We start from the raw sequence: 72,089 nt of genomic DNA on the forward strand, positions 1-72,089 counted from the left end.
CAAGCACCCCTTCCAGTTACCAGCCCTGCCCTGCTCCACTGCCTCCCGAACACAAAGCACAGCACTAAATGTACTGCGGCCTGGAACAGAGCAGTGCTGGGTCCCCGAAAGGAGCCGGGGTGCAAACTGCACCAGCCGATTAAACAGCACCTTTGCCAAAACCTTTCTGTCCGTATTGAGAAGCGCTATGGGACGCCAGTTCTCAACACGAGATCGGTCCTTACCCTTTGACAAAATGATCAGGGCAGACCTCCTCATTGACTTCGGCAGAGCGCCCGAGGAAAGACACTCATTATATACCTCGGTCAAGAGGGGAACCAAGGCGTCCTTAAAGGTCTTATAGAACTCAGATGTTAAGCCATCCGGACCTGGCGATTTCTTGAGGGCTAGCCCTTCAATCGCCCGGCTGACTTCCTCTTCCCTGATCATCTCTGTCAAAACATCAAGAGAGGGGTCTACTCCTGGCTCAGGGACAGTTTCAGCCAGGAAACCTGACATCACATCCCGATCTAGATCCTTCCTGCCCAAGAGGTGCGAGTAGAAGGATCTGACGACCTCCAGAATCCCTGATCTGGACCTTTTCAGGGATCCCGTACTGTCAACCAGTCCTGTGACAACTTTACCATTCACTGACATCTTGCAGTTTCTGTAAGGGTCGGGCGAGCGGTATTTCCCGTAATCCCTCTCAAAAACCAAAGATGCGTGTCTATCGTACTGACACCTCTTCAGCAAGGATTTCACTCTGGAGATGTCCTCACGACTACCTCCAGTCGAGACGAGATGCTCGAGTTTCCTCCTCAGGCCCTGATACAGGCGGTACCTGTCCAGGCTCCTGAGGCTCGAGAGCTGGCGGAAGAATCTCGCCACCCTTTTCTTGAGCATCTCCCACCACTCTGACTTACTGCTACAAAGGCCCAGCAATGGTACCTGGCTCTGAAGAAAGTCCTCAAAGGATTGTCTGATTTCTGCTTCTTCCAGGAGAGACGAATTGAGCTTCCAGTAGCCTCTTCCCATCCGGGGGGTCTCTGTAACATTCAGAGAAAACAAAATTAGACAGTGGTCGGAGAACTCCACCTCAACAACGGACACTGCTGAAGAAATGGCTTCCTCCTTTAAATAAAACCTGTCTATTCTAGACCTGCAGCTACCCCTATAATAGGTGAACCCCGCGTGGCCTGGGGTGTGCCGGATGTGGACATCCACCAGGCGAGCCTCACTAGCTATGCTATTAAGAGCGACGCTATCATAAGTCAGCTTGTCTCTGGAACCTCCCCTATCCTGGGACCTCGTGACAGCATTGAAGTCCCCTCCAAAGACCACCTGCCGACTTGTAAAAAGGTAGGGCTTGATCCTCATAAAGAGACACTTCCTGTCCCACTTGGACTGGGGACCATAGATGTTAATTAGGCGCAGTTCTTGTCCCTTCATGAGGACATCCAGGATCAGGCACCTCCCCATTTCTAACTCAATAACTCGTCGGCATTCTACCGGCGCGGTAAAAAGGACCGCCACTCCGCTATACGGCTCGGCTGCAAGAGACCAATAGGAAGGCCCGTGTCTCCATTCCCTCTTAGCTTTAAACACGGCCGCCAAATCTGGCAGCCTGGTCTCCTGCAAAAATAAAATGTCGGCTTCAACACGGCCGAGAAAATCAAAGGCCGCAAATCTAGCCGCATCAGACTTAATGCTGGCGACATTAATGGACGCCAGCGTCAACGGAGTGGGTGCCGCCATCATGAGTGATTAAGTTAGACGGCTTTTTTCTTACTATTTCCCTTCCCCCGACTCTCCTCTGAAGATGATGCCTTTTCCCTTTTCCCTTCAGAATTGGGGCAACTTCTTTTTAACGAAATTGAGGTGTCCATGTTATTACTGGCCCCCAAGGACCCACCCGGACCACCCTCTCCTTCGTCCTTGTCTCCTGACTCTGAGTCAGTCTCCCACTCTGAGGACCCGGCTTCCCCAGAGGATAGAGACTCGGCGCCCCCTGCAGGCTGCTCCGCCGCCACCTCCAGAACCCCACCCTCAGCCTCTCCTTCCGAGGAGGCGATCTCATCGAGGGTGAGGAACCGGTTGGAAAGCTCAACCAGAGGGGAGGAAGTTTTCCCTTCCTTAGGTACCTTAGATCGGCCGCGTTTTTTCTTTTTCTGCTTGCGCTTATTTTCTAGCCAAATCCTGTTATCCTCATCCATACTCTCATAATGGGAGGACGTGGAGGACATGGCACCTTTCTCGCGCTCCATCCTCCTGACCTCCTCATCCAACTCATCATCCCTCAGGGCCTCAGTAGCATGACCAGCCTCTGAGGAAGGACCAAGGGTCACCCCAGCAACCTGAGGCTTCCCCAGTTCTCTCCCTTTTTGTCTGGCTTCAAGCCGCCTCAACTGAGAAGGTGACTTATTCTTGCTTTTCTTCACAGGCCCCTCAGCTCCTCCACCTCTGCTGGTACCTTCCCCAGCAGAAGCAACCTCATGGCTCTCCTCCACTGGGGTCACAACCGCATTGGCAAAGGAGCGAGGACAACGGCTGAAAGGGTGACCGAGCTCACCACACAGGTTACACCTAATGTCCTTACAGGATGCAGCGAGATGACCTAGCCCACCACACAAAGCGCACTTCTGCACTTGGCAGCTGGCGCTAAAGTGTGTGGGGTCACCGCACCTGTGACAGACCTTCGGCTGCCCCTGGTAGAAAATCAGGATTCTGTCCCGCCCAAGAAAGGCTGAAGAGGGAATGTGGGCGACTGTGCCGCCTGAACACTTCAACTTCATCATGAAGGTCCAGGCCCCAGACCAAATGCCAAATTCATCACGGTTTTTCTGAGGTACCTGTACAACCTCACCATAACGACTGAGCCACGTCATGATGTCCATGCAAGAAAGTGACTTGTTACGGGTCAAAACGGTCACCTTCTTGACTGTGTTTTGGCGAGACACTGCTTGCACAGCAAAGTCTCGCCAGCCAGGCTCGTTCTTTGCCAGCTCATAATTCGACCAGAAGAGCTCTAAGCCCTCCGGCCGGACAAAGCTGACATCAAACTCCGGAGTACCATAAGGATGTATCAGGGCAAAGATGTCACTAGCCCTGAAGTTCATCTTCAGGAGGAGCTCCACCACCCTTGACCTGGGTGGGCATGCGTCACTGCCCCTCCAGCGAAGACGAACCACATTCCTACGGGAAGCTCCGGGCCCGGTTGTGGGTAAAGACCATACAGTCTCTCCCCCCCTTTTCTCTTGGAAGGCTGCCAGGCCATGCCTGTCTGTCCAGAAGGACAGATCAACCTCTCTCCCCTCTACATTGATTGACTTTTCCCCTCTCCTGAGAGCCTCCAGAAGACGCCTTTGCAAAACGCTGTTCCCAGAGCCAGGAGACAAGGAGTTAAGCCCACTTGCCCCAGCGGTGACACTCGCATAGCTCCTTATGGGAGCGGCCACCACTGGGGGTGCAGATGGATCAGCACAAACCACATGATTAACCCCCTCACCACCATCCACCACTCCCACACTATGTACATTACTGTCTCGCTTCCCTCGCTTCCTTGCATCACTCACACCAGCTGGGCCAGGAGGACCTGGGGTTGCCTCAGCGTCACTGGGCACTGGGGGTAGAGCCGCCTCCATAGCTGATTCAGCCTGAGAAGAGGCAGCTCCAACCCCGATCTTACTTGTGCCCTCTGCCTCATTGGCATTAACCCCTTGTTGTCCCGCAGTTTTTCTAAGGTTGGAGCATCGCTGCTCGCTGGATGAAAGAGGCCTCCTGTCTTTATTTACTCCGGACAGTCTCTTTGTGCCATCTCCAGGGTCAGATGAGCCAATACAAAATAAAACCTTTCCTGCGCCCTTTCCCGCAGGCTGCACAGGACGCTTGGGAGGCGCCGCACCACAAGCCCCAGCAGCCCCATCACACTGCCGCCGCTCACCGGACCTAGCAGCAGCCACAGTGCTAGGGACTACAGGAGCCACCGCCACTGCCCCTGGCACTGGGCCACCCCCCCCTCCCACTGGGGGGCAGCGCACAGTACCAGGACTTGCTGGATCGCCCTCACTGTCCGGCCTTTCGGCCGATGCCTTCCCTGCACCATCCTTGCTACTACAAACAAGGCTGGTGCTCTGCGCCATGATAGAACGTGGCTTTGCAATCTCCCCGCACCCTGGCACCGAGTCCACTGCAGGATTCGTGCTGGGCTGGGTAACGGGGCCTACACGACAGGCTGGCACTGCTGCCCGCCCGGAGGGAACAGGGAGGGGACGAAACACCAGATTCACCTCCTGAGACGCCTTGGTCTTCCTGGCTCTCTTCTTTCTCTTTAGGTCGTCATCTGGGATATCATCGCCGAAGGAGAAGTTCTGGAGGTGAACTGGGGACTCAAGCTGACGGATCTGAGCCATTAGCGCCCCTCCCTGGCTGCTGTCATCACTTTCCTCCTCCAGGTTGGCAGAGCCGCAGCCTGATGGTAATGGCGCTTGCTCCGCAGGCAGCCTGTCGTGCGAGGCCTGCTGGTGTTGGTGCAGGCCACCAGACGGACACGGCAGGTCTTCCTCATCCTCCTCATCATCGCCATCATCCGCCTGGATCTCAAGCCCCTTTTGCTTTTTTAACTGCTCCTGGCGCATTTCCTCAAACCGGGCGTCGTTTTCCAACTTTTCGCGGAACGGACCGCTGTGCTCGCGGATTAGATGTCGCTTCTCCTGCAGAGCGGTGACCTCGGCTTTTAGTCTGTCTATGGTGGTAAGAAGATCAGACTTTTTCTTTCTCTGCGTAGCCACCCCCGCTAGGGCCAAGGTCTCCCTTATCTCCTCCTGGAGCCTCCTCAGCGCTTTTCCGGCTTCCTCGTACTCACGGAGGTTCTCAGCAATCCGGGAGCCATAGATGGTAGCAGACTCCCGGGCCTTAAGATCACCCCATGCCTTTTGCACACCTCCGTGAGCACCCAGCTTTTCAGCTGAACCACCCAGCTTTCCCGCACAGTCACTCAGCTTTCCAGGAGGAGCACTCAGGCTGATGTTACTTGCCTTGATCTTTTGTGATCTGGAGACCTTGCAGCTTCCCTGGGTCTTGGGGGTGGCAGCCGAGGTCACATCGCTGCGTCCTTGGCTCCGGGCAGATCTTCTCACCCCCTCCGCTTTGGCCGGCAACTGGCTTCTCCTGCCCCCCGCCGGCCTGGTCCGGGAGGCAGAAGCCTGGGATTTTCCTGGCTCACTCATCCCAGAAACCTACTCCCTCCCTGGGGAGGAGAGAGCAGGCCTGGGTGGATTGGTCTTCCACCAGGTGGTGCAGGAGCTCAGTCACAGACAACCACACCCGTCAGCAGTTCACAGGGGAATGAGCCAGCACGAACTATTCTGCTGCTGGTGCAGTGACTGTGTACATACATGACATTACTTATCCTATACTGATCCTGAGTTACATCCTGTATTATACCCCAGAGCTGCACTCACTATTCTGCTGCTGGTGCAGTCACTGTGTACATACATGACATTACTTATCCTGTACTGATCCTGAGTTACATCCTGTATTATACTCCAGAGCTGCACTCACTATTCTGCTGCTGGTGCAGTGACTGTGTACATACATGACATTACTTATCCTGTACTGATCCTGAGTTACATCCTGTATTATACTCCAGAGCTGCACTCACTATTCTGCTGCTGGTGCAGTCACTGTGTACATACATGACATTACTTATCCTGTACTGATCCTGAGTTACATCATGCATTATACTCCAGAGCTGCACTCACTATTCTGCTGCTGGTGCAGTCACTGTGTACATACATGACATTACTTATCCTGTACTGATCCTGAGTTACATCCTGTATTATACTGCAGAGCTGCACTCACTATTCTGCTGCTGGTGCAGTCACTGTGTACATACATGACATTACTTATCCTGTACTGATCCTGAGTTACATCCTGTATTATACTCCAGAGCTGCACTCACTATTCTGCTGCTCGTGTAGTGACTGTGTACATACATGACATTACTTATCCTATACTGATCCTGAGTTACATCCTGTATTATACCCCAAAGCTGCACTCACTATTCTGCTGCTGGTGCAGTCACTGTGTACATACATGACATTACTTATCCTGTACTGATCCTGAGTTACATCCTGTATTATACTCCAGAGCTGCACTCACTATTCTGCTGCTGGTGCAGTGACTGTGTACATACATGACATTACTTATCCTGTACTGATCCTGAGTTACATCCTGTATTATACTCCAGAGCTGCACTCACTATTCTGCTGCTGGTGCAGTCACTGTGTACATACATGACATTACTTATCCTGTACTGATCCTGAGTTACATCCTGTATTATACTCCAGAGCTGCACTCACTATTCTGCTGCTGCTCGTGCAGTCACTGTGTACATACATGACATTACTTATCCTGTACTGATCCTGAGTTACATCCTGTATTATACCCCAGAGCTGCACTCACTATTCTGCTGCTGGTGCAGTCACTGTGTACATACATGACATTACTTATCCTGTACTGATCCTGAGTTACATCCTGTATTATACTCCAGAGCTGCACTCACTATTCTGCTGCTGGTGCAGTGACTGTGTACATACATGACATTACTTATCCTGTACTGATCCTGAGTTACATCCTGTATTATACTCCAGAGCTGCACTCACTATTCTGCTGCTGGTGCAGTCACTGTGTACATACATGACATTACTTATCCTGTACTGATCCTGAGTTACATCCTGTATTATACTCCAGAGCTGTACTCACTATTCTGCTACTGGTGCAGTCACTGTGTACATACATGACATTACTTATCCTGTACTGATCCTGAGTTACATCCTGTATTATACTCCAGAGCTGCACTCACTATTCTGCTGCTGGTGCAGTCACTGTGTACATACATGACATTACTTATCCTGTACTGATCCTGAGTTACATCATGCATTATACTCCAGAGCTGCACTCACTATTCTGCTGCTGGTGCAGTCACTGTGTACATACATGACATTACTTATCCTGTACTGATCCTGAGTTACATCCTGTATTATACTCCAGAGCTGCAATCACTATTCTGCTGGTGCAGTCACTGTACATACATGACATTACTTATCCTGTACTGATCCTGAGTTACATCCTGTATTATACTCCAGAGCTGCACTCACTATTCTGCTGCTGGTGCAGTCACTGTGTACATACATGACATTACTTATCCTGTACTGATCCTGAGTTACATCCTGTATTATACTGCAGAGCTGCACTCACTATTCTGCTGCTGGTGCAGTCACTGTGTACATACATGACATTACTTATCCTGTACTGATCCTGAGTTACATCCTGTATTATACTCCAGAGCTGCACTCACTATTCTGCTGCTCGTGTAGTGACTGTGTACATACATGACATTACTTATCCTATACTGATCCTGAGTTACATCCTGTATTATACCCCAAAGCTGCACTCACTATTCTGCTGCTGGTGCAGTCACTGTGTACATACATGACATTACTTATCCTGTACTGATCCTGAGTTACATCCTGTATTATACTCCAGAGCTGCACTCACTATTCTGCTGCTGGTGCAGTGACTGTGTACATACATGACATTACTTATCCTGTACTGATCCTGAGTTACATCCTGTATTATACTCCAGAGCTGCACTCACTATTCTGCTGCTGGTGCAGTCACTGTGTACATACATGACATTACTTATCCTGTACTGATCCTGAGTTACATCCTGTATTATACTCCAGAGCTGCACTCACTATTCTGCTGCTGCTCGTGCAGTCACTGTGTACATACATGACATTACTTATCCTGTACTGATCCTGAGTTACATCCTGTATTATACCCCAGAGCTGCACTCACTATTCTGCTGCTGGTGCAGTCACTGTGTACATACATGACATTACTTATCCTGTACTGATCCTGAGTTACATCCTGTATTATACTCCAGAGCTGCACTCACTATTCTGCTGCTGGTGCAGTGACTGTGTACATACATGACATTACTTATCCTGTACTGATCCTGAGTTACATCCTGTATTATACTCCAGAGCTGCACTCACTATTCTGCTGCTGGTGCAGTCACTGTGTACATACATGACATTACTTATCCTGTACTGATCCTGAGTTACATCCTGTATTATACTCCAGAGCTGTACTCACTATTCTGCTACTGGTGCAGTCACTGTGTACATACATGACATTACTTATCCTGTACTGATCCTGAGTTACATCCTGTATTATACTCCAGAGCTGCACTCACTATTCTGCTGCTGGTGCAGTCACTGTGTACATACATGACATTACTTATCCTGTACTGATCCTGAGTTACATCATGCATTATACTCCAGAGCTGCACTCACTATTCTGCTGCTGGTGCAGTCACTGTGTACATACATGACATTACTTATCCTGTACTGATCCTGAGTTACATCCTGTATTATACTCCAGAGCTGCAATCACTATTCTGCTGGTGCAGTCACTGTACATACATGACATTACTTATCCTGTACTGATCCTGAGTTACATCCTGTATTATACTCCAGAGCTGCACTCACTATTCTGCTGCTGGTGCAGTCACTGTGTACATACATGACATTACTTATCCTGTACTGATCCTGAGTTACATCCTGTATTATACTCCAGAGCTGCACTCACTATTCTGCTGCTCGTGCAGTGACTGTGTACATACATGACATTACTTATCCTATACTGATCCTGAGTTACATCCTGTATTATACCCCAGAGCTGCACTCACTATTCTGCTGCTGGTGCAGTCACTGTGTACATACATGACATTACTTATCCTGTACTGATCCTGAGTTACATCCTGTATTATACTCCAGAGCTGCACTCACTATTCTGCTGCTGGTGCAGTGACTGTGTACATACATGACATTACTTATCCTGTACTGATCCTGAGTTACATCCTGTATTATACTCCAGAGCTGCACTCACTATTCTGCTGCTGGTGCAGTCACTGTGTACATACATGACATTACTTATCCTGTACTGATCCTGAGTTACATCCTGTATTATACTCCAGAGCTGCACTCACTATTCTGCTGCTGCTGGTGCAGTCACTGTGTACATACATGACATTACTTATCCTGTACTGATCCTGAGTTACATCCTGTATTATACTCCAGAGCTGCACTCACTATTCTGCTGCTGGTGCAGTCACTGTGTACATACATGACATTACTTATCCTGTACTGATCCTGAGTTACATCCTGTATTATACTCAAGAGCTGTACTCACTATTCTGCTACTGGTGCAGTCACTGTGTACATACATGACATTACTTATCCTGTACTGATCCTGAGTTACATCCTGTATTATACTCCAGAGCTGCACTCACTATGCTGCTGCTGGTGCAGTCACTGTGTACATACATGACATTACTTATCCTGTACTGATCCTGAGTTACATCATGCATTATACTCCAGAGCTGCACTCACTATTCTGCTGCTGGTGCAGTCACTGTGCACATACATGACATTACTTATCCTGTACTGATCCTGAGTTACATCCTGTATTATACTCCAGAGCTGCAATCACTATTCTGCTGGTGCAGTCACTGTACATACATGAAATTACTTATCCTGTACTGATCCTGAGTTACATCCTGTATTATACTCCAGAGCTGCACTAACTATTCTGCTGGTGCAGTCACTGTGTACATACATGACATTACTTATCCTGTACTGATCCTGAGTTACATCCTGTATTATACTCCAGAGCTGCACTCACTATGCTGCTGCTGGTGCAGTCACTATGTACATACATGACATTACTTATCCTGTACTGATCCTGAGTTACATCCTGTATTATATTCCAGAGCTGCTCTCACTATTCTGCTGCTGGTGCAGTCACTGTGTACATACATGACATTACTTATCCTGTACTGATCCTGAGTTACATCCTGTATTATACTCCAGAGCTGCACTCACTATTCTGCTGGTGCAGTCACTGTGTACATACATGACATTACTTATCCTGTACTGATCCTGAGTTACATCCTGTATTATACTCCAGAGCTGCACTCACTATTCTGCTGCTGGTGCAGTCACTATGTACATACATGACATTACTTATCCTGTACTGATCCTGAGTTACATCCTGTATTATACTCCAGAGCTGCACTCACTATTCTGCTGCTGCTGGTGCAGTCACTGTGTACATACATGACATTACTTATCCTGTACTGATCCTGAGTTACATCCTGTATTATGTTCCAGAGCTGCTCTCACTATTCTGCTGCTGGTGCAGTCACTGTGTACATACATGACATTACTTATCCTGTACTGATCCTGAGTTACATCCTGTATTATACTCCAGAGCTGCACTCACTATTCTGCTGCTGGTGCAGTCACTGTGTACATACATGACATTACTTATCCTGTACTGATCCTGAGTTACATCCTGTATTATACTCCAGAGCTGCACTCACTATTCTGCTGGTGCAGTCACTGTGTACATACATGACATTACTTATCCTGTACTGATCCTGAGTTACATCCTGTATTATACTCCAGAGCTGCACTCACTATTCTGCTGCTGGTGCAGTCACTGTGTACATACATGACATTACTTATCCTGTACTGATCCTGAGTTACATCCTGTATTATACCCCAGAGCTGCACTCACTATTCTGCTGCTGGTGCAGTCACTGTGTACATACATGACATTACTTATCCTGTACTGATCCTGAGTTACATCCTGTATTATACTCCAGAGCTGCACTCACTATTCTGCTGCTGGTGCAGTGACTGTGTACATACATGACATTACTTATCCTGTACTGATCCTGAGTTACATCCTGTATTATACTCCAGAGCTGCACTCACTATTCTGCTGCTGGTGCAGTCACTGTGTACATACATGACATTACTTATCCTGTACTGATCCTGAGTTACATCCTGTATTATACTCCAGAGCTGCACTCACTATTCTGCTGCTGCTGGTGCAGTCACTGTGTACATACATGACATTACTTATCCTGTACTGATCCTGAGTTACATCCTGTATTATACTCCAGAGCTGCACTCACTATTCTGCTGCTGGTGCAGTCACTGTGTACATACATGACATTACTTATCCTGTACTGATCCTGAGTTACATCCTGTATTATACTCAAGAGCTGTACTCACTATTCTGCTACTGGTGCAGTCACTGTGTACATACATGACATTACTTATCCTGTACTGATCCTGAGTTACATCCTGTATTATACTCCAGAGCTGCACTCACTATGCTGCTGCTGGTGCAGTCACTGTGTACATACATGACATTACTTATCCTGTACTGATCCTGAGTTACATCATGCATTATACTCCAGAGCTGCACTCACTATTCTGCTGCTGGTGCAGTCACTGTGCACATACATGACATTACTTATCCTGTACTGATCCTGAGTTACATCCTGTATTATACTCCAGAGCTGCAATCACTATTCTGCTGGTGCAGTCACTGTACATACATGAAATTACTTATCCTGTACTGATCCTGAGTTACATCCTGTATTATACTCCAGAGCTGCACTAACTATTCTGCTGGTGCAGTCACTGTGTACATACATGACATTACTTATCCTGTACTGATCCTGAGTTACATCCTGTATTATACTCCAGAGCTGCACTCACTATGCTGCTGCTGGTGCAGTCACTATGTACATACATGACATTACTTATCCTGTACTGATCCTGAGTTACATCCTGTATTATATTCCAGAGCTGCTCTCACTATTCTGCTGCTGGTGCAGTCACTGTGTACATACATGACATTACTTATCCTGTACTGATCCTGAGTTACATCCTGTATTATACTCCAGAGCTGCACTCACTATTCTGCTGGTGCAGTCACTGTGTACATACATGACATTACTTATCCTGTACTGATCCTGAGTTACATCCTGTATTATACTCCAGAGCTGCACTCACTATTCTGCTGCTGGTGCAGTCACTATGTACATACATGACATTACTTATCCTGTACTGATCCTGAGTTACATCCTGTATTATACTCCAGAGCTGCACTCACTATTCTGCTGCTGCTGGTGCAGTCACTGTGTACATACATGACATTACTTATCCTGTACTGATCCTGAGTTACATCCTGTATTATGTTCCAGAGCTGCTCTCACTATTCTGCTGCTGGTGCAGTCACTGTGTACATACATGACATTACTTATCCTGTACTGATCCTGAGTTACATCCTGTATTATACTCCAGAGCTGCACTCACTATTCTGCTGCTGGTGCAGTCACTGTGTACATACATGACATTACTTATCCTGTACTGATCCTGAGTTACATCCTGTATTATACTCCAGAGCTGCACTCACTATTCTGCTGGTGCAGTCACTGTGTACATACATGACATTACTTATCCTGTACTGATCCTGAGTTACATCCTTTATTATACACCAGAGCTGCACTCACTATTCTGCTGCTGGTGCAGTCACTGTGTACATACATGTCATTTCTTATCCTGTACTGATCCTGAGTTACATTCTGTATTATACCCCAGAGCTGCACTCACTATTCTGCTGCTGGTGCAGTCACTGTGTACATACATGACATTACTTATCCTGTACTGATCCTGAGTTACATCCTGTATTATACTCCAGAGCTGCACTCACTATGCTGCTGCTGGTGCAGTCACTATGTACATACATGACATTACTTATCCTGTACTGATCCTGAGTTACATCCTGTATTATACCCCAGAGCTGCACTCACTATTCTGCTGCTGGTGCAGTCACTATGTACATACATGACATTACTTATCCTGTACTGATCCTGAGTTACATCCTGTATTATACTCCAGAGCTGCACTCACTATTCTGCTGCTGGTGCAGTCACTGTGTACATACATGACATTACTTATCCTGTACTGATCCTGAGTTACATCCTGTATTATACCCCAGAGCCGCACTCACTATTCTGCTGCTGGTGCAGTCACTATGTACATACATGACATTACGTATCCTGTACTGATCCTGAGTTACATCCTGTATTATACTCCAGAGCTGCACTCACTATTCTGCTGCTGGTGCAGTCACTGGATACATACATGACATTACTTATCCTGTACTGATCCTGAGTTACATCCTGTATTATACTCCAGAGCTGCACTCACTATTCTGCTGCTGGTGCAGTCACTGTGTACATACATGACATTACTTATCCTGTACTGATCCTGAGTTACATCCTGTATTATACCCCAGAGCTGCACTCACTATTCTGCTGCTGGTGCAGTCACTATGTACATACATGACATTACTTATCCTGTACTGATCCTGAGTTACATCCTGTATTATACCCCAGAGCTGCACTCACTATTCTGCTGCTGGTGCAGTCACTATGTACATACATGACATTACTTATCCTGTACTGATCCTGAGTTACATCCTGTATTATACTCCAGAGCTGCACTCACTATTCTGCTGCTGGTGCAGTCACTGTGTACATACATGACATTACTTATCCTGTACTGATCCTGAGTTACATCCTGTATTATACCCCAGAGCTGCACTCACTATTCTGCTGCTGGTGCAGTCACTGGGTACATACATGACATTACTTATCCTGTACTGATCCTAAGTTACATCCTGTATTATACTCCAGAGCTGCACTCTCTATTCTGCTGCTGGTGCAGTCACTGGGTACATACATGACATTACTTATCCTGTACTGATCCTGAGTTACATCCTGTATTATACTCCAGAGCTGCACTCACTATTCTGCTGCTGGTGCAGTCACTGTGTACATACATGACGTTACTTATTTTATACTCATCCTGAGTTACAACCAGTATTACTGGGGATCACAGTTTATGTAGACTTAGGGTACACTAGGGGCAGCGGCAACTGGGACATGATCTAATGGGCTTTGTATCTCTATTGTGGCATGTTCTGCCATTTGTTTTTAGTATGCATTTTTAAAAGTAGTATTAAAAGTAATATTTTAGTACATTTTTGGTTTTGCCATGTTTACTTATTTAGTACGTGTAACCAGCATCAGTCATATCTATCTAAGAAGAAGTTTCTCACCAATGGACCAAGCTTAATAGTCGAAGTAAATAAATAAATTATTAACCTGGAGAATCTTAGCCAAAAAAACACAAAAATATACAGTTTTTTATTTGCCATGTAAAAAAATATCTGTGTAGTATTTAAAGCATTCCTGAGCTTATGGGAAAAGCCTTCCCCTATTCAGTGGCACAGTGGGTAATTCACCAGTACAGGGGGAGGGGGATTCCTCATTCCCATCTTGTGCATAATAAAAGTAGAGTCAATTGACTTATAAAAGTTTATTTTTCGCTGAGTTTTATGTGATTTGCTAATCAGGAACAAAAAGGAAGCAAAAGTATAAAAATGTCACACAGTCGTATAATACAATTTTACTACAACTTTTTGACTTCCTCTTATGTTCTTCTTTTCTCCAGCGTTCTCCTTCCTTTTTATGTTACTTTTATTACTTGGTGTTCAACATGAATGTTTTAAAATATTCCCAAAATGTCTCAATTGTAATGTAATTCGGTAAAGGGACCAAGTATTGGTTACTACAACTCAAAGTCAATTGAATGGTCAAGGTCAAGGGCACAAGACTAAGTTGAGAAAAATTAACATTGACCAGGATTTGGTGGGTCTGGGACACTACACATGGATTGGAGCACCATATGTCTAGATACAATGGGGCTCATTTACTAAGGGTCTGAATCGCGCATTTTTGGCGGATTTCCAAATTATTTCCGATTTGCGACAAATTGCCCCTGGATTTTGGCGCACGCGATCGGATTGTGGTGCACCGGCTTTCACGCAACAAAAATCGGGGGCCGTGGCCGTCGGAAAACCCAATGGATTTGGAAAAAGCGGTGAATTTTGTAAAAAAATTTTGTGTCGCAAGAATAGCACTCACATACACTGGGACGAAGAAGGTGAACTCCGGCGGACCTCGGCGCAGCAGCGACACCTAGTGGATATAGGGCGCACAGACCTTAGTGAATCCCGGTAAGCTCCGAATCAACGTTGGACACGGGATCACGAATGGACCGGGTAAGTAAATGTGTCCCAATGAGTAGTGGCACAAATGAAGGACATATCTAGAATGGTAAGACGCCCTCTAGATATGACGGTCTAAAGACAAATCTCAAGAGGAAAATGCTGTGGCACCAAACCTCCAAAACCAGGAACCAGAGAACCAAATATCTAGATGTCAGGGACTATGGTACTATGGGGCAGATTTACTTACCCGGTCCATTCGCGATCCAGCGGCGCGTTCTCCGCGGTGGATTCGGGTCTTCCGGCGATTCACTAAAGCAGTTCCTCCGCTGCTGCGCTGAAGAGCATCGGAACGCACTGGAGTTCACCGAGCTATCATGGATGAAGGTAAGCGCGTGTCCAGCGACACTTTTTTTTTAAAATGTGGCGGTTTTTCCAAATCCGTCGGGTTTTTTTTACGGCCACCCCCTCCCCCGTCGCGTGCATGCCGGCGCCAATGCACCACAATCCGATCGCGTGCGCCGAAATCCCAGGGCAATACATGGAAAATCGTCGCGAAATGGAAAAATTTGGGTAACCCGTCGCAAAAAAAACGTGAATCGGGCCCTTAGTAAATGACCCCCTATATGTTTAGATACCAATGTTCAGGGCATCAAAACAATAGATGGAATGTACTGAAACACAAAATCTCTAGATACCAAAAACTGGGTCAGAAAATCTTTGGATATCAGGGACTAAAGCATCTGAGATCTAGATACTAGAAGCTAGAGCAGCCACAAACTGGAGCAGTTACTCTATTAGAATTTTTGACACTAGACCCCTAGACACAAGCGACTAAGGGAATAAACCTTTCCACATCTGGAGAACTTTCAAATATCAACAAATGGTATTCCAAGCCTCTCCATATTGCATGAGTATTCGGAGCACCAATCTATAGATACCAGAGATCGAAGCAACATCTCAATAACAAAGGACTGAAGCACCAAACCCTAGTATGCTCCAAACTTACCACTTGCTACTTCTAGATACTAGAGTATGGGACCTCCAATACAAAGGACTGAGACACGAAACCGCTACATAACAAGGAGTGCCAAACCTTCAGATACCAGGAATTATTGCTAAATTTCTTTAGAATTTAGAGTGTGAACTTTACCCCTCTAGATGTGAAGAACTTTAGGTAATAGGAACTGCCACCCAAAACTTCTAGACATGGAAATGGAGCTACTTTATCCTAGATCAGTGGTGGCGAACCTATGGCACGGGTGCCAGAGGTGGCACTCAGAGCCATTTCTGTGGGCACTCAGGTTGTCAACCCAGGACAGAGCTCACCAGACAGAAACAAATCCGCCATATCCTGCAGTCCCAGGCAACTTAAGAGTTGCTGCTCTCAGCGCTATTTTAAAGTGACACTTCATTGGCTGTTTGGAACTGTGGGAAAAGTTAGAAGGTGTGGACAGGGCTGCATTATCTTTGGAGGTCTTCCTGCTGGATTCGCCACTCTTCCTGTACAGAGAGACCCTGTAGAGAAGCTACAATGATGGTCTGAATTTGCCCTCCTTCTTTCAACTGTAATAGTGGCCCCAGGAATTAATACGATTGAAAGATGTGGAAGAACAGGTAGCAATAAATTGCTGATTAAAATGCCATGTCGGTAAAAAAGTGGATTTTAGTTGTAGCTTGGGCACTCGGTCTCTAAAAGGTTCGCCATCACTGTCCTAGATGCTTGGTTCTAGATTACCCAACATTTAGATACCAAGACTTATGCTGCAATGTTCTTGTTGTTAGAAACCGGTTCTTCTCATCTCTAGATAGGAACTGATGCCCCAAACGTCAAGACACCAGGAACTTGAGCTTCCAACTCCTAGATACTTGGTGCTAGATCACCCAACATTTCGATACTAGGACTTGTGTTGCAATGTTCTTGTTAACAGAAACCAATTCTTCTCTCCTCTAGATTAGAACAACATCCCCAAACTGCTAGACGCCAGAATCTGGAGCCTAAACATCCTAGATACTCGGTGCTAGATCACCCAACATTTACTTGCCAAGACTTGTGCTCCACTCTTCTTCTTGTCAATTCTTCTGGTTCTTCAAACCTTTGAATACCAAGGGTGAGCACTCAAGATTTAGCTACCAAAGCCTTGTGCTCCAATGTTCTTGCCATCACTAACTGATTCTTGAAAGCTCTAGATAGACAGTAACCAATCATGGAGAAGGATTTCAAGGTCACATGAATATTGGAGGACTTCATTTAAATGAATAAATATATATACAGGCAGTCCCCAGGTTACGTATAAGATGGGGTCCGGAGGTTTGTTCTTAAGTTGAATTTGTATGTAAGCCGAAACTGTATATTTTATAATGGTACATCCGGACAAAAAAAATTTTTCCCCAAAGACAATTGGAGTTTCCAAATTTTTTGCTGTCATGGGTCCAAGGATTATCAATAAAGCTTCATTACAAGCACTTTACAGCTGATTATTGCAGTCTGGGACTATAGTAACATCCAGAGAGCTTCACCAGGGGGCAGAGGGGTCTGTCTGTAACTAGGAGTCGTCTGTAAGTCGGGTGTCCTTAAGTAGGGGTCTGTATATCAAAATAAGGCAGCATTTGGATTTAATTTGTTATATGGAACTTCAAAAAGATAAGGGGTCACATATATCACTCGTTTTTTCTGTTGTTTTTGCGCCTTTTCATTCAGGCGCACCATTTTTGCGACTAAACGCCAAACTAGCCGCGCAGCAAAAACACTCCAGCCCGAAGGTGGCGTTATCTGAGAAGTAGCACTGAGCCCCTTTGCAGAACAGCTCATTTCTAGCAGCAAAGCTCAGCCAGACATATAATAGATACATTACATACACTGCAGACACTGGTACAGACATTACAGATATTACATACACTGCAGACACTAGTACAGACATTACAGACATTACATACACTGCAGACACTAGTACAGACATTACAGACATTACATACACTGCAGACACTAGTACAGACATTACAGACATTACATACACTGCAGACACTAGTACAGACATTACAGACATTACATACACTGCAGACACTAGTACAGACATTACAGACATTACATACACTGCAGACACTAGTACAGACATTACATACACTGCAGACACTAGTACAGATAACACAGACACTGCAGACAGGAGCTGCAGACTCTATTTACAGTTCATCACCTTCTATTTACAAAACATTCTGCAAAATCTTCAGCTCAAAGCAGGAGAGAAGAGAACTTTGCAGAATGTTTGCAGAACTTTGCAGAATTTTGCAGTCAAGTGTCCCCCATGTAATTCTGCACAGTATCACCAGTGTTTCTGAGGGGGATACTGTGCAGAATTACAGGGGTGCAGCAGGAGACCAGCACTGGGGGATCCCCTCCAGGAGAAGCCACTGCTGAGGAGGTCACTGGGTGCTGGGTGTCACACACCTGGGTGCTGCTGTGAGTGTTATCTTCATTCTGGGCTGTGGGAGAAGCAGAGAGGAGCTTGTAGCAGGATTACATGTAAGTGCCTAAACTGCACCAAAACTGTGTTAAAGTAAAGTGATTAATAAGACGTGACATCACGTTTACCTTATCACAGATGGTGATAATTCTGGCAAAACAGTGCACCAGAATTGAGGCGCAACTACTACACTTAGGCGCACAAAAGTGATAAATGTGGCCCAGGGTTTATAGAATGACTTGAATGGATCTAGAATTCAAGTTTTTAGGGTCTATAAATTTGAGGCCTATCCCAAACAATGTGGCCCTTTATGCTTCTGTCTTGGAACCAAGCCTGGTCCCTTGTAAATGAAAAAAACAAACCCAGTGAACCGACCCAGGACATAAAACTGACCATGTGGATCTTTGAAGTTCCTTCTAATGTTGTCTGGAAAAATCCAGGATTAAAAGCCGATTTTGTGCAGAGACGGGGCCTGGCCTAAGAGGAAGCTCTCGTTCTTCATCCGAGCAGAAGTCATTAATTAAGTTTCCTATTCTTCCTATGACATCAGCTCATCAATCAGGTCTCCTATTAGTATTCCGATGACCTGCGCGACCTTCAAGTTCTGAAGAGGAGAAAAGGGAAGAATGGAAAAATTGGACCACACACGGGAAGCGGCGGAAGCCTTCTGCAGAGCTTGGCACAGGATGGGATTATATGTATAAACCCAAATGATCTGATGCCTCTGCTCGCCAGGAATGTCGCTTTATTTATAGACTGTTCACAACAAAATGGGAGAGTTTTCCTATTTTTATTAATTTTTTTTTAATAAATTTATGTTTTTACACACACATATATATATATTTTTTCTACATTTTTATTTTTGCTGTATATTTTTACCTTCACATATATAAAATATTTTTCTTGATATCATTTTTACATCATTTTTAACTTCTATTTAATGTTTTTTTTATTGTGTTTAGATTTTCCAATAAATATCTTTATAAATATTTTTGATGACTTTTTTTTACATGAATGAGCTTTTATATATTTGTTTACATAATTATTTCATTCTTTATTATTTTGTTTATATTTTTATATATAAATATTTTTTACATCATTATTATTTTTTTTTTTTTTGCCTAATGTTTATATAATCCTTTATTATTTTGTATTATGTTTTTGCCACAGACCCCAGATGACATTTACTTGTACAGGTCTCTATAGAAGGTCCTGCTCACATATGTCCATGATACCTTATCTATACAGGTCCTTCTACAGTATCAGGTCCTGCTCACATATAGTCATGAGCCCTTATCTATACAGGTCCTTCTATAGTATCAGGTCCTGCTCACATATAGTCATGAGAACTTATCTATACAGGTCCTTCTATAGTATCAGGTCCTGCTCACATATAGTCATGAGACCTTATCTATACAGGTCCTTCTATAGTATCAGGTCCTGCTCACATATAGTCATGAGAACTTATCTATACAGGTCCTTCTACAGTATCAGGTCCTGCTCACATATAGTCATGAGAACTTATCTATACAGGTCCTTCTACAGTAACAGGTCCTGCTCACATATAGTCATGAGACCTTATCTATACAGGTCCTTCTACAGTATCAGGTCCTGCTCACATATAGTCATGAGACCTTATCTATACAGGTCCTTCTATAGTATCAGGTCCTGCTCACATATAGTCATGAGACCTTATCTATACAGGTCCTTCTATAGTATCAGGTCCTGCTCACATATAGTCATGAGACCTTATCTATACAGGTCCTTCTATAGTAAAAGGTCCTAAATACATATAGTCATGAGAACTTATCTATACAGGTCCTTCTACAGTAACAGGTCCTGCTCACATATGTCCATGAGACCTTATCTATACAGGTCCTTCTATAGTAACAGGTCCTGCTCACATATGTCCATGAGACCTTATCTATAGAGGTCCTTCTATAGTAAAAGGTCCTATATACATATAGTTATAAGACCATATCTATACAGGTCCTTTTACAGTATCAGGTACTGAACACATATAGCCGTGAGATCTTATCTGTGCTGGTCCTTCTATAGTTCTGAATAAAGATGTCTTTAACCTCTCCTTATAATACACCCATTTAGTGGATCTCCTCCACCATCCATGTTGGCTCATTTACTTGTCATGTAGTAGATCATATTACCATATCTTTCCCTTTCCACTATCCTCTGCATATGTTTTCTGTACATGAACCAGGCTGCTCAGGATGAACTGTGGTAAGATACAATAGACCATGGCTCATTATTGGTGACAGATTCACATAAGAGTCAAAAGCCGGCAGAGCCATCAGCTGTATGAGAGCGGAGCCCAGCGCACAGCCCGCGCCACTTGGGGCTCATTTGCATTTGTATCAGACACTTGGCGAATACCGATAAAACGCGCTTTATATTTCACTGAAATCCGGTGCTATCACAGGAAACATCTGTGCCCCTGACAGAGGACAGACAGAGCGTCCACTCATCCTGGGAACAGGCTTCTCCAGCTCCTATGTTCTCCTACATAAGGAAAGGAAATAATATATCATACCTCCCAACATTTGTGAAAGGGAAAGAGGGACAAAATGGCGGCACGCGATCCCCCTAAGTCACACCCCCAATCACTCCCTGGCCACGCCCCAAAATTTTAGCCATATTATAATAATAAAAATCATCTCAATAAAAAAAAATATATATATTATCCTCATTGGGATTAGAACCCAGAACCTGCAGTGTCCATGTACAATAATGACACAGCGCATCAACCAACTGAGCTATAACCTCTGTGATTATCTAGGTGTAGAATTTTGGTAACTAAGAACTATGACCACTGTTACACTGTGACACAGATTTAATGCCTTGGTATATAGGGAGGGAACTTCTCAGAGATTATTGTAATTATTGGAGATTATTATTATTATTATTGAGATGATTATTATTTTCACTATTATTAATAATCATCTCCATAATAATAAAAATAATAAAATTTATAATAATAATAATAATAGTCTCAATAATTACAATAATAACCTCTGAGAAGATCCCTCTCTATATATCAGTGCATTAGTCTGTGTCACAGTGTGACATTAGCAGATAACACTTCTTAGTTACCAGAAATCCTCAGCTCTGTATCACTGGGCTTAGAGTTCAGTTAGTTAAGCTCCTGTCTATGGTGCAGAGGGTCCCAGGTTCGAATCTCAGCCTGGCCAAAACTTTATGCAATTTAATTATATAAAGAGCTTGTGTCTGGGGAAGCCCTGGAGACCATATATGGACAGATGCTGATCTGACCTGATGTCTGCTCTGGGGAACCCTAGGAGATGCAGAGACCATATATGGAGAGATGCTGATCTGACCTAATGACGTGGTCCCTGCTCTCCGCTAAGCCGACACTTCTCTGAAAAGGATTCCCTCCCGATGTCTGCTCTGGGGAACCCTAGGAGATGCAGTGACCATATATGGACAGAGATCTGAGCCTGATGACGTGCTCCCTGCTCTCCGGCTAAGCCGACACTTCTCTGAAAAGGATTCCCTCCCGATGTCTGCTCTGGGGAACCCTAGGAGATGCAGTGACCATATATGGACAGAGATCTGAGCCTGATGACGTGCTCCCTGCTCTCCGGCTAAGCCAACACTTCTCTGAAAAGGATTCCCTCCCGATGTCTGCTCTGGGGAACCCTAGGAGATGCAGTGACCATATATGGATAGATTTCTGAACCTGATGACGTGGTCCCTGCTCTCCGCTAAGCCGACACTTCTCTGAAAAGGATTCCCTCCCGATGTCTGCTCTGGGGAACCCTAGGAGATGCAGTGACCATATATGGACAGAGATCTGAGCCTGATGACGTGCTCCCTGCTCTCCGGCTAAGCCGACACTTCTCTGAAAAGGATTCCCTCCCGATGTCTGCTCTGGGGAACCCTAGGAGATGCAGTGACCATATATGGATAGATTTCTGAACCTGATGACGTGGTCCCTGCTCTCCGCTAAGCCGACACTTCTCTGAAAAGGATTCCCTCCCGATGTCTGCTCTGGGGAAGCCTAGGAGATGCAGTGACCATATATGGACAGATGCTGATCTGAGCCTGATGACGTGGTCCCTGCTCTCTATGTCTGCTCTGGGGAACCCTAGGAGATGCAGTGACCATATATGGATAGATATCTGAACCTGATGACGTGGTCCCTGCTCTCCGCTAAGCCCGACACTTCTCTGAAAAGGATTCCCTCCCGATGTCTGTAGAAGCCATTCTGTACTATGGGTTCAGGCTTTCAAAGTATTTACTATGCGGACACAGCGCCGGGACACAGCGGAACCTGGGGAGAAAATCCGTGACAATCTGACAGCTGCCCGTGACGCGGGGCAGAGGTAAGAAAAACGGGAAAGTCCCGTCAAAATCAGGACGGTTGGGAGCTATGAATATATATCTATATATATAATAACGGGATATACGTAATCCCGGGGGCAAGCGGTGATCCTCCATGTAGCCAGACTCAGCAGCACTCCAAATAATCAGTGGAAAAACAACAACATCGCAACGTTTCACCTTCTACATGAGGCCTTTGTCAATGATGTCACAATACAGGGATTATACACACAGTGATGTGACAGTACAGGGATAATACACACAGTGATGTCACAGTACAGGGGATAATACACACAGTGATGTGACAGTACAGGGATAATACACACAGTGATGTCACAGTACAGGGATAATACACACAGCGATGTCACAGTACAGAGATAATACACACAGTGATGTCACAGTACAGGGATGATACACACTGTGATGTGACAGTACAGGGATAATACACACAGTGATGTCACAGTACAGAGATAATACACACAGTGATGTCACAGTACAGGGATAATACACACAGTGATGTCACAGTACAGGGATAATACACACAGTGATATCACAGCACAGGGATAATACACACAGTGATGTCACAGCACAGAAATAATACACACAGTGATGTCACAGTACAGGGATAATGCACACAGTGATGTCACAGTACAGGGATAATACACACAGTGATGTCACAGTACAGGGATAATACACACAGTGATGTCACAGTACAGGGATAATACACACAGTGATGTCACAGTACAGGGATAATACACACACAGTGATGTCACAGTACAGGGATAATACACACAGTGATGTCACAGTACAGGAATAATACACACAGTGATGTCACAGTACAGGGATAATACACACTGTGATGTCACAGTACAGGGATAATACACACGGTGATGTCACAGTACAGAGATAATACACACGGTGATGTCACAGCACAGGGATAATACACACAGTGATGTCACAGTACAGAGATAATACACACAGTGATGTCACAGTACAGGGATAATACACACCGCAATGTCACAGTACAGGGATAATACACACAGTGATGTCACAGTACAGGGGTAATACACACAGTGATGTCACAGTACAGAGATAATACACACAGTGATGTCACAGTACAGGGATAATACACACAGTGATGTCACAGTACAGGGATAACACACACAGTGATGTCACAGTACAGATGTATACACACAGTGATGTCACAGTACAGGGATAACACACACAGTGATGTCACAGTACAGATGTATACACACAGTGATGTCACAGTACAGGGATAATACACACAGTGATGTCACAGTACAGAGATAATTACACACAGTGATGTCACAGTACAGAGATAATTACACACAGTGATGTCACTGTACAGGGATAATACACACAGTGATGTCACAGTACAGAGATAATTACACACAGTGATGTCACAGTACAGAGATAATACACACAGTGATGTCACAGTACAGGGATAATACACAGTGATGTCACAGTACAGGGATAATACACACAGAGATGTCACAGTACAGGGATAATACACAGTGATGTCACAGTACCGGGATCATACACACAGTGATGTCAAAGTACAGGGATAATACAAACAGTGATGTCACAGTAAAGGGATAATACACACAGTGATGTCACAGTACAGGGATAATGCACACAGTGATGTCACAGTACAGGGATAATACACACAGTGATGTCACAGTACAGGGATAATACACACAGTGATGTCACTGTACAGGGATAATACACACAGCGATGTTACAGTACAGGGATAATACACACAGTGATGTCACGGTACAGGGATAATACACACAGTGATGTCACAGTACAGGGATAATACACACAGTGATGTCACAGTACAGAGATAATACACACAGTGATGTCACTGTACAGGGATAATACACAGTGATGTCACAGTACAGGGGATAATACATGCAGTGATGTCACAGTACAGGTAATGTCACAGTACAGAGATAATACACACAGTGATGTCACAGTACAGGGATAATACACACAGTGATGTCACAGTACAGGGATAATACACACAGTGATGTCACAGTACAGGGATAATACACACAGTGATGTCACAGCACAGGGATAATACACACAGTGATGTCACAGTACAGAGATAATACACACAGTGATGTCACAGTACAGGGATAATACACACAGTGATGTCACAGTACAGGGATAATACACACAGTGATGTCACAGTACAGGGGATAATACACACAGTAATTTCACAGTACAGGGGATATTACATGCAGTGATGTCACAGTACAGGGGATAATACATGCAGTGATGTCACAGTACAGGTAATGTCACAGTACAGAGATAATACACACAGTGATGTCACAGCACAGGGATAATACACACAGTGATGTCACAGTACAGGGATAATACACACAGTGATGTCACAGCACAGGGATAATGCACACAGTGATGTCACAGCACAGGGATAATGCACACAGTGATTTCACAGTACAGGGATAATACACACAGTAATGTCACAGTACAGGGATAATACACACAGTGATGTCACAGTACAGGGATAATGCACACAGCGATGTCACGGTACAGGGATAATACACACAGTGATGTCACAGTACAGGGATAATACACACAGTGATGTCACAGTACATGGATAATTACACACAGTGATGTCACAGTACAGGGATAATACACACAGTGATGTCACAGTACAGGGATAATACACACAGTGATGTCACAGTACAGGGGATAATACACACAGTGATGTCACAGTACAGGGATAATACACACAGTGATGTCACAGTACAGGGGATAATACACACAGTGATGTCACAGCACAGGGATAATACACACAGTGATGTCACAGCACAGGGATAATACACACAGTGATGTCACAGTACAGGGGTAATACACACAGTGATGTCACAGTACAGGGATAATACACACAGCAATGTCACAGTACAGGGATAATACACACAGAGATGTCACAGTACAGGGGTAATACACACAGTGATGTCACAGTACAGAGATAATACACACAGTGATGTCACAGTACAGGGATAATACACACAGTGATGTCACAGTACAGGGATAATACACACAGTGATGTCACAGTACAGGATAATACACACAGTGATGTCACAGTACAGGGATAATACACACAGTGATGTCACAGTACAGGGATAATACACACAGTGATGTCACAGTACAGAGATAATACACACAGTGATGTCACAGTACAGGGATAATACACACAGTGATGTCACAGTACAGAGGATAATACACACAGTGATGTCACAGTACAGGGATAATACACACAGTGATGTCACAGTACAGAGGATAATACACACAGTGATGTCACGGTACAGGGATAATACACACAGTGATGTCACAGTACAGGGATAATACACACAGTGATGTCACAATACAGGGATAATACACACAGTGATGTCACAGTACAGGAATAATACACACAGTGATGTCACAGTACAGGGATAATATACACAGTGATGTCACAGTACAGGAATAACACACAGTGATGTCACAGTACAGGGATAAGTTATGTCATCATTATGCTAATATATTTTTTTCCTTTTTCCTGTTATAATTGTGAGAAAACAGACTATGGATAATCCTGCAGGAATTACTTACGTCTTCTTAAAGATCCATCAGACGGGATGTTGTGTTTTATTGTGGGGGTGATTTTTCTTTCCCTTTTATCTCATCCCAATGTCCCGTCGTTTGCTGATGGAATTAATAACACAGTCAGCAGGACGCTGAGCGCCACGGAGGGGACGCGCTAAATAATTATTAGTGCAGGGCGGCTCTATAAATTACCGTGTGACCCGGCATCCAGCAGCCTGACACTTCATTACACTGGCCCCCCCTGCTGTCAGGGCTTATTACAGCAGCACATGACACAGCGCGGCCGCGGACAGACCTGCACAGGGACAAGGAGGATTCTAGGTTCTGTTTGTTACAGACATTTTACACAGGGGCCACATTTCTCACAAGTAGTGCAGTCTGCAGTATGTGCAGAGGGGTCAGATTTAGGATTCGTGGCACCCATTTTTCATGAATCTAGCGCCCCCTGCACTTTAACATACGACGTGCAACCCAATTCTTTTGGACGCTGCATGATGCATGTGGCGCACAGTCCAAAATCTGCGCCAGGATGTCTAATACTAGGGATCTGACAAAAATGGGAATTGGGAGGAATGCCATAGAAAAGTCATCACTAGTAATAATACCAGGAAACACTGCCCCCTGCTGGTGGGATGATGTGGGAGCCATAACATAGGACAGTCAGTCACCCTGGAAGTGATAGGAGGAGACACTGCCCCCTGCTGGTGTGATGATGTGGGAGCCATAACATAGGACAGTCAGTCACCCTGGAAGTGATAGGAGGACACACTGCCCCCTGCTGGTGTGATGATGTGGTGAGCCATGGCATAGGACAGTCAGTCATCCCTAGAAGTGATAGGGGGACACACTGCCCCCTGCTGGTGTGATGATGTGGTGAGCCATGGCATAGGACAGTCACCCCTAGAAGTGATAGGAGGACGCGCTGCCCCCTGCTGGTGGGATGATGTGGGAGCCATAACATAGGACAGTCAGTCACCCTGGAAGTGATAGGAGGACTCACTGCCCCCTGCTGGTGGGATGATGTGGGAGCCATGGCATAGGACAGTCACCCCTAGCAGTGATAGGAGGACACACTGCCCCCTGCTGGTGGGATGATGTGGGAGCCATGACATAGGACAGTCAGTCATCCCTAAAAGTGATAGGAGGACACACTGCCCCCTGCTGGTGGGATGATGTGGGAGCCATGACATAGGACAGTCAGTCACCCTGGAAGTGATAGGGGGACACACTGCCCCCTGCTGGTGGGATGATGTGGGAGCCATGACATAGGACAGTCAGTCACCCTGGAAGTGATAGGGGGACACACTGCCCCCTGCTGGTGTGATGATGTGGTGAGCCATGGCATAGGACAGTCAGTCATCCCTAGAAGTGATAGGAGGACACACTGCCCCCTGCTGGTGGGATGATGTGAAGAGCCATGGCATAGGACAGTCAGTCATCCCTAGAAGTGATAGGAGGACACACTGCCCCCTGCTGGTGTGATGATGTGGGGAGCCTTGGTATAGGACAGGCATCCCTAGGAGTGATAGGAGGACACACTGCCCCCTGCTGGTGTGATGATGTGGGGAGCCTTGGTATAGGACAGGCATCCCTAGGAGTGATAGGAGGACACACTGCCCCCTGCTAGTGTGATGATGTGGTGAGCCATGGCATAGGACAGTCAGTCATCCCTAGAAGTGATAGAAGGACACACTGCCCCCTGCTGGTATGATGATGTGGGGAGCCTTGGTATAGGACAGGCATCCGTAGTGATAGGAGGACACACTGCCCCCTGCTGGTGTGATGATGTGGTGAGCCATGGCATAGGACAGTCAGTCATCCCTAGAAGTGATAGGAGGACACACTGCCCCCTGCTGGTGTGATGATGTGGGGAGCCTTGGTATAGGACAGGCATCCCTAGAAGTGATAGGAGGACACACTGCCCCCTGCTGGTGTGATGATGTGGGGGCCATGGCATAGGACAGTCAGTCATCCCTAGAAGTGATAGGAGGACACACTGCCCCCTGCTGGTGTGATGATGTGGGGAGCCATGGCATAGGACAGTAACCCATAGCAGTGATAGGAGGACACACTGCCCCCTGCTGGTGTGATGATGTGGGAGTCATGGTATAGTACAGTCACTCCTAGAAATGATAGGAGGACACAGTGCCCCCTGCTAGTGTGATGATGTGGGAGCCATGATATAGTAGAATCAGTCGCCCCTAGTAGTGATAGGACACACTGCCCCCTGCTGGTGTGATGATGTGGGAGCCATGGCATAGGACAGTCACTCCTAGAAGTGATAGGAGGACACACTGCCCCCTGCTGGTGTGATGATATGTGGAGCCATGGCATAGGACAGTCAGTCAACCCTAGAAGTGATAGGAGGACACACTGCCCCCTGCTGGTGTGATGATATGTGGAGCCATGGCATAGGACAGTCAGTCAACCCTAGAAGTGATAGGAGGACACACTACCCCCTGCTGGTGTGATGATATGAGGAGCCATGATATAGGACAGTCACCCCTAGAAGTGATAGGACACACAGCCCCCTGCTGGTTTGATGATATGAGGAGCCATGGTATAGGACAGTCACCCCTAGAAGTGATAGGAGGACACACTGCCCCCTGCTGGTGTGATGATGTGGAAGCCATGGTATAGGACAGTCACCCCTAGAAGTGATAGGAGGACACACTGCCCCCTGCTGGTGTGATAATGTGGGGAGCCATGGTATAGGACAGTCACCCCTAGTAGTGATAGGAGGAAACACTGCCCCCTGCTGGTGTGATGATGTGGCAACCATGGTAAAGGACAGTCACCCCTAGAAGTGATAGGAGGACACACTGCCCCCTGCTGGTGGGATGATGTGAGGATGTGCGGAGCCAAGGTATGGGACAGTTAGTTACCCCTAGAAGTGACATGAGGACACACTGCCCCCTGCTGGTGTGATCAGAGACTAAAAGACCATGTTGAGATGGAACATATAGATATGGTGGTTGGAGCAGTCAGTACTTGACGGTGAGGATCCTAATTCTTTCAAATAGGAATTCAATTGTTCTATCCCAAAGTCTGAGAGAGACACCTGCTGGCAGGAAAATGTTACTTACAGATGGATCGGCCTCTTGTACGGTAGCGTTCCTCTCCCCAGCACAGATGGAGATCTGTTCCAGGGAGTATATGAAAAGTCCCAGCCCCTGCATGTAGGACAGAGGACTCCACAGCCATAGGGCTCACATATAACTAGTATAATGTGCAGAGCCAAAGTAACATTGCAATATTGAGGACAGGTAATGGAGGATCTTTAAAGGTCCTGTGAGGGCTGTTCTATACCGGTGTGTCGGGAGCCAGCACAGATGTAGGATTTCAGGGCTGCAGGGCCCTATCTCCAGGGCAGTAAAGAACTTGGTGGGTAGTTTGGGTGGCTATGGACCCCTTCACAATCCTTGGGATCCAGGCAGCCGCTTAGACTGCAAATATTATAATCCGCTACTGCTCATGGGCCCTGGTCATTCTGGTGCCACGGTATCCAAGTTGTTGACAGCTATAATAGGTTCCGGCACTAAGAGTTTCATTCTGTATAAAACAGCAGACACCCATCATCTAGGGAGAGGGCTGATCAACTGGTTTAACTCTCTCAAGCATCACCAGTTAATGACCTAACCCAAAATGGGCTAAATAAAGGTATGGAAGCACGGTGACTCAGTGGTTAGCACTACAGCCTTGCAGTGCTGGGTCCCATCCAGTTCAACATCCGCAAAGGGCTTGTATGTTCTCACTGTGTTTTCGTGAGTATCCTCTGGGTCCTCTGGTTTCCTCCCACACTCCAAAATATACTGGTAGGTTGATTAGATTGTGAGCCCCATTGGGGACAGGGACTGATTTGGCAAGTTCTGTGCAGCGCTACGTGATCTGTGTGCGCTATATAAATAGGATTATTATTATTAACAAAAAAAACTCTTTTAAAGTGACGATTTGTGGTGGTCACAAGCCATTATTTCTTTGAAGTTCCTTCAGTTTGCTCAATGCACAATGTGCAACATTGGGGAGGCACATTCCCCAAAAGGAGAGTCCTTAACCCCTTAAGGACGCAGCCGTTTTGTAGCTTAAGGCTCAGCCGATTTTTTTGGATTCTGAGTTGCGTCGCTTTATATGTTGTTATAACTTTTGAACACTGTTACTTATCTAAAAGATTCTGAGATAGTTTTTTTCCCCCACATGTTGTACTAAATTTTAGTGGTAAATTTTGGCTGATTTATTTTGATGTCACGCGGCTTACAAATTGAATATCGCTTTTCCGGATTTTCAGAATTGACTATTTTGGGGATAAATACAGTTTTGAATGAAATTTTACATATTTAGTATCAAAACCCCCTATATAACCAACCCATTTTCAAATCTTCTCCCCTCAAGCTATCAGAAACAGCTTTTACGAAGATTGTTAACCCCTTGAGATCTTCATAGTAATTGAATCAAAATTGTTTTATGGGGGCAAAGCGATGCGCAGGAGGCACCCTGCAGCTGCCAGGATTTTAGTTTTCTCGTTGCCTCCTTTTTTGGCTCTAAAATTTTCGCTTTTCCGTTATTGGGGCCATGTGGCGGAATTTTTTTTGCGGGATGAGATGCTTTTTCCAGTGTTACCATTTTGGGGTTGGTATCACCTATTGTTGAAAATTTAGGAACTTTTTTTGAGGGCAGGAGTAGAAAAGCATCAATTCTGTACTGGATTTTTTACTTTTTTTTTTTTGGTGTTCACCGTATAGACTAATAATCCTGTTATCTTTATTCTATGGGTCCGTACGATTACGGGGATACCAGACATCAATATATTTTCTTACGTTTTACTAAATTTGTCAAACAAAACCCTAATTTGGGGAAAAATCTATCATTTATGTATTGCCGTCTTCCAAGTGGCATAACATTGTTACTTTTGTGGCTACGGAGCTGGTTGATGGCTTATTTTTTTGCGGGACATGTTGTACTTTGCACCAGTATCATGTCTGAGTACATTTGTTTTTTTGATCACTTTTTATAGCATTTTTTGTGGGATTGAATAGGTAAAAATCATAATTTTTGGAGGGTTTATAACAGTTTTTTTTTTTTACGGCATTTATCGTGGGGGTTCAATAACGATTTATTTTTATTCTACGGGTTGTTACGGACGCAGTGATACTATATATGTGGGGTTTGTGTTATGATTTAGACTTTTTTTTACGTATATGTCTCTTTATATGTGTTGGGGCTTTTGGGCATTTTTAGTGATTTATTACTTTATTTTTTTATTGAATAACTTTTTTTTTTTACTTTTTCACTTTTTGTTTTACCATGGGACATGAACAAGCAATCATCTGATTGCTGTTTATGATAATACTCTGCAATATTCATGTATTGCAGGGTATTAGCAGTGTCAGCCTGTGCACTTGCATAGGCTGGCACTTTACCAGTAAGATGACGTCATAGACGGGCAGTTCTTGCAGGTAACTCTGGGGTCCTGAACAGACCCCAGAGTTGCTATAGCAACGATCACCGCCCCCCGAAAATGGTTCGGGGGGGGGGGGGGCGATCGTGGGGGAAAAGACCCCCCAGATGCATGTTAGATGTCCTGACCGCGGCATTTAACGGGTTAAGCACCCGTGATCGGAGACAACTCTGATCGCGGGTGTTACATTGGGGTGTCGGCTATCAGTCACAGCCGGCACCCCGTGTTTCAGATCTTGGGCGGAACCGCCATCGGCTCAGCGTCCAATATATCGGACGCTGAGCGTTAAGAGGTTAAAGGAAATCCACCATTTGTTTTTATGCATTGTGAACTAAACGTACCTCGAGAATGCTGTACCTACACTGATGCTGAAACATATCTTGTTTAGTCCCTGAACTGAGTGGTTTTGCTCAAAAAACGATTATAAAATTCAGGACCTTGGGAAAGCTGGGTGCCCAGACTTCCGTACATAAACACAGTACTTAGGAGCTTACATACCACGAAGCTTCCTGAACTATCCAGACAGGACTAATCAACCTCAGCTGGATGACTCTTACAAAGCAGCTGGGAGATGGTGCAGCGATTGATTACTTCTGCCTGTCGGGGACAACACAGTGAATACATCAATCTCTGGAGGACTGCAAAATAAGGGTGAGGAGAGCATTGGGGCAGCCACAGGAGCAACAGAGCCTCATAATCATAACTTTATAATTGTTTTTTTCAGCAGAACCACTCGGCTCAGGGATTCTCAAGTAAGTTTGGTTCATAATGCATAAAAACAAATAGCAGATTTCCTATAAAAGGACATTTATACCAGAATGAAGGATTGTAAACCAAGCACACTGACAAACTGGTGTGCGCCCCCTCTGCCAAGATCTGCCTCTTCTTTTAGCTTCTTATGCCCAGGATTTTACAAAAAAGGGGGCGTTATAAATTATGTAAATGAGCCTCGGGGGCTCCATGGTTATTTATGTGGTCTGAAGCCCTGCAGGCTCATTTGCATGATGTTTGAAGCATTTGTTTCTTAAAAACAAGGGCATAGGAAGTTTAAAAAAAAAGCAGATCCTGCCAGAGGGGGCACACACCAGTTTGTCAGTGTGCTTGGTTTACAATTCTACATCCTGGTGTTAGATGTCCTTTAAGGTTTTGAGGCCCAAGCACACAAATCTAGATCAGACAATCCAGTCAATCGGCGTGTAACAAAGTCAATTTCAGATTTATTGCAGTTCTCTGTATCAAACACAATCATGTAAACCTGATACTTGTGGTATAATCTGACAGAAGTGTAAGGATCCAGTCCTCAATCACAGAAATAGGACATTACAGGAGAGGTCTGAGGCATCAAGTGCCTCACATTTACTGTAACCTCCCATCATAGAAAAACACATAAAGACATACAGGAGAAAAAAAAAAAAAACAACCATCCTCAGCATCACCCCAAATTATGGGAACATTTTTGTTTTTCTTTTATAGCCCTGGTGTAGATCCCACAGTCTTTATACCTTCACCCTAGGGTGGCTTTTTAAATTTTAGAAGTGTATATGGAGTCAAAAAAATAGAGTTCTATAAACTTGCACCAATTTTTTTGTTCCTGTACAGCATGTTGGGGAAACCTCTGCAAAAGGGAGCAACTCAACATAGTCTTCAATTTAAAAGGTATTCGCCAAATAAATATATGAATTACCTTATATACTCGAGTATAAGCCTAGTTTTTCAGCACAAAAAAATGTGCTGAAAACCTAAACTCGGCTTATACGCGAGTAAAAAATATATAGGTTTTACCAGGTTTTTGTGGTAAAATTAGGGGCCTCGGCTTATACTTGGGTCGGCTTATACTCGAGTATTTACGGTATATTAAATGACATTTAGTTATTATAGTCTTTAGGGCTTTATTTTAAATCTTGAACTAATGAAAAATATAGCTAAGCCCACAAAAAACAAACCCTAGTAGATATGTGCTGGCCTTGCTTTTTGTGGATTGGGCTATATTTTTCAGTGGTAGAGAGCTTAAAAGCGTTTTCCCTGTTAATAAGAAAATAACCTCTACAGAGAATAGGTTTTTCTCTACAGAGAATAGTTTTTGCTGAAAGTACAAGAGATATCAACCCCACAGATCAGCTTTTTTTTTTAGTTTTCTGTCCCATTCTGTGTATCAGCTGCTGACAGTTGTTTTCTCTTTGTACTGCAAATCATCTCCCATTCATTTCAACAACAGACCAGCTACACTGACTCAGTACAGCCACAAAGTGGGAGTGCAAGATGTTAAACCACCACCTCTGATATTGATGAACTATGCTATGGATAGAGCATGAATATTTTAGTCCAGGAAATCCCTTTAAGCCTCCCAATATTGCACAACCTAAAAACGTATACCTCAACCCATACAAAACAAGACCTTGCACAGCTTTATTGAGGGTTTGCTTTTTGTTGGTAGAGCTATATATTTTTATTAGTGCAAGATTTAGTATTGTGATTCTCTGACAAAAATAGAATACGTATTGTCAAAAGGGGCCAATGGCATAACAGGAGTGAACCCCTTCCCTCTGATTGGTTATTTTTAGGTTGAAACAACAGGGAATGGATCAACCCCCGATTCCAGCCATCACTTAAGGCTAGACTGATAGAGATGGTGCAGGGTCTATAATGGATTAGTACATATAATATAAAGTCACATGTACATAGCTCTGTAACATTTGGAGTTTCTGCTTTATAAATTTTTGGTACTGCGGAATGGAGTTGGTACCAGTCATGGATTTACTATAACAATCAAGATATTCTGGTGGCCATGAGGTTGCGGGGGGATGGTCTAGTTATAAGCAGTAAGCATAACCTAAAATTGCATAAGAAAAGGTGTTTCAAAAATCCAAACCCCATAATTGTCTAATTTGCCATTTTCTATATGGAAAGTATTGACAATGTGACAAAAGGGGTAAAAGTGCCATGAAGCCCCACCCAGGCCCAATGTCCATCCCTTTAAGAGATATCCTCGCCTTTTAGCAGTCAATGTCCAGCAACATCCAACAATTAGATGCTTTCGATTTCCACATAGAAATATAAGAAAGTCTCAAAGAAAGTTCTACCATCCAGGTCCTGAGAAGTTTCAGATGTGGCCCACTTGGGTACAGGAGGTACTGGGCCATTAAATTCCATTCACTTGCTGACTGTGCTGTTTTATCCACTTCTTCATATAGGCCACTTCCAAGGCCCGAGCTTCAATCACGGATTTGGGGTCATTGGGGTCATTGGAGCGGAGGTCCAGGTGATGAGCCCCATCAGCAATGAGGATGGCAACTAGGGAGTCGCTAAGGCTCTGCTTCACGCCACCAGCGGACCACGGATCCAGGTCACCATTACTGTAGGAGAGTAATTAAAATTAGATGTTATATTCCAGATGTATCCATGTTTCAATGGCCATTATAGATATTATACATTCAAATAACATTTTTCTACCGCAGACTTCTGGGCCCTATGAAGAGTCTACATGGGTTATATTTCTGCAATCAGCAAGATGGGGGAGATGGTATTGTTGTGGTCTTAATGAAAATATTCATGTTGGTCATGGTAAGGGACTGGTCAGGTGGTCTGGATAGTTGAGGATCTTCGGAAGAAGATCCCAGGGGGTCTGGATAGTTGAGGATCTTCAGGAGAAGATCCCATGGGGTCTGGATAGTTGAGGATCTTCAGGAGTAGATCCCAGGGGGTCTTTGGGAGAAGATCCCAGGTGGTCTGGATAGTTCAGGATCTTCAGGAGAAGATCCTAGGTGGTCTGGGATAGTTGAGGATCTTCGGGAGAAGAAGATCCCAGGTGGTCTGGGATAGTTGAGGATCTTCGGGAGAAGAAGATCCCAGGTGGTCTGGGATAGTTGAGGATCTTCAGGAGAAGATCCCAGGTGGTCTTAAGTGATAGTTGAGGATCTTCAGGAGAAGATCCCAGGTGGTCTGGGATAGTTGAGGATCTTCGGGAGAAGAAGATCCCAGGTGGTCTGGGATAGTTGAGGATCTTCGGGAGAAGAAGATCCCAGGTGGTCTGGGATAGTTGAGGATCTTCAGGAGAAGATCCTAGGTGGTCTTAAGTGATAGTTGAGGATCTTCAGGAGAAGATCCCAGGTGGTCTGGGATAGTTGAGGATCTTCGGGAGAAGAAGATCCCAGGTGGTCTGGGATAGTTGAGGATCTTCGGGAGAAGAAGATCCCAGTGGTCTGGGATAGTTGAGGATCTTCGGGAGAAGAAGATCCCAGGTGGTCTGGGATAGTTCCTTGGGCATAGTTTTTGTGTTCTATTAGAAGGCACTTGGTCAAGAGAGCTGCGGTCATTGACCACTATGAAGAGCAGATATTGGACATGATGAGGTCCAAAAGAACTATCTTGGTCTTTCATCTGTACCTTTCCCCTGTCACTTACCTGAAGATGATGTTACTAGCGGCATGAATGTTCTTTCCACCATACACAGACGTGATCCACTTAGGACGAGGCCGGATACCCCACTGTTTATAACAATCGTCTGAAAAAGCCTCAAAATTCCATGTCTGAGGCTCAAACATGTCCGTGATCCCATCAGAGCAGAAGGGCATCACCATCTCTGTGCAGGCCTGAGGGACAAAAAAGTGTGAACATCACCATCATAGACATGGAGAACAGGACAGTAATGAACCAGCAAATGGACCTCCTCCTCCTCCTCTGATACCGGACTGGAGAGACCACCAACCACAACCACATAGGGAAACACCGCAGGGTTCCCCTGGAGATCATGAACTGGTCCTTGATTTTAATTCTTAACGACTTCATTCATTCTAATTCCAAACTATCAGAAGTAAAAAGTTTTTAGATTCTGGTGATCTGGGGAACCCTATCATTTGGTTCATTGTGTAGAACTGGAGATTCTGGGCATTCACTGGAACATGGATGAATGAATTGATGGTTGATGTGTGTGAGTAAATGAATGAATAGATGCATGGATGAATGAATTAATTAATTAATGCACGGATGAATGAATGAATGCACAAATGAATGAATGATGGGAGTGTGAATGAATGGAGGAATATCTGATCATGAATTAATGAAGGGATGATTAAACAAAGTAAAGAAATGAATCTTATTATTGAATGAATGAATGAATGAATGAATGTATGTATGTAGGATGACAGTGGAATGAACAAATCTAATGATAGATAAATGTTTGATTGAATGATCATAAAATGAACAATAAATGACTACATAAACATCAAATATATCATCATGGGAGAAAAAAAAATGGATAATGATGGCTGAACGTAGGATAGGGAAGTGAACGTATGAACTGATGAATGAATAAAAGAATGGATGATTACATATAATGGAATGACTGATTAAACGGTCATCAATGATTGTCTGTAAGAATAAATGGAAGATCATGAATAAATTAATCATAAATAGATTATCGTTATACATGAATGACTGGATGAGGATGAATGAACGTACAGGTATAAGTTACTGATCAAATAACGAGTGATGAATGAACGAGTGAATGATTATATAAAGATCAAATGAATCATCACGGGTGATTAAAAGGATGAGGTTGAAAATTGCATGAAGATAGGAAAGTGAATGAATGAATGCAAGAATACAGGATTAAATTAGCATAAATTAATCAATGAATGGCCATAACTTCATACAGTGAATAACTAAATGATAATGAATGAACGTGTGAATGATGAATCAATGTACTGGAATTGGAGGAATGATTAGAGAATTGTATCAGCAGTAGTTCTGATCTATAAGGCGTCTATGTGTGGAGTCTGTTTAGACTAATTAGACTTATCTATTCTTCATTAGTTCCTAAAACCTGCAAGACTCCATGAAGACGGAGACACATCCCTGGGGTGTTCACCGTGGAGCGAACCGACCCTTATACAAAACATTGTAAGGAGGCAATCAGCATGGAGATCTCTCTTCCTGGAATTCATCGGGGACATGAGGGTTCCTGGGAGATCGTCTGATATTGTCATGTAGGTCCCATCAGATATGAAACCTTCCATAAAATGGCCCTTTAACCCTTCTTTAACCTAAATCTACTTCCGTATACTGAAACGAGGTTAAATGGTCCAAATTTAGAGGAAATGCCACCAGAGAACATGTAGAAACTTCAGTTCTTGAATATAAATCCATTTTTTTTACAGTCCTGCTGCTACTAACAATTCCTGATTCCACATTTCTCCAGGGACAGACTGGTAGCAGAGAAAAATAGTTCAGTAATAAAATATAATTCCATATTTCACAGTCCTGCTGCTACTTACAGTTTATGATTATATATTTCTCCAGGGACAGACTGGCAGCAGAGAAACATAATTCAGTACTAAAATATAATTTCACATTCCTGCTGCTACTAACAATTTATGATTACACAGTTCTCCAGGGACAGAGTGGTAGCAGAGAAACATAATTCAGTACTAAAATATAATTCCATATTTCACAGTCCTGCTGCTACTAACAATTTATGATTACATATCTCCCCAGGGACAGACTGGCAGCAGAGAAACATAGTTCAGTACTAAAATATAATTTCACAGTCCTGCTGCTACTAACAATTTATGATTACACAGTTCTCCAGGGACAGAGTGGTAGCAGAGAAACATAATTCAGTACTAAAATATAATTCCATATTTCACAGTCCTGCTGCTACTAACAATTTATGATTACATATCCCCCAGGGACAGACTGGCAGCAGAGAAACATAGTTCAGTACTAAAATATAATTTCACAGTCCTGCTGCTACTAACAATTTATGATTACACAGTTCTCCAGGGACAGAGTGGTAGCAGAGAAACATAATTCAGTACTAAAATATAATTCCATATTTCACAGTCCTGCTGCTACTAACAATTTATGATTACATATCTCCCCAGGGACAGACTGGCAGCAGAGAAACATAGTTCAGTACTAAAATATAATTTCACAGTCCTGCTGCTACTAACAATTTATGATTACACAGTTCTCCAGGGACAGAGTGGTAGCAGAGAAACATAATTCAGTACTAAAATATAATTCCATATTTCACAGTCCTGCTGCTACTAACAATTTATGATTGCACATCTCTCCAGGGACTGAGTGGCAGCAGAGAAACATGGAATTAGATTTTAGTACTGAACTATGTTTCTCTGCTGCCAGTCTGTGGAATCATAAATTGTTAGTAGCAGCAGGACTGTGAAATATGGATTTATATTTTAGTACTGAACTAGATTTCACAGTCCTGCTGCTACTAACACCTCCCCTTTCCAGGAACAATACATAACACGATCTACAGCTTGTGATGGTCACACTTTCCGGTACATTCCCTTTAAGGTAGGCTGTACATGACGCACAAATTGCACGAAATGTAAAAACTACCTGATAACTCCAGCCGAGGTCATCCAGGCTCCCGACAGCCGTCTGCGAGGTGTTGAGACACTGGGTGTTTCCGGTGTAGTTATAATAGACATTTATTGCTTGGAAGAGGTTCTGCAGCAGCTGTTTGTCGTCAAGGTTTGGATTCCTCAAATACTTGCAGACTTCCTATGTAGAAGAATAAGAAGAGAAACAGGACCATATTATAGCCAAGAAGACAACGTTGTGGTGTGCGGGGAACTTGGTGGAATTTTGGGGGCCTCCGTAGGTTTGAGCAGAACACTTGTGTCTTATCCCCTGTACAGGCCCCTAGGGTTCATCTACAGGTTCATGTTCCATTGTGGTTTTCCTGTATCCATCCCCAATTCTCAGGTCCTCACCCTGTCACTCATCATTACCTTGATAGGCCAGGCCGGCAAAGGCATCAGGAAATCAGCCGGGTACGGATAGTCCACCATTGCCAGGTTCACCCAGGTCTCACTTAACCAGTTCTTAAATCCTGCGGCGTCATCCTGGGACTTAAGCGGAGCACAAAGGCGAAATGTGCCTGACAGCCATCTGATACCTTCATCTAATACAGACACATAGGAGGGGAAAGGTTAGGGGAGGATTCAGGCAAAAAGTCTTGTAATGTCTGTACAGCAATGGACTTATCCTGCCTGCATCAGAAATCACATAAAGTATTATACTCCAGAGCTACACTCACTATTCTGCTGGTGCAGTCACTGTGTACATACATGGCATTACTTATCCTGTACAGATCCTGAGTTACATCCTGTATTATACACCAGAGCTGCACTCACTATTCTGCTGCTGGTGCAGTCACTGTGTACATACATGACATTACTTATCCTGTACTGATCCTGAGTTACATCCTGTATTATACACCAGAGCTGCACTCACTATTCTGCTGCTGGTGCAGTCACTGTGTACATACATGACATTACTTATCCTGTACTGATCCTGAGTTACATCCTGTATTATACTCCAGAGCTGCACTCACTATTCTGCTGGTGGTGATGCAGTCACTGTGTACATACATGACATTACTTATCCTGTACTGATCCTGAGTTACATCCTGTATTATACCCCAGAGCTGCACTCACTATTCTGCTGCTGGTGCAGTCACTGTGTACATACATGACATTACTTATCCTGTACTGATCCTGAGTTACATCCTGTATTATACTCCAGAGCTGCACTCACTATTCTGCTGCTGGTGCAGTCACAGTGTACATACATGACATTACTTATCCTGTACTGATCCTGAGTTACATCCTGTATTATATTCCAGAGCTGCACTCACTATTCTGCTGCTGGTGCAGTCACAGTGTACATACATGACATTACTTATCCTGTACTGATCCTGAGTTACATCCTGTATTATACTCCAGAGCTGTACTCACTATTCTGCTGCTGGTGCAGTCACTGTGTACATACATGACATTACTTATCCTGTACTGATCCTGAGTTACATCCTGTATTATACTCCAGAGCTGCACTCACTGTTGCTCTAAATAGACTACAATAGTCATATTTGAGAAAATCACCAAAATTATGTAATAACATAATAATAAAGAAACACTCACCACTTTCAAACATGCGATTTAAAGCTGACCAAGTCTTGTTGATACTCTCGGCACACCCTGGTCCACTTTTCTTAAAGTCGTTTGTCACGATCTGATAATACAGATTACAGGGAACCAATTCTTCAAATTGCCAGATGGGGGCGGAAGCTGCAAGGGCCCTAAAACGGAAAAAGAGGGAGAATAAAAAACTGAGATTTTTTTAAGTTTCGGTGTTGAGGAAATGGTCTCTCTTCCCGGTACATGATTGTGACAGTGCCGTCTTTTCCTGCACACACCCAGAACAATGGATCCTCGCGGCATCTTCATAAAAAATAAATAAAAGCAAAAAACATTCAACTTCTAAATGATTTTAAATACTGCAGCCCGACTTCCTTCCTAGATGACCTTTTATTCTCTCGGACAGAGCGAGGGTTAATCTACATTATAGTCGTCCAACAAGGGGATGTCCTGTTTTAGGTGCATAAAGTTTTTTTCAATGCAAAAGGGGGAAGTCATGAAAAGTGCTTATAATTAACACTAGGGGGCGTACTACCCCATACATCAACGCACTTACCCCACTACAACGTGAGGATACTTCATTCTCATCCAGGCCGCCAGCATCCCCCCATACGAGCCCCCGATGGCGATCACTGCGCTATCCCTGGCCTCCGACCTTTCCTTGAGAAAGCGGATTAGAAGTGCAAAGTCTGCCAGAGCCTGCTCAGAGGTCAGGTAATTCAAGTATTTGGGATCCTGAAAAGACATTTAAAAAAAGTCAATTTATTCTTAAAGGGATTGTCCAGAATTTTAAAGACACACTGAAAATAGAGTTGAGCTGCAATACCCCAGAGACAACTCACGAGCAAGGGTGGCGCTGTGTATAGGAGAAGCGGACTTGTTTTTTCTTATCCTAGACAACACCCCGCAGAGCTTAGAATTGAAGATCCGTAAAAATACTTACACTATACGACAGGTTACCGAAGGGCAAAGATTCCCCATAGTAGCGGTGCTCTGCAAATACCAACATGGCTCCGAACTCTTCCGCTATATCCCACATAAATCCCTGAAAAATAATAGAGACCAGGAATGATTTAATATAACAATAATATCATTTTTTCAGGTTTCAGGTTTGCGGATACAGAGCTCCATATTCCGTGCTCCACAAAAGCAAGAGGGAAAGTTATAGATTTTTGTGTACCTACAGCCACCACTAGGGGGAGCTCCTTGTAGGATTTATCCAGCTCCTCACTAAATTCCTATATACTATTATAAACTCATATACATCTGTGCAGTGTCTGACCCACCAATTATGAACAATGTATTCCTGTAATGATTACAGTCTAATATATCTGTGCACTGTCCGGCCGACGTACCCCTCATATCCATCTGTGTAGTGCCCGGCCCACCAGTGATGGCGCATGTACCCCTCATATCCATCTGTGTAGTGCCCGGCCCACCAGTGATGCCCCACGTACCCCTCATATCCATTTGTGTAGTGCCCAGCCCACCAGTTATGCCCGTGTACCCCTCATATCCATCAGTGCAGTGTCCAGCCCACCAGTGATGACCTGTGTACCCCTCATATCCATCTGTGTAGTGCCCGGCCCACCAGTGATGGCGCATGTACCCCTCATATCCATCTGTGTAGTGCCCGGCCCACCAGTGTTGCCCCACGTACCCCTCATATCCATCTGTGTAGTGTCTGGCCCACCAGTGATGTCCCACGTACCCCTCATATCCATCAGTGCAGTGTCCAGCCCACCAGTGATGGCGCATGTACCCCTCATATCCATCTGTGTAGTGCCCGGCCCACCAGTGTTGCCCCACGTACCCCTCATATCCATCTGTGTAGTGTCTGGCCCACCAGTGATGTCCCACGTACCCCTCATATTCATCAGTGCAGTGTCCAGCCCACCAGTGATGACCTGTGTACCCCTCATATCCATCTGTGTAGTGCCCGGCCCACCAGTGATGCCCCACGTACCCCTCATATCCATTTGTGTAGTGCCCAGCCCACCAGTTATGCCCGTGTACCCCTCATATCCATCAGTGCAGTGTCCAGCCCACCAGTGATGACCTGTGTACCCCTCATATCCATCTGTGTAGTGCCCGGCCCACCAGTGATGGCGCATGTACCCCTCATATCCATCTGTGTAGTGCCCGGCCCACCAGTGTTGCCCCACGTACCACTCAAATCCATCTGTGTAGTGTCTGGCTCACCAGTGATGTCCCACGTACCCCTCATATCCATCAGTGCAGTGTCCAGCCCACCAGTGATGACCTGTGTACCCCTCATATCCATCTGTGTAGTGCCCGGCCCCACCAGTGTTGCCCCACGTACCCCTCATATCCATCTGTGCAGTGTCCGACCCACCAGTGATGACCCGTGTACCCCTCATATCCATCTGTGCAGTGTCCGACCCACCAGTGATGACCTGTGTACCCCTACTATCCATCTGTGCAGTGTCTGGCCCACCAGTGATGACCCATGTGCCCCTCATATCTATCTGTGTAGTGTCCGACCCACCAGTGATGACCCGTGTACCCCTCATATCCATCTGTGTAGTGTCTGGCCCACCAGTGATGATCCATGTACCCCTCATATACATCTATGTAGTGTCTGGCCCACCAGTGATGCCCCGTGTACCCATACTATCCATCTGTGCAGTGTCCGGCCCACCAGTGAAGCCCCACGTACCCCTCATATCCATCTGTGCAGCGTCCGGCCCACCAGTGATGCCCCGTGTACCCATATTATCCATCTGTGCAGTGTCCGACCCACCAGTGATGACCCGTGTACCCCTCATATCCATCTGTGTAGTGTCCGACCCACCAGTGATGACCCGTGTACCCCTCATATCCATCTGTGCAGTGCCCAGCCCACCAGTGATGTCCCACGTACCCCTCATATCCATCTGTGCAGTGCCCAGCCCACCAGCGATAACCCATGTACCCTTCATATCCATCTGTATAGTGTCTGGCCCACCAGTGAGGCCCCACGTATCCCTCATACCCACCAGTGATGCCCCGTGTACCCATATTATCCATTCATACACTGTCTATACATACTGTATTATTGCTGAACAAGGCGATGTCTCCTTCATTGCCAGTATAGAAGAGGATTGGACCCCCGGGCTTTCTCCAGTGGGTATCAGAGACAAGGTAACGCTGCTTGAAGGTGGAGTCTTCATAAAACCCAAAATGGTCGATCTGTAGAGGAATAACAAATATGGCGGTCAACCCAAGAAATCCCTCCGAAATAAGAGCTGAGTAAAAGCTCTTATACTGACGAGGCCTCACTGCTCAAAGCTGTTACTTCTACTTTCACTTGTTATATTTCTTATAATTCTATAATCTGCTCATACAGCGACCCAGAGGAGGCGATGGAACCAACTACATAGCAGGATTATTGTGAGAAACTTGTGTTTCGAGTCATTGTTGGAGAGATGGATGTCAGCCTTCACTTCTTACTAAACATCTTTACATTTCGGACATCTACAGGTCAGGTCATTGTGGGACAGGGGTCAGCATTTGGTGTCTCATTATAAACGCCCTTCAACCTAGAAGCAGTGTCAACTGATTTAGAGTCAAGTCTGACGTATAAAAGTCGCCAGGTCCTCCAGATGTCCGCCCACACACGTTTTATGATGCCCCTTTCAATCTCTGGTCAGGACAGATACGACAGTGCGGAACATCATGACAATCAGTGATGAGTTTATTAAAGGGGTTGTGTCCCTATTAGAGAAAGATGGCCGCTTTCTGTCCATGGGTTATGTTACAACTAACTTTCATTGAAGGGACTAGGAGCTGCAATACCGGACACAGCCTATTGACAAGTATGGCGCAGTTTTCAGAAGAAAGCAGCTACATTGTCTTAAGGGGCCCACTGACTACTGGAGGCCGGGGCCCCGCTGACTACTGGAGGCCGGGGCCCACTGACGACTACACAATCCATTCATTCTTTTCTCTTCAACCCAAGTCATAACAGTGCTTCAAGGGAAAGCCTCTTAAAGGATGTCCCAAAAGCAAGAAGTCACTGTTATGATCATGTCCCATCCTGTCTGATGAGTTTCCTCCGCTAATACAGAGATAATGAAGAGGATTTCCTTACCTCGCCCACACCGAGCCCATCACAGGCCCGGGAGGAAATGAGCCCCTCTTACCCTGTAGATTATAATTGAGGACTTGCTTTATAAGCCATTATAAGGAATGTGATAATTAGTATTACTTTGTTCTAACATTTTATCACCTTTACAAAAAAATGACTTTATGCTATTTACTTTGTTGTTCAATCAGTCTTAGACTGTTAAAGGGTCATCTAAAAAAATGTTTACAACTTTATAAAGATCTCCTGCAATAAACTGATCAAAGAGCATCCATCACATGATCATCTGTGGTCTAGGACGATCTAATAGTAAGTGTTACTTTTTCCTACAGTGCCCCCACTGGAGAAATAAAGTATTACACTGTTACATTTTAAAGATTTTTAATCCAATCATGATAAACCAGGGACACTTACTCATAAATCAAGGCACTGTGACTGTGCTAATCTTCTTATGTTTGTTATCCATGTCTTATAAAATCAACTTTTATAATTACGCTAATAATCCTGAGAGGCTCCCCTTGCTCCTCTGTGATCTGGCTTTACAGACTGTTACAATGTCTCACCCTCCCCCCTGCTTCCGCAGTACTTGGGCAGTGAAGATGGAACAGGGGAAGTGCTGAGGGAGCAGGGGATAGGGCGAGATTGTAACAGTCAACAGACAATAACATTCCTTATGCAAATTAGAATATTGGTGCATTAGGGTGTGCGTCTAATGATGCATCTATTCTTCATTTTGAGTTCCAAGAACAATCCACATCTGCCAATTTGCATAATGATTGATTCATATAATGAAGAAAACCAGGTCCATCAGTAGGAATAATCTCAGCTATTGTCCGCCAAGAAGCTCATTTGCATAAATGGATACATTTTTATCTGGAGAACAGCATTGGTAGGTCTGCAAAGCTTAGGAGGTGTCCTACACAAGGCTGGTTTTACTTGCGAAGGGGAATTGGGTGCTGGACGATTACCTTTAAGTGGTGGAACAAGACCAAGACAGACTTTGTGGATTATATTACACATCCTGCTGTGAGAACCAAGCTGGAAATTATAAAAACCCTGTCAGGCACATGGACACCAGGACACGCCTGACTTTTTAATTATCCAGCTATGACCTGTCTGCTCCATGTGCGAGTTCCCACAGGAAACAAGACACTTCATTGTCCAACAGATGGAGGAAAGATCTGGAGAAGAAGGTCCACAGATGGAGGAGAGATCAAGAGATGGTCCACAGATGGCACTCCCCTAGAAACTAATCAGAGGACCTCGTAGCACAAACAAATTCATTCTCTTATTTCGGGGGAAAAACAAAATGTGATAATCCCCAAGAGCCCGGATATAGTAGAAAACCTAAGCACAAGCCGCCTGTAGACATCTGCAGCTCTGACCAAGAGGATGATCAAGTCTTCTCACACAGGTCAGGGCCACAATAGACATAATACAGGTCAGGAGAGCAGAACGATCTCAAGGGGGCAATAAAGGACCAAACGGGGCAAAGTGAAGCTGACCAACCAGCTAATTCCAAAATTTGGTCAACCCATGGGGCCTGAGACACTAGATGGTCAATAGATAGCGCTAGAATTCAGACATCTTCCATAGATGGGGCAGTTTGGAAGGGTGGGAGGGTAAGTAGTATGGAAACAATACAGCAGAAGCTTTATAAGAGCAGCATTGCCGAGTTTTTTTTTTTTGTCTACAGTAGCTGTTTTATATATATTACTATAATTTGTCTGGAAAACCCCTTTAACTGTAACAGCTTAAGTGACCACAAAGAAGCAGATACTCAAGTTTCACCTTTATTAGTTGAGCTTTTTACTTCCTTTTTGTCTATTAGCAAAGAATGTACTGCATGTCCTTACAGAGGAAAACACAATGGATAATATGATGAAATGTCTCCTTCAACACATGACCAAGATCAACAAGGTGCGCTGTATTTTTGGATAAGGCAGGTATAAGAAATCACAACACTAGAAAAATAACATAATAATCCACCCCCTACTGAGCAATTTACTAATGTGAAACGGATTGATATGAGGGGTGAGGGGGGAGAAAAGTAACTACTCAAGGCTATAATACTGCCCCTATGTACAAGAATATAACCACTATAATACTGCCCCCGATGTACAAGAATATAACTACTATAATACTGCCCCCTATGTACAAGAATATCACTACTATAATACTGCCCCCTTTGTACAAGAATATCACTACTATAATACTGCCCCCTATGTACAAGAATATAACTACTATAATACTGCCCCCTATGTACAAGAATATAACTACTATAATACTGCTCCCTATGTACAAGAATATAACTACTATAATACTACCCCCTATGTACAAGAATATAACTACTATAATACTGCCCCCCGATGTACAAGAATATAACTACTATAATACTGTCCCCTATGTACAAGAATATAACTACTATAATACTGTCCCCTATGTACAAGAATATAACTACTATAATACTGTCCCCTATGTACAAGAATATAACTACTATAATACTGTCCCCTATGTACAAGAATATAACTACTATAATACTGCTCCCTATGTACAAGAATATAACTACTATAATACTGCCCCCTATATACAAGAATAGAACTACTATAATACTGCCCCCTATGTACAAGAATATAACTACTATAATACTGCCCCCTATGTACAAGGATATAACTACTATAATACTGCCCCCTATGTACAAGAAGAATATAACTACTATAATACTGCCCCTATGTACAAGAATATAACTACTATAATACTGTCCCCTATGTACAAGAATATAACTACTATAATACTGCCCCCTATGTACAAGAAGAATATAACTACTATAATACTGCCTCCTATTTACCTAAATGAAAAGATTATTTCCATGTTTCCAGGTGTTTTGAGAACTAGTCCAGAATAATGGGGAGATGGAATATATTAGACATGCTGATCAAATTTTGTATAATACTTTGTGTCCAAATTACATTCGGAGGAAATTATTAAATCACTTTAAAACCCTGCCACACTAGTAATGATCCCCATCTGCACACCACATGGTTACGGTGTCCTTCAACGTTAAAAGAACAGACAAAAAAAAAAAAAATCTATGAATAATCTCCACGTTAGAGATAAATAGTTTTTCGGTAATTTGGCACATCCGCTTTAAATCCTTTATCCATGGCCAAAAACCCATATATTCATTTTTTTAGGAAGTCTTAAAAGGTGTTCTGTCATTTTAGGAGTCATAAAACATCTTAATTGTCTCTTGAAAAAGGAAAGATCAGCAGATCACATCCGGCCTGGTAGCTGAAAGCCAATGCAAACAGCGGCCACGTCAGGAGATGTGTGGTACTGCAGGGGTCCTATGCCAATGAATAGGGGATTAGTCCTCCAGAAGAGTGGAGCTTGTATAAAGTTTATTTATAGTGTCCTAGAGTTCTCCATAGTCGGTCAATACAGTAGGATGCCAATTAAAACTCGGACACAGCTCGGCGCAACAGATTCCCTCGTCTGCTGATGAGATTGGAGAGATGTCGTAGAAGGGGGCCACCGAAATCAATCTGCTGCTAAGTGCAGAGTACAGAACTTTTACTAAACTTTACTTAAATAATTAGTGAACAGGATTAACAATTTATCCATGACCTGGCGATCTGTTCCTGCTGAGTCAGCGTTGTCAACGTGAAGCAAGTTGATCGTTTTACAGATGAGTGAGAATATCTGAGCTGGAAAACAAGGGGACAGGCCAACAGCTCCGAAATCTAAAGCCTCAGGATGAGATATACAGTATTTTTTGGACTATAAGGCGCACCATCAATAAATGCCTGCTAAAAAGTCTAGGTTTATATAAAAGGCGCACCAGATTACAAGGCGCACCTGATTATAAGGCTGAATGACCAGCAGGTGGCAGACCTGTGCACAGATCAAGGCAGTTCATATATAAGGCACACTGGACTTATGGTCCGAAAAATACGGTATGTGGCTCAAGAGAACCATGAGTGAGTGTGCCAGATGAAACGCGTTGGATTTTCTACCCTGCTCATTCGGACATACACTGTTGGTGTTGAGAAGTTTTATGCTGTAACAAGAGAATGGAATAAAATTGTATAAACTAGAAGTTCCATTGTCTTAAAGGAGTTTTGCAGAATTGTTAAAAATGTAAAAAATTATAATAGCGCCATACGTGTACACTGGTTGTTTCAGTCATTGCACCTCAGCTCCAGTGAAGTTAATACAACGAAGCCGCACTGGAAAGCATCAACTATTTTACAGATTTTTATTTTTACTAGTTTGTATTAAGCTTTTATTCAGTCCTGAATAATGTGGGCGGCCATCTTACCTCTGCTTTGCAGCAGGTCAGAGATGTGCTTTACAGCAAGTTGGTGTTGTGGGCATGTTCTGTGACCTACCGAGCAGGTAGCGATATGACTATTGTACATCGGATGATCCGGGTTATCAAGCAGAGATCTAGAAAACCCTGAGGAATTGATACAGAAAGTATACACATGCGGTGTGCCCGCCGTGTGGCATACGGGCACGTGCTGGAGAGGAGGTGACCCCTCCTCCCTCCATAGGAAATAGCGGCACACGGCCGCACATCCGCCGAAAGATAGAGCTTGCTCTATCTTTTTGTGGTGTGCGGCCCGGATGGGTGCCACACGTGTGGCACCGTATCGCCGCCGTGCCACTATTGCCATCTATGGGGACTTACATGCGGCTGCATGAACATCCACGCAGAAGGCCATGTGAATGAACCCTTACACAAACCATATCAACTATTTGTTGAAAGTGGACAACTCCTCTAACTGGATGCGAGTCTGATCTGGCACATCGGACTCACATCAAAGACCCTGCGCATGTGCTGTATCTACCGTGTTTGTGCAGTAAAGCCTGGGTGTAATACGCCAGAACGCGCAGGTGCCAAAAGAACAAGTGGAGTCCTTTCCGGAATGCTTAAAAATCATATAGGGTGATTAACCACCAGTCCCTAAGGACCTGTGGGTGGTTTAGTGTCCCAAATCACCCTGACAGCTTCCCATTAACATGTATTTATTCCATTCCATTAGAACGCATGGATCCTGCTCTACCAGCCCGTGCACTCAGGTTAGTCACAACTCACCTGAAAAAAAACAACATTGACCTTGTTAAGGAATCATTTGAGGACAGGGGTGTAACTTGAAGCTCATGTGTCCCATTGCAAATCTGCAGGAGAGCTCTCCGATGTATCATTTATTATACTGGAGCCTTTATGTGGGTGAGAAGACTTAATCACCCCCCAGCACCAGGGCCCAAGAGTGACAGGATCCAAGATTATAACAACTACTCTCTCTCATCACTTCTTTCTACCTGTAGATGATCCTCATGGGCGGAGCACAACACAAGGAAGAGCACAAGATTCCTGTGTCAAGCCCCGCCCCTGCTGTTCCTAGAGCTTTCCATTTTCCTCTAGGGGGCTACCAGGAAAGTAAACTCTTGCAGCAGCATAAAAGTGAAAAGGATCACTGACTGGTCACACACCCACATATTTTCCCCGATTACACAGCTGTTCACATTGTGTTTACCAAATTCATATGTTAACATAGTCTGCATTTGTTAACAGCCAAGTAATCAGGCAAATCTCCTCTTCTCAGTTGTTCTGATGCATTTGAAAACACAAGCGTTACGGCCACGTGTGAACGAACCCTAAGGAAAGGGAGAGGAAAGAGCTCTTTTTCCTACTCTTCCCTCAGGACGCGTTCACGCGGTGCGTTCTGGTTGCGCTTTCATTGCGTTTGAAACGCATTACAACAGCTGATGAGAGGTGATTTGCCTAATTACCATTTACGTCTGTTAACGCAATGTTATAACTACTATAATACTGCCCCCTATGTACAAGAATATAACTACTATAATACTCCCCCCTATGTACAGGAATATAACTACTATAATACTGCTCCCTATGTACAAGAATATAACTACTATAATACTCCCCCCTATGTACAGGAATATAACTACTATAATACTGCCTCCTATGTACAAGAATATAACTACTATAATACTGCCCCCTATGTACAAGAATATAACTACTATAATACTTCCCCTATGTACAAGAATATAACTACTATAATACTGCCCCCCTATGTACAAGAATATAACTACTATAATACTGCCCCCTATGTACAAGAATATAACTACTATAATACTGCCCCTATGTAGAAGAATATAACTAGTATAATACTGCCCCCTATGTACAAGAATATTACTATAATACTGCTCCCTATACTATGAGGAGCACCGGATTATAATGCGCACGATCAATAAATTCCTGCTAAAACGTCTAGGTTCATATATAAAAGGCACACCGGATTATAAGGCGCACCTGATTATAAGGATGAATAACCAGCAGGTGGCAGACCTGTGCACAGTTAAAGGCAGCTGCTGTCTGTAAGTACGGTTCATATATAAGGCGCACCTTTGATTTCTGAGAAAATCAAAAACTTTTTTGTGCGCCTTATACTCCGAAAAATACGGTATGTGGCTCAGAAGAACCATGAGCGAGTGTACCAGGCAGCCACACGAAACGCGTTGGTTTTCTACCCTGCTCATTCGGACATACACTGTTGGTGTTGAGAAGTTTTAAGCTGTAACAAGAGAATGGAATAAAATTGTATGAACTAGAAGTTCCATTTTCAGTGCTGGATTAAAGGGACGCTTTCTCTAGAACAGGAAATGTTGTCTTAAAGAAGTTTTGCAGAATTGTTAAAAATAAAAAATTTTATAAATAGCGCCATACGTGTGCACTGGTTGTTTCAGTAATTGCAGCTCAGCTCCACTGAAGTTAATATAAAGAAGCCGCACTGGAAAGCATCAACTATTTTACAGATTTTTATTTTTACTAGTTTGTATTAAGCTTTTTTATTCATTCCCGAATAATGTGGGCGGCCATCTTACCTCTGCTTTGCAGCAGGTCAGAGATGTGCTTTACAGCAAGTTGGTGTTGTGGGCATGCTCTGTGACCTACTGAGCAGGTAGCGATATGACTATTGTACATCGGATGATCCTGGGTTATCAAGCAGAGATCTAGAAAACCCTGAGGAATTGATACAGAAAGTATACACATGCGGTGTGCCCGCCGTGTGGCATACGGGCACGTGCTGGAGAGGAGGTGACCCCTCCTCCCTCCATAGGAAATAGCGGCACACGGCCGCACATCCGCCGAAAGATAGAGCTTGCTCTATCTTTTTGTGGTGTGCGGCCCGGATGGGTGCCACACGTGTGGCACCGTATCGCCGCCGTGCCACTATTGCCATCGATGGGGACTTACATGCGGCTGCATGAACGTCCACGCAGAAGGCCATGAGAATGAACCCTTACACAAACCATATCAACTATTTGTTGAAAGTGGACAACTCCTCTAACTGGATGCGAGTCTGATCTGGCACATCGGACTCACATCAAAGACCCTGCGCATGTGCTGTATCTACCGTGTTTGTGCAGTAAAGCCTGGGTGTAATACGCCAGAACGCGCAGGTGCCAAAAGAACAAGTGGAGTCCTTTCCGGAATGCTTAAAAATCATATAGGGTGATTAACCACCAGTCCCTAAGGACCTGTGGGTGGTTTAGTCTCCCAAATCACCCTGACAGCTTCCCATTAACATGTATTTATTCCATTCCATTAGAACGCATGGATCCTGCTCTACCAGCCCGTGCACTCAGGTTAGTCACAACTCACCTGAAAAAAAACAACATTGACCTTGTTAAGGAATCATTTGAGGACAGGGGTGTAACTTGAAGCTCATGTGTCCCATTGCAAATCTGCAGGAGAGCTCTCCGATGTATCATTTATTATACTGGAGCCTTTATGTGGGTGAGAAGACTTAATCACCCCCCCAGCACCAGGGCCCAAGAGAGACAGGATCCAAGATTATAACAACTACTCTCTCTCATCAGACAATTCATTGATTCATTATAATGTCTGGAAGGAAAAAAAAACATGCAATTCTTTAAAGGTTAAATTTATACACTTCTTTCTACCTGTAGATGATCCTCATGGGCGGAACATAACACAAGGAAGAGCACAAGATTCCTGTGTCAAGCCCCGCCCCTGCTGTTCCTAGAGCTTTCCATTTTCCTCTAGGGGGCTACCAGGAAAGTAAACTCTTGCAGCAGCATAAAAGTGAAAAGGATCACTGACTGGTCACACACCCACATATTTTCCCCGATTACACAGCTGTTCACATTGTGTTTACAAAATTCATATGTTAACATAGTCTGCATTTGTTAACAGCCAAGTAATCAGGCAAATCTCCTCTTCTCAGTTGTTCTGATGCATTTGAAAACACAAGCGTTACGGCCACGTGTGAACGAACCCTAAGGAAAGGGAGAGGAAAGAGCTCTTTTTCCTACTCTTCCCTCAGGACGCGTTCACGCGGTGCGTTCTGGTTGCGCTTTCATTGCGTTTGAAACGCATTACAACAGCTGATGAGAGGTGATTTGCCTAATTACCATTTACGTCTGTTAACGCAATGTTATAACTACTATAATACTGCCCCCTATGTACAAGAATATAACTACTATAATACTCCCCCCTATGTACAGGAATATAACTACTATAATACTGCTCCCTATGTACAAGAATATAACTACTATAATACTGCTCCCTATGTACAAGAATATAACTACTATAATACTGCCCCCTATGTACAAGAATATAACTACTATAATACTGCCCCCTATGTACAGGAATATAACTACTATAATACTGCCCCCTATGTACAAGAATATAACTACTATAATACTGCCCCTATGTACAAGAATATAACTACTATAATACTGCCCCCTATGTACAAGAATATAACTACTATAATACTGCCCCTATGTAGAAGAATATAACTAGTATAATACTGCCCCCTATGTACAAGAATATTACTATAATACTGCTCCCTATACTATGAGGAGCACCGGATTATAATGCGCACGATCAATAAATTCCTGCTAAAACGTCTAGGTTCATATATAAAAGGCACACCGGATTATAAGGCGCACCTGATTATAAGGATGAATAACCAGCAGGTGGCAGACCTGTGCACAGTTAAAGGCAGCTGCTGTCTGTAAGTACGGTTCATATATAAGGCGCACTAGACTATAAGGCGCACCTTTGATTTCTGAGAAAATCAAAAACTTTTTTGTGCGCCTTATACTCCGAAAAATACGGTATGTGGCTCAGAAGAACCATGAGCGAGTGTACCAGGCAGCCACACGAAACGCGTTGGTTTTCTACCCTGCTCATTCGGACATACACTGTTGGTGTTGAGAAGTTTTAAGCTGTAACAAGAGAATGGAATAAAATTGTATGAACTAGAAGTTCCATTTTCAGTGCTGGATTAAAGGGACGCTTTCTCTAGAACAGGAAATGTTGTCTTAAAGAAGTTTTGCAGAATTGTTAAAAATAAAAAATTTTATAAATAGCGCCATACGTGTGCACTGGTTGTTTCAGTAATTGCAGCTCAGGTCCACTGAAGTTAATATAAAGAAGCCGCACTGGAAAGCATCAACTATTTTACAGATTTTTATTTTTACTAGTTTGTATTAAGCTTTTTTATTCATTCCCGAATAATGTGGGCGGCCATCTTACCTCTGCTTTGCAGCAGGTCAGAGATGTGCTTTACAGCAAGTTGGTGTTGTGGGCATATGTTCTGTGACCTACTGAGCAGGTAGCGATATGACTATTGTACATCGGATGATCCTGGGTTATCAAGCAGAGATCTAGAAAACCCTGAGGAATTGATACAGAAAGTATACACATGCGGTGTGCCCGCCGTGTGGCATACGGGCACGTGCTGGAGAGGAGGTGACCCCTCCTCCCTCCATAGGAAATAGCGGCACACGGCCGCACATCCGCCGAAAGATAGAACTTGCTCTATCTTTTTGTGGTGTGCGGCCCGGATGGGTGCCACACGTGTGGCACCGTATCGCCGCCGTGCCACTATTGCCATCTATGGGGACTTACATGCGGCTGCATGAACATCCACGCAGAAGGCCATGTGAATGAACCCTTACACAAACCATATCAACTATTTGTTGAAAGTGGACAACTCCTCTAACTGGATGCGAGTCTGATCTGGCACATCGGACTCACATCAAAGACCCTGCGCATGTGCTGTATCTACCGTGTTTGTGCAGTAAAGCCTGGGTGTAATACGCCAGAACGCGCAGGTGCCAAAAGAACAAGTGGAGTCCTTTCCGGAATGCTTAAAAATCATATAGGGTGATTAACCACCAGTCCCTAAGGACCTGTGGGTGGTTTAGTGTCCCAAATCACCCTGACAGCTTCCCATTAACATGTATTTATTCCATTCCATTAGAACGCATGGATCCTGCTCTACCAGCCCGTGCACTCAGGTTAGTCACAACTCACCTGAAAAAAAACAACATTGACCTTGTTAAGGAATCATTTGAGGACAGGGGTGTAACTTGAAGCTCATGTGTCCCATTGCAAATCTGCAGGAGAGCTCTCCGATGTATCATTTATTATACTGGAGCCTTTATGTGGGTGAGAAGACTTAATCACCCCCCCAGCACCAGGGCCCAAGAGTGACAGGATCCAAGATTATAACAACTACTCTCTCTCATCAGACAATTCATTGATTCATTATAATGTCTGGAAGGAAAAAAAAACATGCAATTCTTTAAAGGTTAAATTTATACACTTCTTTCTACCTGTGGATGATCCTCATGGGCGGAACATAACACAAGGAAGAGCACAAGATTCCTGTGTCAAGCCCCGCCCCTGCTGTTCCTAGAGCTTTCCATTTTCCTCTAGGGGGCTACCAGGAAAGTAAACTCTTGCAGCAGCATAAAAGTGAAAAGGATCACTGACTGGTCACACACCCACATATTTTCCCCGATTACACAGCTGTTCACATTGTGTTTACAAAATTCATACATTAACATAGTGTGCATTTGTTAACAGCCAAGCAATCAGGCAAATCTCCTCTTCTCAGTTGTTCTGATGCATTTGAAAACGCAAGCGTTACGGCCACGTGTGAACGAACCCTAAGGAAAGGGAGAGGAAAGAGCTCTTTTTCCTACTCTCCCCTCAGGACGCGTTCACGCGGTGCGTTCTGGTTGCGCTTTCATTGCGTTTGAAACGCATTACAACAGCTGATGAGAGGTGATTTGCCTAATTACCATTTACGTCTGTTAACGCAATGTTAACACATGCGTTAATATCGCGTTTACGATGCGTTTTGTTTAATGGAAGTGTTAACAGTGATGTAATTAGGCAGACCCCCTCTTCTCAGCTTTTGTAATGCGTTTCAAACGCAATGAAAACACAGCTCAAAACGCAATGTGTGAACGCACCCTCAGGGCGACGTCACATGTGGCGTTTTTTGATCCATTTTTAAGCATGCGTTTAAAAACGCATCCGTTTTTGTCAGTTTACCATGCGCTTGGCCACTTACAACGTGTTAATTGGGAAAAACTGACATAAACGGATGCATTTTTAAATGGACTGAAACTGCATGCTTAAAAAAACGGACTAAAAACGCCATGTGTGGCATCACCCTTATTGTCTTAATTACCGCAAGGGGAGGGGGTAAACTAATTAGTGCAAACATCTGCAGATATAATTGAGTGGCGTTTGATAATGACTCCATAAGGAGCATTGTGCTGGTGCCCTAGCAGGTAAATGAGCAGATTGTAGGACGGAGGGGCAGGAAGTGACTACAGCTTCCTGACCGGGGCTGAAAGTGCCGTCTGCTGGGTGACCCTGTGATTAGCAGTGCATAAAAATATATCATTTCACTGGCCGCGTCCTACAAGTACTTCCTTATTTTACCCAATTGACAAACAAACTCCATTGTTCTCCCCCTCGGACCCATTGTGTGTATTGCGCTATTACAGGCCTCATTCAGGCCGTGCCAAGTCCATCATCTGCACTGATTACTAGAACAATATCCATGTTATACTGCTAAAAGCCATGACTGGGGGGCACCCAGATCTATTGTACATACAAAGAAGATGGGTGATGCAAGAGGGGCATAAGGGGACCCACAGGATTGCATGGAGTGGGTAGCACTTCTGCCTTGCAGCGCTGGGGTCCTGGGTTCGAATCCAACCCAGGCCAACATCTGCAAAGAGTTTGTATTTTATCTCCATGTTTGCGTGGGTTTCCTCCGGGTCCTCCAGTTTCCTCCCACACTCCAAAACATACTGGTAGGTTGTTTAGATTGTGAGCCCCATGGGGACAGGGACCAATTTGACATGCTTTGTGCAGCGCTGCGTAATCTGTGTGCGCTATATAAATAAAGAATTATTATTATTAATAATGAATATTATATTGAATAATGAATGAATATTATATTGTAATTCCATATGTATGCAATATTACTCCTGGCCACTAGATGCCACTGTGAGGTTTGGCCAATAGATGCTACTATTGGGTGTGTCAAAACCAGAATCGGGGGAGCAAATCCAGAACATATATTGGAGTAAGGGGCCCTGGGCTGTATGAATATTATAGCCCCTAGAAGTCTGGAATCACTTCCTACATCTGGTACTAGAATCAGCTTCTTGGAGAATGGATTATGTGTCCCTTCTGTCTGCAGTTTCAGGACCTTCAGAAGAGTTTCAAAGGAACTGACATGGATGAGTAAATGTATAAGGATTTCATGGGTGAAGGTCCTTCTCAGCATAAAGTTTGGTGGGTACATTAGGTGGCCATTCACCCCCTAAAAGACTTGGTGCCGGGCAACCGCCCAAACCTCCTGTATTATAATCAACTACTGATTGGAGCTACAAAAGACTAGCAGAATCTAAATCAACCCAAGAGGGGACAAGTTGCCGAACTTCCGAAGAACACATGGAAGTCTCATCCCCAAAAACAGGAAGCAATAAAGGGGGTTCCACAACAGAGACCCACATCTTCTACTTGGCCAATATGAATGTATTAAGCACAAACACAAACACAATCCTGAAATATAAATCCATTTTTTCACAGTCCTGCTGCTACTAAAGACAATACTGTCTGCAGTTATTTATTTAATAAACATATATGTATACAGCACTGAATTTGTGAGGTTCTTACCCAAATGGTCTCTACATTAGTATGGCCGCTGTCAATCCATTCATTATTAGCGACTACAGTACAATGGTCAGCTGGATAGCAGGAGACACCACAGCTGGAGAAGTGACATATGCCACCATGTGCAGCCTGGCACGAGAGTCATGCCACTCCTTATAGAAGAGAACAAGAGCTGCACATGAGGTTTCTGCTCTGATCTCCCATGTAAACAAGGTGTAACATATGTCCTGCAACTGTCCAGGACATCTTTTAGCAGCTACTTGGTCCTCAAAGCAGCTTAAAAGGTTATTCCATGAATTATATCATCACAAAAATCAAACAAAAAAAAATATATATATTTGTGCACTTTGCCGCCATTTGCCCAGAATCAGTCTCCTTCCCCCTCTGGTAGCAGGTTCTAGCAAGAATCAGTCTACATCCCCCTCTGACAGTATAGTTCAATCTTTTCAACTATCCTGCCATATAATGAAGAGGCTGTGCTCCTTTCCTGACAAGCAGGGCAAATAAGACATTTCTACTGCAGTGACCTGACCAGGCAGCGCTATATCTACTATATACCCACACACACTGTATATATACAGTTTAGTAACAGCTAAGTCCCCTATTTTCACAAAATCATTTTGAGGATTTCTGCTTTCTGTCAGTGAATGAGAACTTTGCGAGTTATTTCCAGAGGTTGAAAACCAGTACAGACCTAATACTTCTCACAGCTGAGGGTCTGCTACAAGTTCTGTCTAGAAAATCCTCTATGAGCCAGGCACCTCAGCAGCACACATCTGTCGATCACCCTGAGAGTTTGTTACAATGTATCAGAGCAGGTCCAAGGGATTTACTGTATAAGTGATCATGGTTCGAGGCTGAATTATTTGCACCCAGGGTGACAGATTGCTGTTTTTGTTGTAAGTGACCTGAGGTTGGGAGAGGGGTGACCCCCGTTACTACAGGTCAGAGACAATTTTCACCTCTGGAACAGACAGGGTTATGGAGAGGCTCACACCAGGGGGCGGCTTGTCTGTCAGGAGCCTTGTGCACTGTAGGGTTTCATGCGACCGACCAAAGGACTCATCAAGCCTGGGCCAAACCCCGACCATTTCCATGGGGAACTATGTGAAGGGGCACAGGGTGCCTGGGGTGAAGGGGGAAATGTCATCAGGCAGATGGCGCGGGGTGCCCCTCCACCAGGCGCAGGAGGGCGGCGCGGGGTGCCACTCCACCAGGCGCAGGAGGGCGGCGCGGGGTGCCACTCCACCAGGCGCAGGAGGGCAGCGCAGGGTGCCACTCCACCAGGCGCAGGAGGGCGGCGCAGGGTGCCACTCCACCAGGCGCAGGAGGGCGGCGCAGGGTGCCACTCCACCAGGCGCAGGAGGGCGGCGCAGGGTGCCACTCCACCAGGCGCAGGAGGGCGGCGCAGGTGCCACACCACCAGGCGCAGGAGGGCGGCGCAGGGTGCCCCTCCTCCAGGCTCAGGAGGGCGGCGCAGGGTGCCCCTCCACCAGGCTCAGGAGGGCGGCGCAGGGTGCCCCTCCACCAGGCTCAGGAGGGCGGCGCAGGGTGCCCCACCACCAGGTGCTGGCACCAGTATTAGAAATTGTGCGTGGGGGATAGGGAAAGTAAGGGTTAATAATTGCAGCATCCCATCTAAATACCTGATAAGTGGGGGGTCACATATTCTGAGAACAGGGGTCACTGGACAGTCACATTCTTTAAACTTGAATTGAAGTAAATGGAGAGACACATGTGCAGCCAACTCTCCACTGACAGCAACACAGGGGTTGGGGGACCCCCCATCTTCGGGAATACCCCTTTTCACGGGACACTTAAACGTAACTGAATATTTCAAAGATTTACAAAGTATCAACCTACGTTACACATCAGAATCTGCTGACATCAGAATCAGAATCGCTGATGTAGCAGAGCTGAGTTTGTTACTTGATACTTTCACTCCGCTTCTGTCTATTCTATCTTGAATCACAAGGCGCTGCCAAAGAGTTAAATTACAAATCCCTCTCTGCTACATCTGCAGGACCCATGAACCACCCCGATCATGTATTTGGGTCAGTCATGTACAGTATTTGGGTCAGTCATGTACAGTATTTGGGTCAGTCATGTACAGTATTTGGGTCAGGCGACTCCAATCTTGTTGCTGACAATCACAAACAAGGAGGAAATTAGAATCCAATGTCAGCAGAATCGCTTGCGAAATACAGGAAGACGTGGACATGTGATGGGCAGGCTGTCACTTTAACCCTTAAAGGGCCATAACAAATAAGGATGCTCCTTGACCCATATGACAGGGAATAACCGGACCATTTCGGATCACAAATTACCCTCTCCCTAATCTACATAGGACTCTGGAATCTCCCCTACCGAGATGACTAAGTCTCTTACCTTTTGGTCAAAGTAATAGGTCTGATAGGTGGGAGGTGAGGGCACCACAAAGCCCAGGATGCAGGACAGCAGCAGGACGCATCCTGCCAGCCACCGAGATGCCATGTCTATCCTCAATGCCTCAGACCAGGGGATTCCCTAACTGGGTAGACTGGAAGGAGGAAGGACTATCCTGAGGAGGAGTCTCATCCTCCTCCCTTTTAACCCTAGTACTGCCACAGTCGGTAGTGACACAAACAGAGGAGCTCAGTGGTCCTTTAAATCCTTAAAGGGACAATAAATGGGAACTCAAAATAGAGCTGAAAGGTTATAAGATATCAGTCTTTATATATATAATGTTGTGGGAGTTATATGTGATATATAGCAAAGATCATGACGCTTAAGATTTCCTATCACTCATCGTGTTGAAGCAGGCGCCTTAGTCTGAATTGGCTGATAACAGAGAATACTAGATAGAATGTAATTGTCATCCTAGCATAAAGATCTTAAAAATAATAGATGGAATATCCCTTTAAGAATCTGGCGTGCACAGGCTTGTTATACCCTATGCTGATTACATGGTCATACAATCTCATTTACCACTACCACTCATATAACCACCATATACTATCCGATTACAAAGTACTTATGGTACAAAGTATCAATGTTAGCATGTGTGTAGCTATAGGGAGTGTAGGGGTACTGGTACCTGAGGGGTCCAAATGCTCCTCTATTCTCTAAGGAGAACCAGTTATATAACAGTACATGATAGTTCCTGGTACAGATTTGGCATTGATTTTACGATATCATTGTTACCAACTTCTGCTAGAGTTGTCACCCAGCTTTCCCAGTATCCTGAATAAGACTTTCATTCAGGTGCTTTCACATGTCACATTTTGGTTGCCTTTTTAAAGACTTTATAGGTGGATTTCCCTAATTACATTGTTGTTAACAATTGCGTTTACAAAATGCTATGTGAATGTGATGTTAACACATGTGTTAACAATGCATTACAGAGGTAAAACAAAAGACAATGGTGGGCGGGAGGGGGCAGTGTACTCTGCTGCTGTCTCTCTCCGGTCCGTGCCCCTATAAGCAAACAGGGGCACGGAAGCTGTGCTGTGTTCGCCACCCATCCTTATCCCCAGCGTTGTATCACGTGGGACAGGTGGCTGTGGCTGGAAGCTGAATGCAGCGCGGCTGGCAGCGCGGGACACACCAGAGGGATGGCAACATGGGACGCCGTTGTCTCAGACAACTCCTTTAACACATGTGATTGTTAATGCAATATTATTCCCTGCAATAATGTCATGTTATCAGTTGCGTACACACAATAATGTAATTCGGCAAATCACCTCTCCTCAGCTGTTTTAATGCATTTCAAAACGCAACCAAAACACAAAGTTTTGAGGTGAACGCGGCCTCAGAAAGTAGGACATTTTCATATCCTAAGGCTGGATTCACACGACCGGTGCCCGCCGTACCGTAGCACGGCGGGCACACGGCAGCGCGCGCGGGGAGAGGAGGAGCTGCTCACCCCCGCCCCTCTCCATAGGGATACATGGGGCACGGCGCCGTATGCCCTGAAAAAATAGGACGTCCTATTTTTTCACGGGGTACATGGCGGTACGGTGTCGCATGTCTCCGGCTCCGTACCGCTCCCGTAGACCGCCGCACGCCCATTGCTGTCTATGGGGGACGTATATCGCCGTATATACCTCCCCCTTGCGGTCGTGTGAATGCAGCCTAAATTTGGGGGACGCTGGGGAAAGCTGAAGTTTGTCTGCATCCCAGCTTTCCCAGCAGCAGAGACATCTTATAGAGGACCTGTCACCCCATTTATCGGAAGTAAGCAGCTCCTAGTGCTTGATCAAACGCCGCAGTGTTAGAGTGATAGCGTTACCGGAAACCTCCGGTAACGCTATCTAACACTGCGGCGGGGCACAATGTAATCATCGGACTGCTTGCAAAGCTGTCCGATGTATTCATGAGGGGCAGTCACCGCCCCTAGCCACGTCCCAACCCCGCCCCCTCATGAATACGTCGGACAGCTTTGCGAGCTGTCCGACAATTACACTATACCCCGCCGCAGTGTTTGATAGCGTTACCGGAGGTTTCCGGTAACGCTATCACTCTAACACTGCGGCGTTTGTTCAAGCACTAGGAGCTGCTTACTTTAGTAAACAGCTCCTAGTGCCGATAAATGGGGTGACAGGTCCTCTTTAAGAAGCAGTTAAAGGGATTTCCCACTATGTAGTCATATCCTTTAATTACAAGAATAAATACGAGTCACCTATTATTTGAGGTCAGAGAACTGGGACCCCCAGCAATCATGAGACAGGGTCTGCAGGTGACCCTAGAGCTCCACATCAAATGTTATATTGCAAACTTAAATTTATGCATTCAAAACAAGTGATGAGGTTTCGTTACAATGTATCAGTATACATATAAACATAGTAACTAAAAACGGCCCAAAAACGCCATGTGTGACATGACCCTTAGGGTACATACACACGAGGTATGCCCGCATGTACACCCCCGCAGACAGCAATGTGAATGAGCCCTTATTATCATAGCATTTAATTTTTCCTATGGAACTACAAGCCCCAGCATGTCTTTCTAGGTAGTTGGCGGGCTGTGTATGACGCTGCTGTGCTGACACTTGTAGTTCCTCCAAAGGTGATGGCACAGGTGATGGCGTTTTTGACAGGTTTGACCAATTATCTTAATTCAAACTGGTCAAAAACGGACTGCTTAAAAAAGGGACAAAAACGTGTTCAATACGCCATGTGTGCCATCACCCCAATACAAGGAGAGCCTTCTATTACATCTCCATGAGCGGATGCCTGGACAATCTCAAGATTTTGGATGCTGGCGCACCCTACACAAGCCCCACGCACAATGGCCAATGAATAATTCATTACTAATTCATCACAGGTCAGTGGTCGTTCAATGTTAAGGAGTCAGAGGGTCTGCAGTCTCATGACCCTAGAGGGGTCTACATCCAATCTGTCCGGATCTGAGGGTGTATATGGGGTTAAATGTCTGTGAATTTATACATCCAGTAGCAGCACAAATATTTTGACCAGGAACCTGAGCTGATACATTGTAACAATCCCATCAATTTCCTTCCAGTAATTATGTATCACATCACTACCCTCCTAAGGTGACTATGCCCTGCTGCCCGCCGCTGTGTACACTGCCATCGTTTCTTTTAAAAAAAACTTCTAGCTTTCTAGTTGCTGGCACATAGATCTGCAGTGAGAAAAACTTCACTATGCCAATATGTATATGAACCAGGCGGCACTGGATGAACAATGCTGTAATATCTCTGCGGTGGGGAGAGCCGCAGTGCAGGTAATTTATGTGGCACAAGATACATTTCTCTTGCCTGCTAAGTGCTTTCATTTTGTTGGCATCAGACGAATGTAGCTGTCACTTTGGAGGGATAGGGACTTTTTGAGGTGCAGGTCGCAATCACGCTGGGGAGCATCTGTGGTTGGCACCCTCACTGGGGCATTTCTGGTAGACACTCTGTAAGACATCTGGGGTTTTTATTCTGGGTGGCATCTATGCTTGGACATCTATGGGTGGCACTCAGGTTAACATCTATTGGCACTTTTTTGGGCATTAGCCTCAGGCATACTGCGATCCCAAAGCTGGAAAGTATTTCTAAGCAGGGTACCCTGGGTGATATCTATACTAGGCACCTTTCTGGGCATCTGTGGAAGGCATTCCAGGAGGCTGTTGTGGTTGGCACACTGGGCAGTATGTGTGGTTCACAGTCTGGTTGAGGCACATCTGTGGTTGGCATTTTGTTTGACATCTACACTTGCCACTTTTTTGGGAGCAAGAGTCGGCAGGTATATGGGGGCGGATCTGTGGTTTTGGGTGACATCTGTGCTGGACACTTTTGGGCACCTATGGCAAGGATTGTAGGTGGTGGGCAGAACTTCATTATACATCTGTGGCAGGCACTCTGTTGGTATACATATCATGGGTGGCAGACATTTCAGGGTGATAGTTGTGATACTTTGGAGGGCACCTTGTGGTTGGCACTCTGGATGGCATCTATACCAGGCACTTTCTCTAAGTCACTCTCTAAATATCCCAGATTAAGGGACTGCACCTCTTCTCCACTTTGGGATGTTGACATGTGCAGACGGTTTATTATCTGTGAGCTCAGAGCTCATATCACATGATGGGGAGGGCGCTGAGGTCACCCCCGTCCAGATGTGGCTCCTGCGGTTTACAGACCTGGGATCTAGTCATGTGAGTGTAATAACATCTCCACTAGAGATGAGCGAGCACTAAAATGCTCGGGTACTCGTTATTCGAGACGAACTTTTCCCGATGCTCGAGTGCTCGTCTCGAATAACGAACCCCATTGAAGTCAATGGGAGACTCGAGCATTTTTCAAGGGGACCAAGGCTCTGCACAGGGAAGCTTGGCCAAACACCCGGGAACCTCAGAAAAGGATGGAAACACCACGGAAATGGACAGGAAACAGCAGGGGCAGCATGCATGGATGCCTCTGAGGCTGCTTAATCGCACCATTATGCCAAAATTATGGGCAACAGCATGGCCATGACAGAGTGACAGAATGAAGCTAGATAGCATCTAAAACATGCAATAATTGACCCTGACACTATAGGGGAAGGCATGCAGAGGCAGCGGCAGCAGCGGCAGGCTAGAGAGTGGCATGGCGACATACCCTAAATGGACTCAGGCTTCAAACCAATGGGTGGCAGAGAGGAACCAAAGGAGGTGAGCAAGAAGCGCTCAAATAATATCGCTACATGATAAAAGTTTGCCAGTATATTTTGTGGATTACACAGCAGGGTGGCGACAAAGTTAACATGGAAGCCATGAAAACAACCCAAAATTCTTCCTGACACAGCTCGTTTGATAAGGGGACCATGTATGGAGGCAGTGAACTAGTAGTAGATTAAAGGTGCTGCAGTTAAAACTATGTTAGTTGGATCTTGGCATGGAGCTGGCGCTCCGCTGCCAGGCGAGCTTTCGCCAATCCAAGCCCCTGTCTCTAGGCTACTCCCCAAACAGCACTTCTAAGAACCTTTTGTATAAGATCAAGTGTAGTAGCGTTCTTATAAGTTTAGGATATGGCGGGTGAGGGGAATGTAAACAGATGCGCAAGAAGCGCTGAAATAATATCGGTAAATGATAAAAGTTTGCAAGTATATTTTGTGGATTACACAGCAGGGTGGCGACAAAGTTAACAAGTTTGATGTGGAATGCCCTGTAATAGCTCTTGGGCGGTGTGCCTTTTATCGCCTAGGCTCAGCAGTTTGAGCACCGCCTGCTGTCGCTTAGCGACGGCACTGCTGCTGTGCCTAGAGCTACCGACTGATGGCGCCGTGCCCACGGATGGTAGTTCGGAGGAGGAGGTGGAGGAGGGGTGGGAGGAGGAGGAGGCATAGTAGGCCTGAAACACCTGGACCGAGGTAGGCCCCGCAATCCTCGGCGTCGGCAGTATATGACCAGCCGCAGGGTCAGACTCGCTCCCAGCCTCCACCAAGTTAACCCAATGTGCCGTCAGCGATATATAGTGGCCCTGCCCGGCAGCACTCGTCCACGTGTCCGTGGTCAGGTGGACCTTGTCAGAAACGGCGTTGGTCAGGGCACGGATGATGTTGTCTGACACGTGCTGGTGCAGGGCTGGGACGGCACATCGGGAAAAGTAGTGGCGGCTGGGGACCGAATACCGAGGGGCGGCCGCCGCCATGAGGTTGCGAAAGGCCTCGGTCTCTACTAGCCTATAGGGCAGCATCTCCAGGCTAAGCAATCTGGAGATGTGCACATTAAGGGCTTGGGCGTGCGGGTGGGTTGCACTATATTTGCGTTTCCGCTCCAGCGTCTGGGGTATGGAGAGCTGAACGCTGGTGGATGCTGTGGAGGATCGTGGAGGCGACGATGGGGTTTTTGTGGCAGGGTCCTGGGCAGGGGGCTGACTAGCAGATGACACAGGGGAAGGAGCAGTGGTGTGCACGGCCGGAGGTGAACGGGCTTGTTGCCACTGAGTGGGGTGTGTAGCATTCATATGCCTGCGCATACTGGTGGTAGTTAAGCTAGTAGTGGTGGAACCCCTGCTGAGCCTGGTTTGGCAAATGTTGCACACCACAGTCCGTCGGTCATCCGGTGTTTCCTTAAAGAACCTCCAGACTTCTGAAGATCTAGCCCTCGCCGCAAGAGCCCTCGCCACGGGAGCTTCACTAGTTGACACATTTGGCGCTGATGCACCAGCTCTGGCCCTGCCTCTCCGTCTGGCCCCACCACTGCCTCTTCCAACCTGTTCTGGTCGAGGTCTCTCCTCCGTCTCAGAAGCACTGTGTTCACCCGGCCTATCAACCCAGCTTGGGTCTGTCACCTCATCATCCTCCGATCCCTCAGTCTGCTCCCCCCTCGGACTTCCTGCCCTGACAACAACTTCCCCACTGTCTGACAACCGTGTCTCCTCATCGTCGGACACCTCTTTACACACTTCCACTACGTCAAGAAGGTCATCATCACCCACAGACTGCGACTGGTGGAAAACCTGGGCATCGGAAAATTGCTCAGCAGCAACCGGACAAGTGGTTTGTGACTGTGGGAAGGGTCCAGAAAACAGTTCCTCAGAGTATGCCGGTTCAAATGCCAAATTTTCCTGGGAGGGGGCAGACTGGGGGGGAGGAGGCTGAGGTGCAGGAGCTGGAGGAGTGGCGATTTCGGTGACATGGGTGGACTGCGTGGAAGACTGACTGGTGGTGGACAAATTGCTCGAAGCATTGTCGGCAATCCACGACATCACCTGTTCGCACTGTTCTGGCCTCAACAGTGCTCTACCACGAGTCCCAGTAACTTCAGACATGAACCTAGGGAGTGTAGCTCTGCGGCGTTCCCCTGCTCCCTCATAAGCAGGTGGTGTCTCACCCCGGCCAGGACCACGGCCTCTGACCCCTGCAGTAGTTGGACGCCCACGTCCCCGCCCTCGTCCTCTACCCCTAGCCCTCGGATTAAACATTTTTAAAATGAGAGTTATAGCTTTAATTTTTTTTTAACTTTTTTTGTGTTTTTTTTTTTTTTGTGTGTTTTTGAGTTTTTAAAACCAAACGATGCTATCCTATTGCTATGGCTATTTTCTAGCCAAGTATGAAAGCACACTACTATGCCAGATGAGATGACACTGAGTTATTAAACAAAATAAACGTAAAATAAAAAAGGACAAATGGCAGACTGTGCCTAATTGAAATCCAACCCCTACTAAATTTTCCCACTTCGGTCTTTGCTATGGATATGTGCGTCACTAAGCGCAAAACACAGCGGTCGCAAGTCTCACTACAAATTGCTCACAATTGGCTAGTACATGCACTGCAGAAAGTACAGCCACCAGCAGATCAACCAGAAATCAAATATATAACGCTACTGTAGGCGTAAGTAAGCCGTTTGGATTCTCCTATGGCTATTTTCTAGCCAAGTATGAAAGCACACTACTATGCCAGATGAGATGACGCTGAGTTATTAAACAAAATAAACGTAAAATAAAAAAGGACAAATGGCAGACTGTGCCTAATTGAAATCCAACCCCTACTAAATTTTCCCACTTCGGTCTTTGCTATGGATATGTGCGTCACTAAGCGCAGAACACAGCGGTCGCAAGTCTCACTACAAATTGCTCACAATTGGCTAGTAGATGCACTGCAGAAAGTACAGCCACCAGCAGATCAACCAGAAATCAAATATATAACGCTACTGTAGGCGTAAGTAAGCCGTTTGGATTCTCCTATGGCTATTTTCTAGCCAAGTATGAAAGCACACTACTATGCCAGATGAGATGACACTGAGTTATTAAACAAAATAAACGTAAAATAAAAAAGGAAAAATGGCAGACTGTGCCTAATTGAAATCCAACTCCTACTAAATTTTCCCACTTTGGTGTTTGAGGTGGATATGTGTGCCACTAAGAGCTAAACACAACGGTAGCAAGTCCCCCTGCTAATTCCTCACAAAATGGTACTAGATGCAAATAAAAAAAAAAAAAAGTATAACGTTATTGTAGCCCTAAGAAGGGCTGTTGGGTTCTTGGAGAATCACTCCTGCCTAACACTATTCTAATAGAACAGCCTAACGCTTTCCCTGACCAGCAGCAGCTCTCTCCCTAGCGGCATCCAGACACAGAATGATCCGAGCAGCGCGGGCAGCGGCTAGTCTATCCCAGGGTCACCTGATCTGGCCAGCCAACCACTGCTATCGACGTGTAAGGGTACCACGTCATGCTGGGTGGAGTGCAGAGTCTCCTGGCTTGTGATTGGCTCTGTTTCTGGCCGCCAAAAAGCAAAACGGCGGGAGCTGCCATTTTCTCGAGCGGGCGAAGTATTCGTCCGAGCAACGAGCAGTTTCGAGTACGCTAATGCTCGAACGAGCATCAAGCTCGGACGAGCATGTTCGCTCATCTCTAATCTCCACAATGAGGGAATGGGGCACCGTGCTGCAACCAGGGACAATGCACTGATCATAGCCTGTGCATAGCCTGTGTATAGCCTGTGCATAGCCTGTGTATAGGACTAGGGGCGCCACTGAGAGTTTTGACTAAATTCTGACTGACATGATTTTGGCCCTTTCCTACGAACTTAAGTTCCCATCTTATACTATTATACATCACATCGCCACATCACATATAAGTGCTCCATAAATGCATTCTCCTATATATAATTATCTGGAATGAATTATAGCCCCCCCTATTTATTATGATCACCCCCTGAACTGATTACATACAGCACCCCCTAATTCAGTGGTGGCGAACCTATGGCACTAGTGCCAGAGGCGGCACTCGGAGCCCTCTCTGTGGGCACCCAGGCCATCACGCCAGCATGAAGTTCAATAGACAGAACTCACAGAATCTGCCCGCAGAACCTTCCTACAATGATAGATGAATTTTCCCTCCTCCTTTCAGCTGCATTGGTGTCTTTAGGAGGCTGAAAGATTGAAAGTTGTCAAAGAACAAGGAGAAATACATTACTGCTTACATTGCTGCGCTGGCACTTTGCAATAAATAAGTGGCTTTTGGTTGAAGTTTGGGCACTCCGGCTCTAAAAGGTTCGCCATCACTGACCTAATTCATTAATTAAGGGTGTGTTCATATGTTAAGGAGGTCGCACTTGTTTCGGACGCCATCTTGACTACTGTCTGCCATCTTAGATACAGCGGCCATGTTCCCTGACCATTGTCAAGTTAATGTCATGATTCAAACTTCATTTTATGTAACCTGTTTGCTCGCCTGTCAGCTAATACCCTGTGACATGTAATGAGAAGCCAGTCTGTCCTCGATGCTGCATAATAATATGATTCTGGAGCCACTTATCTTCTTCTCAGCAAACTAGTATAAACAATATCTGTGTACAAGGTCTCTGAGAACTGCGCACAATTAATTCACTTTCTTTTCCCAGAATTTGCTGATGACCAATAGCTTTGCAGTATACTATTCACGCCCCTTTGATGATTCTTGTGTTTGATATATATTATGCATTTTCATTATTAAAGTAGAAGATCTTGACTAAGAGATTGACATGTCTTGGTCTCTATGTTCAATCATGAAAGGGTTAATTAGGACTCACCTTACAAAAGTCAAGAGGGCTGTTGGGGCCCTGCATAAAAATCCCTAACATCATATAAATTGCAAAATGCATCAACAATGCATATACAGTATGTTGCCTAGCACATGCTTCCAGTAGATAGGTAGCCCCTACACATGTTCCACGGTAGATAGAAAGCCACAGAACATGCCATCCGTAGATAGGTGGCCACAGCACATACCCCCCAAGTAAATATGTAGCCAAAGAACATGCCCCCCAGTAAATAGCCACAGGCATCCCCAGTAGATAGGTAGCCAGCACATTCTCCAGTAGATAGGTATCCACAGCACATGCCCCCCACTAGATAGGTAGCAACAGCATATGCCCCTCAGTAGAGCCACATGATGTATGGGTAGCCACAGAACATGACCCCTAGTAGATAGGTAGCCACAGAACCTCCCCCCAGTAGATAGGTAGTCCTCGCATATGCCCCCCCAGGTGATAGGCAGGCACAGCACATTCCCCACAGTATAAAGGTAATCACAGCACAAGCCCCCCAGTAAATAGATAGCCACAGCACATGCCCACCAGTATAAAGGTAGCCACAGCACATCCCCCCAGTAGATAGTTAGCCACAGCACATCCCCCAGTAGATAGGTAGCCACAGCACATCCCCCAGTAGATAGGTAGCCACAGCACATCCCCCAGTAGATAGGTAGTCACAGCACATCCCCCAGTAGATAGGTAGCCACAGCACATCCCCCAGTAGATAGGTAGCCACAGCACATCCCCCAGTAAATAAGTAGGCACAGCACATCCCCCAGTAGATAGGTAGCCACAGCACATCCCCTAGTAAGTAAGTAGCCACAGCACATCCCCCCAGTAGATAGGTAGCCACAGCACATCACCCAGTAAATAAGTAGGCACAGGACATCCCCCATTAAATAAATAGGCACAGCACATCCCCCAGTAGATAGGTAGCCTCTCACATGCTCCTCACTCCCATACTCTTCAGGTCACAGCAAATTCCAGTATCCACTTCTATCTATGACTCCTCTTTATGCCATTGCTGCTTAGGCAACAGCGCCTGAGTTACACAAAAGATGCAGGCAGCAGCAACATCACCCAGTGGACGCACACTGCGCCGATCGCCATCGAGGGCCTGCAGCTCAGGCCCCATCTAGTGTCTGATCCCGGAACTGCAGTTTGACAATAACTCCAAAGATATCAGCCATGTGTAATAATAATAATAATAGGACATTGTCCAGGCTGGAGGGGGACCTCTTCTATCTGTGACTGAGATTACAAAAATAATTGTTTATATTTAATATTGTAACAGAGGTCTCCATTTGTTACTAATGTGAGGAGTGCTCTGGTGGACTATGTACTAGTGAGTGTTATATGGTGACTTATGTGTCTGCTAGGTCCTTTATGTGTGGAAATATAATATGGCCTTCATGCTGGTTGTGTGTGAGGCCAAGATCTGCTACTAGGGTTGGGATCTGACCGACAGACTCTCTTCAGTTTGGCCAAGTTGGTTGTTAAATTTGCAGCTGCATCTGCGAGCCAAAGAGAACCCAGGCTGCAATCTAGTGTTCTCCTCAGTGGGCTGCACAGGAACCTGTGTCTCCATGCTGTGCGGCTTCCCATGTCATAGGACGTCTTCGGTGCAGTCAACACAATCTGTTACGGCATTGGCTACTGGGGCGGAAATGTGACTATTGGGCACTTCCACACATACAAAACATGACAAACTTGATTCTGTACAAAAGACCTTATTTGTGTGCGGAGTTCAATGCTGCTACCTGCTGGTTGTAGGCAGAAGAAGCCGACATGATGGTCAAGGTCTACAAAGAAGATGAAATAGAACCGCTCCTATCAAGGATGTTTGTGCTGGGATGTGCTTTGTTATTTCTTCTATGAGGGGGAGCTAAATGGAGACTCAGCGGTACCCCAGTGTGTACCTATTCCTGGATCCCTACCTGGAACCCTGTATCATGACCGGATACAGAAGCCTGTGTCCTGACCGGATCTGTCACCCTGTGTCCTGACCGGATCTGTCACCTTGTGTCCTGACCTGATCCGGAGACACTGTGTCCAAACCTGATCCAGAGACCCTGTGTCCAGACCTAATCCAGAAACCCTGTGTCCAGCCCTGATCCGGAGACCCTGTGGCCAGA

General features: G+C 45.1%; 1 protein-coding gene across 1 annotated transcript; it reads right to left on the reverse strand.

Moving 5' to 3' along the window:
* Positions 1 to 34,336: 34,336 nt before the first annotated feature.
* Positions 34,337 to 60,538, reverse strand: PRCP (prolylcarboxypeptidase). Its single transcript, XM_072133992.1, has 9 exons — positions 60,362 to 60,538; positions 43,890 to 44,030; positions 41,782 to 41,883; positions 41,395 to 41,573; positions 40,842 to 40,999; positions 39,651 to 39,823; positions 39,256 to 39,420; positions 36,295 to 36,482; positions 34,337 to 35,246 (listed from the first exon to the last, which is right to left on the reverse strand). Exons 1-9 carry the CDS (start codon positions 60,464 to 60,466, stop codon positions 35,033 to 35,035), a joined length of 1,425 nt encoding a protein of 474 aa, XP_071990093.1. The 5' UTR covers positions 60,467 to 60,538; the 3' UTR covers positions 34,337 to 35,032.
* Between the last annotated feature and the right edge of the window lie 11,551 nt (positions 60,539 to 72,089).

Source organism: Engystomops pustulosus, chromosome 2 (assembly GCF_040894005.1).
Source record: "Engystomops pustulosus chromosome 2, aEngPut4.maternal, whole genome shotgun sequence".
NCBI lineage: Eukaryota > Metazoa > Chordata > Amphibia > Anura > Leptodactylidae > Engystomops > Engystomops pustulosus.

Bases quoted from the DNA above. Each gene is read 5' to 3' on its own strand.
- PRCP (XM_072133992.1), bottom strand. From the start codon at position 60,466: ATGGCATCTCGGTGGCTGGCAGGATGCGTCCTGCTGCTGTCCTGCATC. The intron at 41,574-41,781 runs GTAAGTATTTTT...ATGTCTTTTCAG, and splicing joins TCGGTAACCTGTCGTATAGT to GATCCCAAATACTTGAATTA. The intron at 39,824-40,841 runs GTGAGTGTTTCT...TGTCTGTATTAG, and splicing joins AAATCGCATGTTTGAAAGTG to ATGAAGGTATCAGATGGCTG.